The sequence below is a fragment of the Mustela putorius genome, unplaced genomic scaffold (genome assembly GCF_011764305.1).
Source record: "Mustela putorius furo isolate JIRA1106 unplaced genomic scaffold, ASM1176430v1.1 tig00001059_pilon_pilon_pilon, whole genome shotgun sequence".
Lineage (NCBI taxonomy): Eukaryota > Metazoa > Chordata > Mammalia > Carnivora > Mustelidae > Mustela > Mustela putorius.
In genome coordinates, this window is record NW_025421553.1 from 1,017,885 (window position 1) to 1,089,973 (window position 72,089).

General features: G+C 41.3%; 1 pseudogene; it reads left to right on the forward strand.

The window, feature by feature from the left end:
• Positions 1-31,312: 31,312 nt before the first annotated feature.
• LOC101693788 lies at positions 31,313-32,594 on the forward strand (annotated as a pseudogene).
• Positions 32,595-72,089: the final 39,495 nt, after the last annotated feature.

The following is a 72,089-nucleotide window of genomic DNA, read 5'->3' on the forward strand; positions in this document are numbered from 1 at the left end:
AATAGATAGGCAGAAGCTTCATCTTAGGGCCCACACTGTACCAGGAGGGTGAAGTGGCCGTCTCCTGCCAAAACACGCATCGGGGCATGAACATGAGAATGTTTTCATGGTCGTATTCTTAGGCAGAGGAAAACACAGAGAGCCAAGGCCCTGCCTGCTGAAACTTCTGGTTTCTTTTCTTTTCTTTCAAGGTTTTATTTATTCATTGGAAATGAAGAGGGCACAAGCAGGGGGAGCGGCAGGCAGAGGGAGAGGGAGAAGCAGGCTCTCCACGGGGAGGGAGCAGGGTGCAGGCTCCATCCCAGGATCCTGAGATCAGGACCTGAGCAAAAGGCAGACCCTTAACAACTGAGCCACCCAGATGCCCCTGAAACTTCCGGCGTAACTACGAGAGTTGGCACAGTATCCTTGGCCTATCAGTGATGAGGCTGCTGGGTTGTTAATTTTCCCAGATCGCAGGGATGCAGTAGGTTTCGTGACTCAGTGACTCACATCGGTCTGTGTGATTAACCAGCTCAGCTCAGAATAGCGACCTGGACGGTAAGAGCGAACACATCAGATGTATCCAAGGGCCTCTTCTTTATGGCACGGTCACTTAGAAGCCCAGCAGCAAGGTTTCCAGGAGAGCCAGGCAACTTGGGGGCATGATGGGTTTGTTTTTTTGTTTTTTGTTTTCGTTTTTTACTTGAAATATAACTGACAGACCTCGCGTGAGGTTCAGGTGTGCCGTGGAAGAATTTGGTTTTTGTACGTACTGAGAAATGATCACTGCTAGCCAAGTCTAGTTAATATCTGTCCCCATAATAGTTACAAAATTGTTTTTCTTGGGAGGAGAACTTTGAAGATTTATTCTCTTAGCCACTTTGAAATATCCAGGATGGTACTGACATACCAGCTGTGTTTTACAGCCCCTCAACTTACTTTACAACTGGGTATCTGTACTCTACAAACACCCTCACCAATTTCGCCCCCCACCCCACCCCCAACCTCTGCTTCTGGCAATCACCAATCTGTTCTCTGTATCCGTGACCTTGGTTTTGTTCTTGTTTGGTTTTTAAGATTCCACACGTAAGAGAGATCATATGGTAATTGTCTTTTCCTGGTGTTTGTCTTTATCTCGCTTAGCATAATGCCCTCAAAGACCACCAAGTTGTCACAAACGGCAAGACCTCCTTCTTGTTCTAGCTCCATGCTATTTTGTTATAAATATATACATCACATATCTTTTTTCCATTTTTCCATTCCTCTGTTGGTGGACAGTTAGGCTTTTCCATGTCTGGGCTATTGTAAAGAATGCTGCAAGGAACAGAGGAGTGCATCTCTTTTTCTGAGTGGCTGTTTTCCTTTTTTGGTGGGGGCGATAAATACCCAGATGTGGAAGTGCTGGGTCCATCATACGCTAGTTTCATTTTAAGGTTTTTTTTTTTTTTTTTTGCGGAACCTCCACACTGTCTTCCATAGTGGCTGCACCCTTTTCCATTCTTACCAACAGCGCACACGGGTCTCCTTTTCTCCACATCCTGGATAACATTTGTTATTTCTGTCTTTCTGACAACAGTCACGCATACGAGTGTGAGGTGCTATCTCCTTGCGGTTTTGATTTGCACGTCCCTGATAATGAGTGATGCTGAGCATCTTTTCATGTGTCTGTTGGCCATCTGGATGTCTCCGTTGGAGAAAAATCCATGTAGGCCCTCTGCCCGTTTTAAAGGAGACTGTTTATTCTCTTGCCGTTGACTCATATGAGTGCTTTCTATATTTTGGACCTTAGCTCCTTATCAGATATTTGATGTGCAAAAATTCTCTCCCTTTTAACAGGTTGCGTTTTCATTTTGTTGAAGACTTCCTTTGCTGTGCGAAAGCCTTTTTGTACAATGTAGTCCCACTTCTTGATTTTTTTACTTTCATTGTCTTTGCTTTGGGTGTCGGTGCTAAGACCTATGTCAGGGAGCTTATCATCTATATTTTCTCCCATGGGTTTTATGGTTTCAGTCCTCACATTCAACCCTTTAATCCGTTTTGAGTTACTTCTTGTGGGTGGTGTGAGAGAGTGGTCCGGTTTCATTCGTTTGCATGTGTCTGTCCACTGGTCCCAACACCATCTGTTGAAGAGACTGCCCTTTCGTCATTGTACATTTTTAGCTTCTTGTTGAAAATTAGTTGACATATATGTGGAGGTTTCTTTCTGGGCTGTTTATTCTGCTGCATTAATCTATCTGTCTGTTTTTATGCCAATAACATACTATTGTATGTTATATTCTATAATGTTATATATATGTTATATATTATATATTACATATATAATATTACATATTATATATATATATACACACCTTTAATGTTATATACTATTATGCCAATAACACACTGTATCTTCGTAATATACTTTGAAATCCGGGAGCACAATGACTCTAGCGTTGTTGTCCTTTCTTAAAATTGCTTTGGCCATTTGGGTCTTTTGTGGATTTTGTGGTACACAAATTTAAGGATTTTTGTCTTATTTCTGTGAAAAACACCATTGGAATCTAAAAGTAAGATTTATTTCTTTGAGAGAGAGAGAGAATGTGTGCAAGTGGGGGACAGGTAGGGGGAGAGAATCTCCAGGAGTCTCTGCACGGAGTGCGGAGTCCCACACATACATGGGGCTTAATCCCATGACCCAAGAGATTATGACCTGAGCCAAACCAAGCATCCAACACTCAACTGACGGAGCTACCCAGACGCTCCACCACTGAAATTCTTATCAGGATTGCAAGGAATCTGTAGATCGCTATGGGTAGTAAAGATAGTATAAACTGGGCTTTTTTTTTTTTTAAGATTTTATTTATTTATTTAGAGAGTCCGAGAGAGAGTGTGTGTGTGTATGAGCAGGGAGAGGGGTAGTGGGAGAGAGAATCTCAAGTAGACTCCGCCCTGAGTGCAGAGCCTGATGCAGGGCTCAGTTTCATCACCCTGAGATCATGACCTGAGCCAAAATCAAGAGTGGGACTGTTAACCAACAGAGCCACCTAGGTACCCCTAAACTGCACATTCTTCTTCTTCTTCTTCTTCTTTTTTTTGAGATTTTATTTATTTTAAACTGCACATTCTTGACCTTTCTTTTTCCTTGTGGATATTTTTGTAATATTGGAAATGAAGTACAGACAGGAGTCCGTTAAAATTGTTGGCGTGCTTCCATTTGTAAAAAGAGATTTGCTACCTGACCATCCAGGTAGGACAAGTTGTGTATGATAATGATTTTAATTTAGTAGCCAGATTCTTCCTTGCTTTGGGAATACTCGCTAATTGAGAGGTTGCAACGCCATTGCCTGTGTATTATGCCTCTTTCCTACTGTAGCTGCCTTTCACTTTGTTTATATTGTCCTGGGAAAACATTTTTTTGCAAATAGGAAGTAAGCAATTCTTTCTTTTAAACTATGACAACTTTTGCCTTTTTAACAAAGGCATTTAGGAAAAGATCTCTTTTCAAACATGAAATATAAATTGTAGATAGTCTTCCCTTCCCCGCCCCTCAATTTCCAAGGAAGTGTCAATTATTGGCTGCTGGGAGCCAGCTCTTAGACACAAGGTTTTCAGTGGTAGGAAAGATTAAAATACAGTTATTGCCTTGGACTGCTTTATCTGTAAACTAGTAAGATTTCTGAAAGCTATTTAATTATCATGTGAATCATTAACTTCATTATGTTTACAGAGACTGTGTTATCGCCCCTGCTTCTTGGGAACTGTGGATCCTCCATCAGTGGCCTGGAATGGTTGCTGAGCGTGATGCAGGTAATGTACCTGTGCAATTTATTAGTGCCAGGTAGAGTTTTAAATCAGCATGTTGATTACAGTGTTGTTCACTTAATGAACTTCTATGCACCGCTTCCTGAAATCCCCTTTATGGTTTCTGTTGGCTCCATATGGCATTCTGATGAGCTTACACTTCTCCTTAAGTGTTTCTATATCAGAAAACAAGAGCAAAGCTAAAACAAAGTGAGTCATCTGGTTTTGTCTTTGCTTTCACTGCATGAGATAATGTGGAGGTGTTAATTACAAGACTTCACTGAGTCTTGACTAATAACAGTGTGCAAACAAATGTATGTCAGGCTCAGCCGCAGAAAAGCTTCTACTAATAAGGTAAAACTAGCAATTAGGGCTGACAATGAAGTAATACTTTCCGTTGAATATTCATTAATGAAGTTCTTGTTTAGGAGAAGGGAGGCTTCTGACTGTCCAGATGGAAACCCAGAATAGGAACCCTGGTCATTCCTTTTAAATGAATTAACCACCGTTTGGTGAGCCGGCACCCTGGATTAATTCCCTTTTGTACTAATGCACTGACCCTTTGCTTCAAAGGCAGAGCCCTGATGGCCACTAAGATTCCTCAATTCGTGACCTTGGCATAATAGGGACAAACTGAATTCCCAGAAAGAGAAAAATGATAGCGACCACAGAACATCACTAACAGGGTGCTGGAGACACATGTTTTATGGAAATTCTTCACAGCGGCTTCTCGAGTTTCAGGGAGAAAGAGTGCAGGGAGCTCACCCCCCCCCCCCCCCCCCCCGTTGCAGCACTCAGTCTCACACTTTCCTTCATTTTCCTTCTCTTTCCTCTCTCTCCTTTCAGAAAGCAGTTTTGAAATGCTTCTTTAAACCCTCCAGACCCTCTCCTTCCATGCCAGGAAGAATCTTACCCCCACAACAGGGGGTACTGGACATGGGCTGCACAATTATTTCTGAAACATGACCATGAATTGTACTTTGTGGGCAATATTTCTTAGCAAAGGTGCCCCAATGAGGGGTCTGATGGATGAAAGCATTTCATTTAGATGACATTTAGTAGTTCACTATGTACTTAAGGAGGTACAAAAGCGTTTTGGTTTTGTTTTGTTGGGGGGGGGGGTGGTTACTGAAAGAAAACCAAAATCTTCCATGGCAATAAACACTCAAAATGTCAAAATATTAGAATGGATCCTGACCGGTGTAAAATGAAACAGTCCTCTGTTTTGACTCTCTAAAGTGGCTCTGTGCCCAGATTAAAAAGCCACAGTCTTAGCCTTCTTAGCAGTTAGAAAACAGCTCCATAACACACATCTGGTCAATGGTATATATATGAGGAAGTGACTTAAAGCTCCTCAGAAACAGGGCCGAAGCAGCTGGGAGGCACACAATTTGTTGCTGTGTGTTCTCCGGTCGTGGCTGGAACCAATGAGCCATGTTGCAGTAGATCGAAAGGAAGAAGTGAAGAGGTTGAGAGCCAGCAATACGGTCCGCCCGACTTCTCTTTGCGCGAGGATCCCTCCCTCCTCCTTCACCATGGTTAAGCCTCTCATTTCTAGGTCTTTGATGTGCACAGGCAAATGTAATTCCTAATTGAAATAGAATGTGCGTCAGAATGGGGGCGGGGGAGTGAGTAGGGGAGGATGCTTCAAGGAATGAAAGAATCCTAACATGTCTAATTTGCTTAATGGAGGAAGTGGGACAGTGAAAGCCAGTATTACAGGCGGGTAGGGCTAGGTGAGCCATAGCACACAGGGCAAACACCTGGTTCAGACTCTTGAGAAGCCCTCTACTGACTGCTGAGTAATACAGAACGTCAGCATACACTCAGTCCTTCTTGTTGCTTTTAGCAGAGCTCTCCTGGAGAGATGAACTAACTCAGGAGACGTGCCCTCTGCAGAGATGGGGAAGAAAGCTCAGCTCTGCTCAGAGAGGTGCTTTTGACTGAGATGGGCAATTGAAGTTGTTGAGTGAGCTGGGTGGCTCAGTTGGTTAAGCGTCTGCCTTCAGCCCAGGTCATGAGCTCCGGGTCCTGGGATTGAGGCCTGCATCGGGCTCCCTGCTCAGCAGGGAGTCTGCTTCCCCCTCTCCCTGTACCCCCTTACCCTGCTCGTTATCTCTCTCTCTCTCTCTCAAAAAAGTAAATAACATATTAAAAAAGAGAAAAAGCATACACTGGAAGTTTCACATGTTATTTCTGCAAGTAACAGCTCCCCTCAATCATAAGATCTTTAATCTGTGCCACCATGTGCTCAGCTCTAAACCTTGGTTTCTACCAGTGGAAGAACTGGTAGTTTCTCCCTTGTAGGGTTGAAAATCCAACTTCTCTTCTACCTCAAGTGGAAACTATTATGAACCAAGGACCATACCTTTAGTTTCTTCTATTTTCCTGATAATCCAGTCTTAAGAAGCTGCTTACACCAATCCTAAATTCCTCAAGGCTTCACATTTCTTTTTCTAAAGGTAACTTGAATAAGATGGCAAGACATTATATCTTGCTCTTCCACTCGGCAACGTTTATGGTGTTGGAATGTTCTTTAGCAGTTTCAGTCAGGAAAAACAAAACCTAAGAAATCTTTTGAAGAGAACTAGGATGGTGGAAATGTCTCAAGGTTTAGGATAATTGGAATCTGAAATTCTGTATCTGGAGATTCTATTGCATTGACTGAGTTCAGGACTAGATATCTTCAGACATTCCATTTTGTTTTGAAAGAGACACCATGTGAATTCTCTAAACAATGAATGACCTCTACATGTGTCAAACAGTTTAACTGCTGTTCAATGAATAGAATTCATAACTAATTCTTAAAAAGGAACAATTTACTGCAATTTCACCAGATTTTAACTGTATTCCTTGACTTAAGAAGCATCTTACTAGTGAAAAAAATCTTTAAAAAATCTACACATTGGAGAAAAATTTGGCCTTATCTTTTAAAAAAAATCACACACTGATTCAGTTGATTCACACATTTGAACAGATACATTGTTACAAGGATGTTTACAGAAACATTATTACAATAACAAAAAATCGCAAGCAAATTAAATATCCATCAACAAGGGAGTATTTAGGTAACACATAGTGTACCCATGCCAAAAAACACCTATGCAATCCTTAAAAACAAGAGCTAAACCATTTGGAAATATAGTCAGGACAGAACATAAGGTTTTGAAACATGATAATATATGTATGATTCAAATTCATTTCTGTAACAGACAGCAAATCAGGAAGCATATACACAGAACTGTATGAGCGTGTAAGTTTCTGGAGGAAGATATCAGCAGTTACTTAATAATGTTTACAACTAGAGAGAGAATTGATTGTCTTGTTATGAGGAAAGCAGGACTCTCACCTTTTACTTTGTAACGTTCTGTATTCAATAGACTTGTTACTTTAAATTTACATATAGATTTAAAGAGAAAAAAGTTACTAAAACCTACAAAGCTAATTTTGTTCTAATGCATATTAAGATTTTATTTATTTATTTGACAGAGATAGTGAGAGAGTGAGCCTACAACGGGGGGGGGGGCACAGCAGAGGGATAGGGAGAAGCAGACTTCCTGCTGAACAGAAAGCTGGATATAGGGCTCCATCCCAGGACCCTGGGATCATGATCTGAGCCCAAGGCAAACGCTTAAGGACTGAGCCACCCAGACACCCCATCTAACGTATATTATTTTTAGACATTGCTCAGAGTACTTATGCTAGGAAATTATGGAAAGAGTGTCTAAATAGAATCCTGCTTCCCTTTGCTTTATATTGATGAAGATACTAAGGATAAGACTATTGTTTATAATAGTACAGCCTGAGCTAGAACCTGCCAGAGAAGTCACCGGCCATTTCCTAACCTTCTCTGCAGGATGAAGAGCACTTTAAGACACCTCCCAGACATTCACTTGGCAAATCAGAAATTTATTGTCTAAAAATTTCCCACTTAATCAAATGGAATATGCTCAACCAATCGGACTTCAACTTTAAAATGAATATTGGCTAAGCGCAATTTCTGCTCACTTTAAGAAAGAATAAATTCTTCTTATGGGACCATGAGGCTCAAGTCTGGAGAAGCATGAATTTGAACCTGTGTGTCAACTCAGGAAAGGGGCCAACTGTAGCCTCAGAGGGTCAGAGGTCACAACACTGAGATGTTTATTTCAGAGGCGCTTACTAATCCCCATACGTATCATTATGGTAAAAAACCAATTACAGAGAGTCTGCCATGTCCTAGGCCCTCTGCCAGGACAGGGAAAAGACATAAACTCTTGGCACCTGAGATTTTAGACTCCAGTTGGAGGAGGCAGGACTTTCGCATTCATAGCGAAAACGTTTTAGGTCAGTAGACTGCAATATTCATTTCCGTCCTTCAGAAACTGAGCGCTAGCTCTGTTCTATAAAAACTCCCTCCGCGCAAATGGGACAAAATGATTTTTGCATCTAATCTGCAAATAAGGAAGGGTTTGCGCTGCCCACTGGTTTGCGCTTTACCGACATGCTCTCTCACTTTCCTTTGGACCCGCAGAAGGGGGTACCGTTATCTTCATTGTCCAGAGGAGGAAAGGGAGGCTGTGCACAAGTTAGTGACTGAGTCAGGAATACCGCACCCCCCCCTCCCAGCCCCAGGCCCAGGTTCTTTGAACCTCTGAGCTGTAACGCTTTGTAATCTTAATGAAGGGGAATGGAGATGGGGAGGGGTGGGGAAAATCTTTAAACTCGGCTCTTTTTCCTCCTTGCAACCCTTGAAAAAGAGACACAGGACAAAAGAAGAATGCACGTTCCCTATGCACAATTCTTTGCAGCCCTCTGACGAAGTACCTCAAAAGCTAAGCTCCCATCAATCCTGGCGAGATAGGATCGGCTGAGCACAGTGCTGAAATGAATGGCTTAAAAGAACAGCAGAGACCAAAGAACTTTTTATGCAGAGAAACCCCAAATCTGGGGCAAACCCCTCCTGTTCATTTTATCTCACAAAAGGTAGGTAGTGCTGCCCGTCAAGGTAATGCATTACTACACTATTTGGAAAAACTACAGTTCTAATTAGATGAGCAAATAAATGTTCATTTCAATTTATTAATATAGCTGTAGGCCTTGTTACAATTTATCTCTTGGTTCTGAGGCCAATCCATCTCGAGCTGGGAATCATTGTGGGGAAGTAACGGGTTTTAATAATGGATACGGGCAGTGAATTATTCAGGCAGAAGGGAGCAAAAGCCTTGATGCCTTCACTCACTTCTTTAATTAACTGTGAGATGCTGACGAGTCTGGGCTGTCTCGGGGCTTTCTAAGTTTATCTCCATCAGAACCGTGAATTTTTCCCAAGCCACAGATAGGTTGTGTTCGGGCCCATCTTATCCATCACCACTTTGTCTTCTAGTCTGAATTCTGGGTCTGCTTAAATCTTGGTTTCCTGCTGGTTCTGGAGCAAGGTACATCTGTCTTGCTAAAACCCACACCTTTGTTCTGCTCTGCTTCTGGATGAGAATTCAACACAAGAAATTCCAAAATTATTTCAATCCCCATTTGAGTTGGGATACCCACCCAGAAACAAAATCAAATCCAATTCTGGTTACTGAAGCCCATTTAGTTTGGTTGAAAGCCATGTATTTTGGCGGCTGAGAAATAAATGAACTTCTAGAAAAGAATGTGTAGAGCCTCCATTCGAGATAGCATCAAACACACGCAGCCAAAGCTCTTCCCAAGCAGAGGCTGCACTATTTGCCTGGGATGGAGCTTTGCAAGGTGCCCAAGGGATTCCTGTAAATAAAAGCCTCTCAGGGCTTGACACGCACCAAATGACAGAACACGCCCACATCTGGTCAGTGTTCACTTCTGCCTAACACAAGATTCTCTGACTGGGAAACACCTCTAGCTCCTAGACTTTGTCCCGGTGTAAAATCAGTGGTTTTGCTGCAAACACATTAATAACATGCTTAGATAACGTAGTGCCCTTTTTTGGACAATCTATTTTGCTATTACCTGTTACTGCAGGAGTTTTTGTGTGTGAGAGAGAGAGAGAGAGAGAGAATGTGTGTGTGTGTTTGTGTGTGTGTGTGTTTTAAAGTGCTTATCAACTGTTACACAGCAATTTGTTTAGGCGTGACCACAGAGTTCCTCTTCCAATTTTGTCACAGCAGAGAGAAAGTGAGAATCTGGGGGAGGTCTGAGCTCACCACTTCTTGCTAGAAATTGAATCACCATTTCTATAAATCAAAAGTCATGTTAAAAGCCCCGTGAAGTAAACAATGATGTATATGAATTAGCAGCACACCCAGAGTCAATACAAATCACAGCGGCATTATGAAGGTATTGATGTGTTCAGCTCCTGTAAGGTTGAATACATTTAAGTATTCGTCCCCCAGGGCATGGTTCATCTAAATGAATCTATTCACTTTGAAACCAGACTGGTGGTTGCAGTGAGACACACACAGACCCTACTGGGGCTTTTCCCCAAACAGAGGGACCCCACCTGTGGCCAGGTGCTCAGGGTGAACCAAAACTGACATGAATGACCACACAGGGCCAAGACAGTCGTAGAAGAAAGAGGCTACCTTTGCAATTGGTTTTCCTCCATATTAACTTTTTAAAGTTTTTTTGTGGGGGGCGGGGGAGGCAACGTGAATGTGTATTTTCTAAGGACTTGGCTGAGTAGTATCATCCGGATGCTTTACTGTATCCTCACTTAACTTCACCCAAGCCTGGAAGACATGGATTCTGTATCTTTGGGGTACATCCGTCCCTCCGGTTGCTGGATACTGACCAGTGCAGTCGGAGCCACGGGCAAGATTATTTTGACGCCAGAATGCCATATTTTAAAAATCAGATAGTGCAGGCTTCCTGTGAAGACTGACCAGATTAGTTTAAAAATAATCTAAAACATCTCACTGTGACCTGTATGACTATGAAGAAACAACACAGGAATACGTATTTCTATGAACTCTCTGGCACCCTTCAGCATATCCAAAGTTAAGGTACGTCCTCGATTTTGGCCCCCGTGAGGTTCACAAGAGAGCTGGTCGCATGGAGGACTCAGGTTGGAATTCTTGCTTTTGTCGAGGGTATGGGAGCATCTTAACTTTGTCTCCAACAAAAGGAGTCAGCCTCAAATTATCTGACGGAGGCACTTACAGGAGCCCGGCACTCGGAAAGCACACTGAGAAATGAAACATAAACTGGTAAGTGGGTGGAAGTCATTCATCTCGTAAAGCCCATAAAAAGGGAGAATTGTAAATTAAAATGTCTACAATAGGTTCAACACCTCTCTCTCGGCCCCTCCCCTTCTTTTGTCAGGGAACGGCATTCAAGTGTGGGAATGTTCCTCTTAAACATGTGTAAATCACACATTTGGTCATGCTGTACCAGGAGCCCAGGACGGGAAAGGAGGGGCCCCAGGCGGAGGAAGGCCAACGATCTTCAACACTGGTCCAGCCGTTTGTTAATGAAACATTTACACAAGCGGTTTATGTGCTTGTAATAAAAAGGAGGGTCTCTTTCATCACACCCTTTCATTACTTAGCACAGTCTTTAAGAGGATTAATATGTGTGTCGTGGTGTGTGTGTGTGTGGGGGGGTAAAATGTGCTTATCAGTTGAGTCTCAGGATTGGTAATGCTGAGTTCTTAAAAGATCGCCTCTGGATTGAGGATTACTGCCATGCAAATTCTTACAGGCTTTCAATGGAAGAGAAAGCAGTTTGTTTTCTCCCCTTGCACAAGAAGGGCGATTGACTTGGTGATGACATGACCTGGGATTCAGTTTATTTGTACCGCTCCCGTCTCCTCCTGTCACTCCACATGGACGGAAGGATTATTTATTTATTTACTTACTTACTTATTTCCGCATAAACACGCGCATCAGTCCCGCTGTTGCTCCGATTAGGAAGCAGTGGACAGTGTGAGTAAGAGGACAACCGGTGGGCTTCTAGGATGTCCACATCAAGCATTGTATTAAGAAGAGGAAACTACCGAGAAGACAGATCAACTTTTTTTTTTTTAAGAAGCTGTGTGTTTCGTGCACCTCATTTTTCTGAAAGGTTTCCCAACAGCTCCGATAAACTCCATATTTTGGAGGACGCTGAGGTGAATAAGGGGCCCTTTTATGTTTCTGGGAAGTGAGAGGCAGCCTTTGTTGGCAATCTTGTGAAAGAAGAGAGTACGGATGGATCATGCTGCTTGAGGTCCTGTGACTTCCCACTATTTTTAGCACAAGGAAGATGTTAGTTGTAACAGTGTACAATGGACTAATCAGCCATAATAGAACTCACACTGTTTTTTACTTTACATCGCACCTATTATGTGCCTTGAATGTAAACAGCTCTTTGCTTCTGACAAAGATGGCAGTTTGCCATGGTGGGATTCAGCCTTCTCTAAGGCTCAGCAAACAATGAATAGAAACAAGCCTGAGGACTCTGAAAAAAGTCATTGTTTGAATATATGTCACTTGCAGCCTTCGACAAAATTATTTTTGTGACTTGCATCCCTCTGTCCCTGTTAGCCTCTTCCAGTCAGTGAGCATTCACATCGGCCAGGGATCTATCTGTGTAGGAAAAATGATTTCTCTTACTTCTCCACCCACGTTTAAGAAGTCAAGAAATCACATTTTATAGGAAGCCCGGAAGGATGGCATCCCGGTCCATTTTATATTCGTCGTGAAGAATGTGGAACTTGAGGTGATGACATAAAGCTTGATCATATGAGGAAATAAAAGATATTCTATTTAAAATTACCCCCAACACCAAAAAGAAGTTTATTGTGCTGTACCATCTGTATGTACCATTAGCAGATTCAATAGTTTGCTCTCAAAACAGATTGAGAGCAATTTACTATAAAGTAAATTGTTGTTGGCTAGCCTTCCTACATTGTTAGTATCCTATGATTTTCTAGCCATGTTGGTGCATTTCAAAGTGTTTAGAATTTTTATCACAGGGATACATGCCTGTGATTAAAACAATCAAATCGTATAAGACCGTTTATGAAGGAAAGCATCCCCTCTACCTCCCTTCACGCCCAGACCCATTTCCCACAGCAACTTCTAACCTTTCTGGTTTTTTTTTTTAGCTCTTTGGGGAATCACCTTCTAAACTCTAAATAAATAATAGGTTTATCATGTTTTCTCTTGATTCACTCAACAAATGGTCCAACAAATATTTGTTGTGTGCCTACTACTTGCCAGACTCTGTTCTAAGACTGTGGTACAATAGCCAAAGAAAGGGACCAAATGCCATCATGGGCCTTACGTTCTACTGGGGTGGGGCAGGCCATGGGGAGAAGAGGCAAGTAGTAAATAATATCAATGAAGAATTTCTGCAGTGTATTAAAAAGTAAAAATGGCCATCGAATGAATGAAATGGGAAAGGTGGACTAAGGGAGGTGGTCTGCAGTTTAAAACAAGGTGTTGATGCATAACCTAACTAAGAAGGTGATATGTGAGTGAAGACTTGAAGGAGGTGATATAGTAAACCATGAGTCAGGCAGAAGGAAGAGCCAGTGCAAAGGCCCTGAGGTGGGAACATGCCAGGCTGCCTAAGGAGATGTAAGGGGAATCGGTATATGCCACTCCTAAGTGTTACTCCTTAAAAAACTGGCTTGTATTCCTTCAGGTCCTTCTCCCCTACCCTTCCAATAATCTGAGGGGGCGCCTGGGTGGCTCAGTTGGTTAGATGTCTGCCTTTGGCTCAGGTCATGATCCCAGAGTCCTGGGATCTAGTCCTACACTGGGCTCCCCACTTAGCAGGGAGTCTGCCTCTCCCTCAGCCCCTCCCCCTACTCATGCACTCTCTTTCACCCTTTCTCTCTAAAAATAAATAAATTTTTTTTTTTTAAATTAGACAATTATCTGAGATGCCCAAATGGGAGTCACTTGTCGAGGATGGCAGAATCACCTTCCCAGACCCTGACTATGTAGGAGCTGAAATCAACACAAGTGTATTATCTCATCATTTCTTTGAATCAGGGGGAAAAGCTTAACTTTTTGCTAATATCTGGTGGCAGTCAAGGTGTCCTTTGGGACTGCAGTTATCCTCAAGACTCAGCTGGGGCTGAAGGACCTGCTTCCAAGCTCAGGGACTTGATGGTTGGTCAGGCTTCAGCTCTTTGCAAGCTGTCGGCTAGTGAGTCTCAGTTCCTCTCTTGCTACTGACCCAGCTCCTCCCCACACCACATGGTTCTATCCGTAGGGCTGCCCATGATAAGGTTGCTTCCTTCCTCCACTGCTAGTGATCCAAGAGAAACAAGCAGGAGCCAGAGGATGCGAGATACAGTCACTTTATAACCTAGTACTGAGTGACTAAGTCCAGCCCACGCTCCAGGGACGGGGATCACCCACGGACCTGGAGGCCAGGAGGTAGAGATACTCAACACCACCTACATTAGGAAAAGAAGTCAGGTTGGATTCCACATAGCACACCAAAAAAATCTGTGGATGACTAAAAAATTGAACTATAGAAGTTAAGTCACTGCTAAAAATAGAAGTATAGGGGCACCTGGGGTGGGGCTCAGTTGGTTAAGTGTCTGCCTTCCGCTCAGGTCCTGGGATGGAGCCTTGAGCCCGCATTGGGCTCCCCGCCCAGCAGGGAGCCTGCCTCTCCCTCTACCTGTCCCCCCTGCTTCCGCACACTCTCTCTTTCTCAAATAAATAACTAAATCTAAAAAAAAAAAAAAAAAAAAAAAAAAAAAGTATGTGACTGTCTCTTCAGGATCAGAATAGGAAGCATATCGCACACTTGAAACAACGGAAGCTCTCTGTCACAGGCTGGGCTACCCAGGAAGCAGACACTGAAACAGTGTTAGAGTGTAAAAGGCCTATTTATATGCATTACCGTGATAGGAAAAGGGGAGGAAGTGGGATTGGGGAGGGAATGCAGATGTGAAAAGAAAGTTAGTAGGTGCCAGGGGAGCTCTGGAGTGAACATTTCCCCTCAGTGCAGTCCCAGGTGGTGTGGCCTACCAGGCCCTGGAACCACTCTTACTCAGTATGCGGATAGGGACTGCCCCAAGCGTGAGAGTACTTCAGTTTGAAAGCCAAGGAGGGCTCTGAAGGAACTAGAAGCCAGTGGCTGTCTGCTAATGACAGCACTTAACTGGGCAGCACAACCAAACTTGAAGACAAATGTGAGGAGACCATCTCCACCTCTGTCTGCCACAGTGCACCCCTCTGTTCTGTACATCAGGGCTTCAGAGAACTTCTACGGAGCAGCTCCTTAGGACTCTAACAGGCTCTTTTCCTGAAGAGAAACTGCCCTCAGGCTCCTGCACTAAGCAAGTAATACCCACTAGAGGGGTCTTGCATTGAGCAGAAATGGCTAGGTCCCTTGCTCCCGCAGTGGCTGAGGACTATCCTGAAGATGGTGTGTCCTCCCCTCAAAAGCTGAGGTAAAATCTGAAAGAACTAACAGCTGAAGCCTGTCGGCTAAGCATACTCCTCCTAGTCACTGGGAATCACAATCGCAAATGAAAATTTAAAAAAAACCAAACAACCTTTTTCCATACAACCCTAATCCTCAATGCTCAAACACATAAAACATGAAAGTTAGAAAAACACCCATAAAATGCTAACGACATAACTTCATAAAATGTTAACACCCTATCATAGCATCAGTCTTAAGTAAAAATTGGTAGTGTTATGTACTACATAGGATATACTTAACAAACAGTTACACACTTAATATCGCAGGGAATGCTTAGAACAAAGTTCTCAAATGCAAAAATAGATATGAAAACGTCTGCAGCTGGCCCCAAAAGTAGTCAAATAAATGCATATCACAGCAATAAAATACCTATGGGGGCCTATCAAATTTCCATTAAAAAAAAAAGTTAATGATTTAGTTTTGACAAGTGAGCTTTAAGTCAGACACTCCCACACACCTGACAGGGGCATAAATTCATATTTCTGTAAATCAGTTTGGCATCAGGTTTCAGGAGTTGTAAAAACAAATCCTTTCTACTCAGTAATTCTATTTCAAGAGTTTATTGCTTTCTTTGGGGGAGCCTCAGAGGTGATCAGCTCCTTCAACATGAAGCTGAACATCTCTCTCCCAACCACTGGCTGCCCAAAACTCCCTGAAGTGAACAGTGAACGCAAACTTGGCGTATTTTACGAGACGTATGTGACCAGAGAATCCGTTGCCGCCATCCTGGGTGAAAAATGGAAGGACTCAGTGGTCTGAATTGTTGAGAGGAATGACAAACAAGATCACAGGAAGCAGGGTATTTTGACCCACGGACACATCCTCCTGTTACAGAATAAGGGGGTTCCTGTCAGAGACCAAGGAGGATTGGGGAAAGGAAGCTTAAATCTGTTTGGGGATGGGCTGTGGAAGTCAGTCTCAGTGTTCTCAAGTTGGTTATAGTACAAAAATAAAAGAAACAAGGGTATTCCTCAACTCACTGATCCTATGATGCTTCATCACCTGGGCCCCAAAGAGCTAGTGGTATTGTGAATTTTCAGTCAAGAAAGATGGCGTCCACCAGGGCATTGGGAAGAAGTTCCTGAACGAAAAAAGGTCAGGAATCTCAGTTACTCAAGATTCAGTGTCTTGTTACTTTGTGTGTCTCGCAACAACACTGCCATACGGCTTGGAAGGAATGGTGTACTCAGGAAAATAAGAAAAAAAAAGCCACAGAATATGCTCCACTTTGGGCCAAGAGAATGAAATCAGCTAAAGAGAACATCAGGAACAGAATGCTGAGAGATGGAGGCTGTCCTTTCTAGGGCTTCTACCTCTGAGTCCAGTGGAAAAAAGAGTTTCAAGGAATAACAAATAAATAAGAACAGACATCCAAAAAAAAAAAGTATATCCTAAGTAAATAATCAGAAATGCAAAGAAAGATTTATATATAAAGATAATCATCTTAGCATTGTTTGTTTTACGAAAGGCCAGAAACAACCAAAGTGCCTAAAGTGGGGAAAGGGTTATAGAAACCATACTGCATTTGTAAGATCGCATTCTGTGCAGCCAGTGAAATGACAATGTGTGACGAGACTTTAATGGCAAGAGACGATGCTTAGGACATGTTCAGTGAAAATAAAAGCAATTGCCTATGTTGTATTACCTTGACACATAAAAATCCATATGAAGATGGAGAGCAGAAAAGATGCCAAAAGTATAAACATTGATTGGGTTATCTTTGGTTGGCTGGCTTTATTCTCTTATTTTTAGTTTCAAATTTTACAAAATAAACATTCAGAGAGTGATTGCAAGTGATGAGTGCCAAAAAAGCTCTCCCTGTCCTTGGAGAAGGGGCTGGGCTACTGTCTTGGGCCGTGTCCCTCTCTCAGCATGTCCTGCACTGGTGCTCAAGTTTTTCTGTGTGTGTATGTGCCACGCAACGCTGAGAGGAACTATCCAGAATTAGGTCAGATTTCACAGGGGGGACGGCATCGTGCTCTCCCAGGCTCCCGTCACTGGGATACCAGCTGTGGGTGCCAGGATTTGCAATCCCCCTGCCCTTCTGGCCAACTGGCTACAAATCTGGGGGCTCTCAAGACCTCTGCAGGTTTTAGAACTTACTAGAGAGATGCACAGAATTAGGGAAAGCATTTATACTCGGGATTATAATTTTAGTATAAAGGATACAAATTGGGACCAGCTGAGGGAAGAAATGCATAGGATGAAGGCTGAGAGGGTCCCAAACTAAAATGTCCTCTGTCCTCAAAACGCTTTTCCCTCCAAGCACAATGATACATGCTGCTAACTGGGGAGCTTACCTGAACTTCCGACGTACAGCATTTTCACTGAAGTCTCATCACATGGGCTTGACTGAATAAATCATAGGTCTTGTGATTAAACTCAATCTTGAAGGTCCCTTCCCCTTCTCAGAAGTTGGGAAGCTGGACCTGTAAGGCTTGGCTCAAAGCCTCAACTCTCTCATCACAGGGTTGTTCTCTCCAGCATGGCAGCCCCATTTGGACACATAGGGGCTCATTAGGAATCACCTCATGGGCAGATTCAAGTGTGGTCCAAGGCACCACCATGAATCACAAAGACATACCTTTCACTCTGGAAATTCCAAGGCTTTAAAAGCTCCCTCCCAGGAACCAGGGACAATGGCGAGCCAAGTTCTTTCTTCTACAACAGTTATCTGTCTCAAGCCTCCACTGAGGAGAGTCTGTGCCAGGCATGCCTATGCCTAGGACTGGCCCCCAGCAGATATTTTTCTTTCAGTAAATCTGGCAGTTTAGGAAGCTTGGCCTGAGCACATTAATGAGTCAGAGCCGCTCCTCACTGTGGGTGAGTTCCAACTTGAAACTTTCTTTGTTACTTTGTCTTTCTACCACACTACCCTCAGAAGGTAACTGTTGCAGGAATGCATAACACGCCCACATTTTGGTCCTTCCAAAAATCAATCCCTTACTGAGAAATACAGTAGCACCACATCAACAACCAAAAACACATTTTTTATCATGTTTTTAACCTTGGTAATCTCTATCTATAGAAACACACCACTTACCCTTGAATTAATGAGGAAAGTAGAAAATATATTAGCTTTGTGTAAGAAAATAGGAGAGAAGTAGAGGACTATTAAATTCATGACTGTTGTTGAGTGTCTAAGATTCTTAAGATCAAGTAAGTTATAGAAATAAGTGCTAGAATTTCCATTGTCTTGATTTCAATCTGAAGAGGGTTTGAGGATTGGTTGTTTAAGGCATTGATAGGGTATCTGGTTAATCAGACAAGTTAGTTGATTGTACTTATGCTTACTCTTTTTTCTCAAAAGTTATTTGCTTCTGGTAGGTGACACAGTCAATGCTGAAGACTGATTATTGAAACCAGTTTTTCAAGTCCTTGGTAACTTCTATTTTATGATTTACTAGATTAAATCTAGGACTACCACCATCTTCATATGACTATGTTTCCAAAATCAAGTCAACCTTTTTTGAAACAAAATACTTTATATTTTGTATTGTAAATAACTATTGTATGAATACACCCCCACCCCCCATTTTAAATGTTTTATTCGAAGACAAAGACAAAAACAAAAGTTCAAGGCCATCACAATTCCTGGTGTTACTTCCACACACAAGGAAACTCATTCTTAGCAGTCCTAAGACCCTTTCCTTGGGCTGTTACCCCACTCTCTCTCTGGGTCCGTGTCTGATCTGAACCTTTGTTTTTTATCTTCTTCTTCTCTGAGCACACTTGATCTGGGGCGTGCAAAAGAAGCCAGAACTTTTTATAATTAGGATGAACACAGATCCTTCTGTATTTATTGCATCTGTGTGGTCTCCTGTTCTTGCCCAAGGGCAAGGGTCTCCCGTGACTATAGTCATAGGAATTCCTAAGTATCAGCAAATACCCAGCACATATTTACATTTTCCCATTAAAGCCAAGGGTTTATTTTCTTCTATTTTAAGCTGGGGAGAGGAACAGCATGTTTGTGTGCAATGAGACAGTGCAGTTGAGAAGGAAAAACTGATGATGCAGGATTATGTGGGGACACGTGCTCAAGGAGTGGTGTCCTTGAGCGGTGCCCTGTGCTGCTCAGCTCCAGGGGAGACCGTGGCGTGCCTTCCGAGGGGTGCCCCCTGGGTGTGCATCCCGGGGGCCTGTCTGCACACACTAAAAGGGATGGTACTGAAGGAATTAGCAGCCCACCAAAGTGGTCTGAAGACTATCTTAAATGGAAAACATCTGAAAGGCAGCAACCACAGAAAGAACACTATCTAACCAGCAGAAGCTCCTGAAAATACAGCTGCCATCGCTGTCTCCTCCCAACCCTCAGGGAGTTTCCTGTTTGAAGACTGACCTTTAACACTAGGAAGTGTGAAGTCAGTTGCTACCCCCCCCCCCCCCCCCCCCCCCCCCCCCGCCAACCCTATGAGGAAATTTCAGACCGGGAAGGAGGTAGGCTGTCCATTTCCATTGCATCAACAGAATCCTCCATACTTTTCCAAGGAAACCCTAACCTTGAACCTCTTTGTTAAGTTGGTATATAAACCTTCACCTCCATCTTCTCACCAGGCTTCCCAACACTGAGCAATTCCCCACCACACTTGTAAACTAAGCCAAGTCTTTAATCCTGTTAATCTATTACCAGTCAATTTCCAGGCCCCTATTTGTACCTCATTTCGTAGACCAACACTTTTTCTTCTGCAGAGGATCCTGGGAACATGCGGAAAGCTGGCCTTACTTAGAAGCATGGAGCTTTCCTGCACAGTAAGAAAACAGATGGGTTGGTGTATATTCACTCAGCCCCTGCTCACTGGATGTGTCATCTACTCTCAATAACTCACATCCTCAGTACTCTGTTTACACCGGCAGGACGGCCAGGCTCAACACACGCATTCTGTCATTCATTCAGCCAAGGTTTCTTGAATCCTACTAGATAGTCCATGCCCTGGAGGTACAGCATGGAACAAAATTCCAAAATTCCTGACTCCACAGAGCTAACGTCGGGGTAGAAGAAAACGGATATAAAACACATTTAAAAACTACCAAGTACGTTTAAAGGCAGTAAGTGTGATGGGAAAAGAGCAAACCCATAGACAGAAAGCTAGAAAAAGGGAGTGAGGGAGTGGTGACTGCCTCACTGAGAAGAAGACATTTGACTAAAGATTTGAGGAGGTAAGGACCGAACTCCATGCGTATAGTGGGAAGTGTATTCCAGAAAGGAGGAAGAATAAGCAGAGGGAGTGTGCCTGGTGTCTTCAAGAACAGTGAAGGGATGAGTAAGGAATGAGCGAGACGAGGACACAGGGAAGATAACACCAATGAGGTCATATGGGTCTGGGTTGCATGGGGGCTTGGGATCACTGCAAGTACTCTGCTTTCTTCTGAGTGACTCAGTGGAGAGATCCGAGTAGGCAAATGATGTTTGAAAATGGACAGTCGCGGAGCAAGGATGGAAATAAGAAGGAGAGAAATAACACTGATGCGCTATTCCTGCCAAGGGATGATGGACAGCACTTTGGAAAGCAACCTGGCACTTCTTCAAAAGTTAAACACAGAATTACCATACGGCCCAGCAAGAGAAACATAGATAGTCATAGCATCATTTTTTGGAAGAGCCAAAAGGTGGAAACAATCCAGGTGTCTACCAACTGATGAATGGATGAACTGTGATATGTCCGCACAATACAATAATATTATTCAGCCATAAAAAGGAATAAAGTACTGATATATCCCAATGTCCCCTGTAGACGTTCCATATGCAACTGGGGCATGACTCCGGGTACAGTCTAGAGCTGGACTAGAGTTTTACACTTGGGAGTCATCAGCATATGGATGGTATTTAACTGGTTAGAGTTACCAAAGACCTCCAGGAAGCCAAATCTTGACACTAGAGATTACTGTCTTCATCCCTTCTCTTACTGTCAGTAGAGAAATGTTGCTGTTTTCCTCCTTCCTTTCTGGTCTTTCCCAGATTGTGTTATCTTCAGGCTTTCTTCTTGTACCTAGTCTTTAGCTGAGAGTTCTTCAAGGTTTGTTTCTGTATCTTTGCCCTCATCTTGCCATATCCTCTCTAAGAGATCTTACCACACCTGTATGTTCAATCCTCTCTTACACACAGGCTCACAAGTGAGCTTCATTTTACATAACGACTGGATATACTGAATATACGTAACGACTGGATATACTGAATATACGTAACGACTGGATATACTGAATATACACCAAAAGCATCTCAGATCTGGGGTGCCTGGGTGGCTCAGTTGGTTAAGCATCTCCCTTGGGTTCAGATCATGATCCCACATTCTGGGATTGAGCCCCACATTGGGGTCCTCACTCAGTGGGGACTCTGCTTCTCGCTCTCCCTCTGCTCCTTCCCCAGCTTGTGCTCTCTTTCTCTATCACAAATAAACAAATAAAATCTTAAAAAAAAAAAGGCTTCTCAAATACAACCTGTACAACACTTAATTCATCATCTTTCCCTCTACTCTCTCTCCAAGTCTACTCCTCTTCCAACATCCCTCCAGCATCCCTCATTTCAATGAATAAGTTAGTTATTTACGCAAACCAACAAGCAGACAACCACAGATCTTTTTCTATGGATTTGCTTACTCTGGGTTGCACTATTCTCCTTCCTTTCCATGCCTTTTCCTCATGCCCTTCCCCTACCCCAGCCCTCTGTGTCTGTTTCCTAATTATTTATGTCTTTCATTCTCTCACGAAATTGATTCTACCTGAGGACAGAGAATGTGCCTTTGGGGCATTGCTGTTCCTAGCACAGGACCTGGTACACAGTAAATTTTCCTAACATGCTTCCTGATGGAAATCATTCATCAGTGAATGCCCATCTTAAAGGCTGTCCTCTTTCTATCATCTTCTCTCAAGTGGTTCAAATCTCCATTTCTAACTCATGTGGATCTCCTGGAATTGGATTGGCCTTTGATGTGTAAAATATAAACCAGTAATATGGGTTACAGTATTCAGTTGACAAAATTTATTGAAGACACTCTTTTGCACTTAGCATTGAGCAAGACGCTCTACTGGACAAAATTATCATGAAGATGAAAGAGACACCAGTGAAATGTTTTCTTGTTGTTGTTGTTTTTAAAGGCCATCTGCACTATTTACTTTAAAGATGTTTCAGTCTGAAAGAGGCTGTTCAAGACGAGAAATGATGTGAATACCAGAGATCAGCACGTGGGTTCTTAGTCCAAGTATGAATTGCTGATAGAAGACAAATGACGCTACTTGAAATTGTGACTTGAAAAGCAAGTAAACCATGAATCATCCTCACACACAAGCTTGTAATCAGTACAATAGAGAACTGATATGTGAATAGTTGTCATTTATGCTGTTGTTGGCAAAACACTGGGCAATTCATGTAGCCTAAATATTGTCACACGAACACGACTGGTGTTATCTGGAACAGTGGACACTACTGTTGACAGTTTACTTATTATTTTTTACCATGTTTAGGAAAAAGAGAACTCCTAAATTGGACAAAACTAGGATGGTGCATTGTGCTTCTCTGTAGAAAGATTGTATTCACAGTGGTAGGACTAAGTATGTATAGTATTCCCTAGTACTGTACAATGCACGGAACTCATTCTCCATCATTTCAAAATATTTACAACACTCTTGGGAGTTAGGTATTAGCGCTGCCCCACATTTACGAATGAGAAAATGTCCTCGGTAAGATGAAATGATGTGCTCCAATATATTCAGCTAATATAGAATAGGGAGCCAGGATGTACGCTCAAGTCTTCACCTGTTTCAACTTCAAACTCCCTATGTTCACATTTCAAACCTTAAGCACAGCACAAATAAATGAAGTTTCTCTATTTAATAATGATGGTGCTGGGGCGCCTGGGTGGCTCAGTGGGTTAAGCCTCTGCCTTCAGCTCAGGTCATGATCCCAGGGTCCTGGGATCAAGCCCCTCGTCGGGCTCTCTGCTCAGCAGGAGCCTGCTTCCCCCTCACTCTCTGCCTTCCTCTCTGCCTACTTGTGATCTCTGTCAAATAAATAAATAAAATCTTTAAAAAAATAATGATAGTGCTAATGTAATTTAGATAGTGACAACAGCCAGTCTATGGACGCATCTCTATTGGAATGTAAGCTCTGTGTATTTCTAGAGCCTAGAAGAGTGTCTGTCCCTTAATGGGCCCTCAAATATTTTTAATCTTGATAGATGTGTGTATTCCTCAAAGACGAATTTCCCTTTTTTGTTTGATTGGTTTTGTTGTTTCAAATTTTTACTTAAATTCTTGTTAGTTAACATACAGTGTAATATTGGTTTTGGTAGAATTTAGTGATTCATCATTTACATCCAACACGCACAAATAGAACTTGACAAATCAAAGAACAATACGCCATATTTTCAAAGACACCTCACAAATGTTATTTCTTTGGTCGTGATAGCAATCTCCAAGTTTTCTGACTCTGGCTCCAATATTCCTTTTATTACTCCCCACTGCATAAAAATAAAAGTTAAAAGACTACTTTAAAAAGTCAATGCTGAGAGATTAAAAATAGGATATATTAGTTCATGAAGACCAGTCCCAAGCTAGGAATGCAGCTGATCTTACCTTAAAGATGACATGTATTCATGTGAAGAGGTTGGCTTCTCTGCTGATGGAAGGTGTTGAAGGTTATGCAGGGAAATTCGTCTTTGAGGAATACACACATCTATCAAGATTAAAAATAAAGAAATCACTGCCTACAAATTCTGAAATGTGGGGAAAATTGACTTCCCTTCATAAGGCAAGGCAGGGTTCAAACTCATCTGTTAGAGCTATAAAATGTTATCCTGGCTTTTACATTTATATGGGATTTTAATATTATCCTGGCTTTTACATTTATTACGGGGAATCATAAAGTAATTAATCAATTTTAAAAATTAGCAAGGATGTTGTTTTGAGACAGAAACATAACAAGACCCTGGGCTCGAGTCACCCCTCAAGGGGTCTTATGTTTGTGAGAGGAGATGCTAAGTGAGATGGAGTTCTGCTTCACTTTCTTTAACAGAGAAATCGGGTAAAGGATTCTGTGGTCACAAGTTTAAAAACCCACTTCTAATGGGGCACCTGGGTGGCTCAGTCGGTTAAGCATCTGCCTTCGGCTCAGGTCATGATCCCAGGGTCCTGGGATGGAGCCCCACATCTGGCTCCTTACTCAGTGGGGAGTCTGCTTCTCCCTCTTGCTCTGCCTGCTGTTCCCCCTGCTTGTGCTCTTTCTGTGCCAAATAAATAAAATCTTTTAAAAAAAAAAAGTCTGCTTTAAAAAAAAAAAGCAAACCCACTTCTATCCATCTATCTATCTATCTATCTATCTATCTATGAGAGAGCAAGAGAGAGCAAGACTCTGCACTGAACATGGGGTCATCTCCCGGCCGGATCTTATGACCCCAGGATCATGACCTGAGCCCAAAGCGTCAGATGCCAAACCAACTGAGCCATCCAGGCACCCCAAACCCAGTTCTTTAAAGTATAACACCACTCACTTTGTATTATTTAGAAGGGCCTGATTCATTTCTTGCTCTCCATCCTGATGCAATGTTCAACCAAAGGTACAATAAGGTGTATTTATTTACTTATTTGTTTCAACTCAGGGCTCGAACTCACCACTCCTAGATGGAGGGTGGCCTGCTCTACTGCCTCAGAAACCCAGGCACCCCATAAGGTATTTTTCATAGAAAGGTTGCTTATCTAGCTATCTCAGTTTCCTGGAACTCAAGAAGCAGGCAGGAAGGCTCACAATTAGCATAGGACTTGTTAATACCACAATAACCTCCTCTAGACCATTTAAGCTGTTTACTCACAGGCAAATCCTGGGTCTTTGGTCAAGTGGCAACCGGAATTCTAATATCCTCGCTCCCTATGCTCCCCAGGCCTTACCGTAGGACAACACCCAAGGGGGCTGGGAGGTACCGGGAGCAGGGTGGGGTGTTAGCTGCAAGTTCTAATGGCCCCAGAACGTAACAGGGAGAGACTGAACGGAAGCTCAGAGCGCCCCCTCACCAGCCCCTCCTACAGGAGACACCTGTGCATCCTGATCAATCCTCATGCTAAATAAGTTAATAAGCGTCACCTGACTCGCAAGACTGACCTGCAGATAAACAGGTATACTCAGGAGTTTGTGGCAATGATATATTTTAAAAATATTTAAAAACACTCTTGAGGGCACCTGGGTGGCTCAGTGGGTTAAAACCCCTGCTTTTAGCTCATGTCATGATTCCAGGGTCCTGGGATGGAGCCCCATATCGGGCTCTCTACTCAGCAGGGAGCCTGTTTCCCTTCCTGCCTTTCTGCCTACTTGTGATCTCTGTCAAATAAATAATAAATAAAATCTTAAAAAAAATAAAAATAAAAACACTCTTGAAAAACAGGGGGAGGGGGATGCTCTGTTGGTTGAGCGTCTGCCTTCGGCTGGGGTTGTGATCCCAGGGTCCTGGGATCAAAACCCACAGGGGGCTCTCTGTTCGGATGACGGGGGTTGTGGTAGGGGACAGTGGCGCTGCTTCTCCCTCTTCTTCTGCCTCTCCTGCCATCTCGTGCTCTCTCTCTCTCTCAAAATAAATACATAAAATCATAAAAAAAAAAGAAAAACAGAAGTTCTTATATATTCCTTATGCAGGAACGAAGTCTGAACACATGGAAAAGAGTAGATGTGTTAGGACAGAATGCGGCTGGAAGAAGAATTACTTTTGCCCCTGCTTTTTGATGGAGAATTCCATGAAAGCATGTGCCAGCGAGAACAAGTTCCTCCAAGTGACATTTCATTTCTTAGCAGCTGGCTGGATTAATGCTTTCTTCTTGTAGCTCCATGCATTACCAGCCCTGGTACTTCAGAAATGAAAAATCATGTACTCAATTCATTCTTTATTGCGTAAATGTTACACAAAGAGAATGGAAATTTGCATTTGGGTCTTCATTCCTGTTAAAATATTGTGCTCTTCATAACAGGTGAAGAAATACTGTAGCACCCCTGTCCTTTAATATTTAGCCTCTATAAAACAGCTTAATGGGTTATATGTATAAGGTGAGGAAACATGGAAGTGGAATTATGTTAAATTGTGTGGCCTCCAAAGAGATTCTTAAAATTTTATCACCTTTTCAGGGCATGACTAAAGAGACCCACCTGTAAATCTTCTTAATAGCCCAATCACAGGGGGCCAGAGACATCTTCAAATTATCAGCAGCCCATCTCAACCAAAAGGCGAGCGAGCTGCAAAACTCAGAAGAAAGACAAAATCTAAGGGAATCCACACCGTCAAGAGCTGAGAGACTCCTAAACCAAGTGCTTGAAAGCAAGTCTGAGTCACAATCTGATCTCTGCTCTTCCAGACAAGAGAAAGCGGTTTCAGCCAAGCCGTTCCAAAGACCAAGCTCGGCTTTTCATTGGTGCTGCCTACAAATGTTCTGCGTTTTAAATATCCCTGCCTCAGGAGCCTTAGTACGTGGGTGAAACTCAAGCTTGTTCTTCAGAGAGTAATGTTTTTGCCTTAATTAGAACCTGTTTGAATTGGGGGGGGTGTGTTGGGGGGACGCAGTGGGGGGAGGGGAAGCAAGGAGGGAAAGTGCTGAGCTGCTTTCTGCTTCCCTGGCATCACTCAGGTTCCTTTTGTGAGATTACCTCTAAGAATCTTCATGCTTTGGAGGGACGTCACTTGAAAAAAATCTAAGTAAAATTAAAGTAATTCTGGTTCGTAGACTTGTAAACATAAAATTGTATTGTCACCAATATCTTTGTAAGGTGAAAGAAATTCTGCGAAAGTGTCAGTGTTTTCAACTTAGTGAGACCGCACGGTAGTCTTGGGTCATTTCTTAGGAATATTTGATCAAGGTTTTGCCCTTAACTGCATTTTTGGATAAGATAATTTACGCGCCTGCTTGAAATCCCTCACCAGCCTTGCACAACTTAGGCAAACAGCGGCTGTCTGGTCTCCCGTGTGCACTCACACTCAGAAGCAGAGCGCGGACTCTGAGAGGGCTGAAAACGCCAGGTCCTAACAGCCTCTTCAAAGCTGAAAGTTTGAATTTCTGCCTTCTGTGTCCATCTGTACTGCTTCTGGAAACTTGCTGAGTTAAACTCAGTCTAACACTCAGAGGAGGGAATTGTCTGTGGCTCAAGAAGAAAAAGGGAAACCCTTGAGGGTTGAATTTAAAGTCATTATGACCTTGGACGACTGCCAATGGAAATTTTTCAGAAAGCCCATCTTTTGCAAGAAAGTAAACTCCCAAATAGTTGCAAGAGGAAAATCTTAAAAAAAAAAAAAAAAAAAAAAAAAAAAATCCCACTAAAAACCAAGTAATTGTTTTAAGCCGTTTGGCTCCCAGGGTTAAGATCTTTGTATTTTCCAAAAATTTTCCTGAAGCAGGATGTAGGGGAATAATAAAATACAAAGAAATGCAATAAAACCCAAACTGAAGGCTTTGTCTTGGGGAAGTCCTTTCACGCAGTGGCCTGGGGCCTGGACCTGGAGAGAAATCACAGTGATGCTGCAGAAACCTGATGGAAATGAAACATAGTCTGTGCTTCCTTCCCCTTCTCTTTCTCTTGCCTCTCTGGGAATTCAGTTAGTCAGAGAAACTGAACACTGCTCCTTCTTGAATAGCCAAGTGAGCATGCTTTCTAAATCAGCTGGGGAGCAGGAAAGCAAAGTAGGAATGTGTAGAATTATTAATGTGTTGGTCAAAGGAGTGAGGGGATGCCTCAGATGAACTTAGAAACTATTCATTAAAAAAAGAAAGTAAAAGCCTCTTTCATAGATCTGAGGTATACGGTTGCCGAAAGGCAAAATAATTTCTGAGGACTCTTTGCTAAATACATTATTTAAGTTTTTAATATTCAGGGATCAAGGGGAAGACGGAGTTGGCATGGGTGGCACAGTGGGTTTCTTATTGGTATTGTTTACTTGTGATTGTGTTGCTCATTTTGTTTGTTTGTGGCTTTTTTGTTTTTGAAGGCCTTTGACAGGTTATGCATTTCCTGGGGGACTGTTCCCCACTGTCTTATATATATATATATAACCATATTCATACACTGATCCTCAAAAGACTTTCAGTTAGCAATGTTAGAAAAAGCCTGTTTTTAGACCATTATGATAAAAGCTGTCTTTTTTATGAGTGCCCACAACATGTCAAAAACTTAATATTCATGGGGCGCCTGGGTGGCTCCGTGGGTTGAGCCTCTGCCTTTGGCTCGGGTCATGATCTCAGGGTCCTGGGATCAAGCCCCGCATTGGGCTCTCTGCTCAGCAGGGAGCCTGCTTCCGCCCTCTCTCTCTGCCTACTTGCCATCTCTGGCAAATAAAGAAATAAATCTTTAAAAACAAAAACAAAAACAAATTTAACATTCATCATTGACCTCGACAGCCATTGCAAAAGATAGATATTATTATCCCACTTTGAAAGAGGAGGAGCCTGTTAAGTGGTAATGCTGAGAGGGGATCCCAGGCAAGTCAGGAGCCAACAATTCCCTCTTAAGCCCTGTGTGCTGATTCAGAAATAACATGACCTACCAACTTTTGAGTGCATGCCCTTTCAAATAATACACAGGATAAATGACATCTATACCTTGTTAAGTTCAGATAAAGAAGAGCGCAGCAGCCTTGGACTTCAACTGAGATTCACAACAGAAAGAATGATGCAGTTGTTCTGCATAAGATCAGAAGCTAGAGAAAACATATTTTTCTCTTTTTCTTTTGGGTAATATTGCCCCAGGGTCCAAAGTGGTCAACTGTTGTCATGATTCATTTGGCAGTCCTGTCAAAGATAGCTCCGTTGTTGAGTCTAACAAAATATTTTTTAACAGTCAGGGTACATATTTGATTTGGATCCAGGGACAAATGGCTCTCCAAAGGCTTCCTGGCAGGTTGATGACGCGATGCATCAACTGGAAAGATCAGGACTTAACAGTCCTGAGCCGTGGAGTACACTTAAAAAGCTCACATACGTTCTCAGATATCATAGCATGGAACAAATTTCATTACCTTTGACTCAATGATATTCAGAATATGTGATACATCAGTCTTTCTGCATTGGGTTTTACTCAGGGTCCAAGATGGTGGTCTTCTTTTAACACGTAAAAAGCTTAACTTGAAATATGGGTCATTTATTTGGGGTTTCGCGTGAAAGGGCATATATTCAAGCATGTCGTGGTATATAATAGCTTATAATTTAACCAAGGAGGAAGTTACAGTCGCGCATCATTTAACCACAATCACTAAAAATGGAGATGTTACATGTAAGTGCATTTTCCTGCACACCTTAAGAGTACTTTTTTTTTTTTTAAGAGTACTCTCAAAATTATAAAACATACACTTATTTTAATTCATTCAGGCTTGATTTAAACAGGATCATCACCACAATTTCACTCCTGATGACTTACAGTTTTTGTATTATTAGCTTTCTTAGTTGCAAAACTTTAAAAAGAGCACTAAAGAAAATCTCATGGATTTGTTTCTTGGTCCCCATTCAACTTCCAGCACTGCACAGAGAGAGGTGCTGTTTTTGCTTTACTTTCTTGACAGGTATAATACCTTCTTCTTTTTTCTTCTTCTCTTTCTCCTTTTTCTTCTTCCTCCTCCTTTGGCCCATTTTTTAAAACAGACATTTGTTTTCTTATTGTTGAGGTTTAAGAGTTCTTTATATTTCAGATAACAGCCCTTTATCTGATATGTATTGTCATTTTCCAAAATTTTGCAAAATTTTCCAAAAATTTTGCAAATATTTTCCAAAAATTTTGCAAATTTTGGCAAATATTTTCCAATCTGTGGCTTGTCATGTCATTTTCTTGACATCTTTTGCAGAGCAGAAGTTTGTAATTCTAGTAAATCTTGACATCAATAGTGTCATTCCTCCAACTTTGTTCTTTTCCTTCAATATTGTGTTGAACATTCTGGGTCTTTTGTCTAGTCATAAAATTTTAGACTCAGTTTGTTGATATCCATAAAATAAATGGCTGGGATTTTGATTAGGGTTGCACTGAATCTGTAGATCAAGTTGAAAGTACTGATATCTTGACAATATTGAGTCTTCCTATCCATGAACATGGACTTTCTCTCCATTTATTTAGTTCTTTCATTTTGCTCATCAGAGTTTTAAAGTTTTTCCCATTTAGGTCTTGCACATATTTTGTTAGATTTCACCTAGTATTTCATTTTCAGGGGTGATAATGTAAGTGATATGTGTTTTTAATTTCGAATTCTGCTTTTTCATTACCAGTGCATAGGAAAGTGATTGACTTTTATATATTAGACTTTGTATCCTACAACCTTACTGTAATTACTTTTTAGTTCTAGGAATGTTTTGTCAATTATTTTGGATTTTCCCATAGCTCTTGTCTTCTGCAAACGTAGAGTTTTATGGGTTCTCTCCTTATTTGATTAATTGAAGAGGTTCCCACTAGCTGATATGGGCTTTTAAAGGATAATAACCAAAATGGGTTAAAGCACATCAAGTATGTTTAAACCCAGAAGTGCATAATGATCTTAAATAACAACAACAACAACAACAAAACCCTCATTGTTCTACATGAGAAGATGCTAGAAAAATGATTCATTATTTTTTAAAACTTATAAGTACATGGAAAGTTTCAAGCATTTATCTTGCTTTTCCCGTATCTCCATACTGCAGGGTAACCAAATGGTTTGCAAGCAGTTATTATTTATAGAAGCACTGTAGCTAGTACTATAGAAGTACTAGAGAAGAAGTTATATTAAAAATATCATAGCACTATTTTGCAATCCCTTTTGAAATAACGGATCTAGAAAATGATTATCAGTGGCTGCTAACAGCTCAAAAGGACAAACAACCAGACATAATATGCTTCCTAATGGAAGTGCACAATACTACCTAAGAATCCTTCTGACCAAAAATTAGTACTTAACATGACCAAACTTGTAGATCTAACTATAAGAAATATGGAGGACAGAAAAATACACTAAGTATCATTATAAGGATCCAATTAACGAAGTCCAGAGAATCTCTGTAGGACAAATGATCTACTCCCCACTACCGCTCCCCCCACCCCAAATAAGTTGAAGGACAGAAAAAGACAGAGGGAAAATCTCTAGGTTAAAATCCACTAAAGAGACATTTCAACAATTAAATTTTGGGACCTCATTTTGATGCTTTAAAAAAAATTTTTTTTAGCTTTCTCTGCAGAATCACTATGGCAGCTGGCACCGTGTTCATGTACCCTGAAACCTGGAGGACCGTCAAGGCTCTCATTGCTGCTCAGTCCAGAGGGGCTCAGGTCTGTGTGCTCTCTACACTACCCGACTTCCACTTTAGCCAAACCAAACGCAGCCCTGAATTTCTCTGTAAATGTCCTGCTGGCAAGCTTCCAGCATTTGAGGGCGATGATGGATTCTGTGTGTTTGACAGTGATGCCATTGCTTAGTATGTGAGCAATGAGGAGCTGTGGGGAAGTTCTCCAGAGACAACAGCCCAGGAGGTACAGTGTGTGAGCTTGGCTGATAGCGATATAGTGCTGCCCACCAGCAGCCGGGTGGGCCCCACCTCAGGCATCATGCACCACAACAAGCAGGCCCCAGAGAATGCAAAGGAGGAAGCGAAGCAACTTCTGGGGTTACTGGATGCTCCCTTGAAGACAAGGACTCTCCTGGTGGTCACCTGTGTTGACATTGGCTGACATCACGATTGTCTGCACCCTGCTGTGGCTCTAGAAACAGGTCCTGGAGCCTTCTCTCTGCCAGGCCTTCCCCAATACCAACTGCTGCTTCCTCACCTGCGTTGACCAACCCCAGTTCAGGGCTGTCTTGGGGGAGGTGAAACTCTGTGAAAAGATGGCCCAGTCTGTTGCTAAAAAGTTTGCAGAGAGCCAGCCTGAAAAGGACATATCCCGGAGAAAGAAAGGAAGAGAAGAGAAGCCAGGCTGAGCAGAAAGAAGAGAAAAAGGCTGCTGCCTCTGATCCTGAGAAGATGGATGGATGTGACCAGGCACTGGCTGCTGAACCAAAGACTGAGGACCCCTTTGCTCACCTGCCCAAGAGTACCTTTGTGTTAAGAATTTAAGCACAAGGACTCCAATGAGGACACTCTCTCTGTGGTGCTGCCCTATTTTGGGGAGCACTTTGATAAGGATGGCTGGTCTCTGCGGTATGCTGAGATCAGCTACCCTGAAGACCTCACCCAGACCTTTATTAGTTGCAACTTTTTCACTAGAATGTTCCAGTGGTTGGACACACTGGGGAAGAATGCCTTTGCCAGTGTCCTCCTCTTTGGAACTAACAATAGCAGCTCCCTTTCTGGAGTTGGGGTCATCCAAAGAAAGCCAGGAGCTTGCGTTTCCGCCAAGTCCAGTCACATACATGGCGGAAACTGGATCCTAGCAGTGAGGAGACCCAGACGCTGTTTAGGAGTACTTTTCCTGGAAGGGGGCCTTGCAGCATGTGGGCAAAACCTTCAGTCAGGGCAAGATCTTCAAGTGAACTGCTCTTGCCACCACCAGCTGCCTTTACCTGTCCTTCAGGTAGATGGAGGTCATGAAAGAAACGGAATATTGAAAAAAAATCTTTCTAATTTACTTAAAAAAATTTTTTTAAGGTAACTTCTATACCCAATGTAGGGCTCAGACCCATGACCCCAAGATCAAGAGTTGCATGCTCTACCAACTGAGCCAGACAGGTGCCCCTAAATTTTTTTTTTTTAAATGCTATAGTCAAGGGGTGCCTGGGTGGATCAGTGGGTTAAGCCTCTGCCTTCAGCTCAGGTCATGATCCCAGGGTCCTGGGATTGAGCCCTGCATTGGGCTCTCTGCCTGGCAGGGGGCCTGCTTCTCCCTCTCTATCTGCCTGCCTCTCTGTCTACTTCTGCCTACTTGTGATTTCTCTCTGTCAAATAAATAAATAAACCTTTAAAAAAAATGCTATAGTCAAGAATATTTGAACACTAGATATTTAAAAATATTATCGAGTTATTATTGCTTCTAGTATCTAATGTTATTGTGACTTTTCAAGATTTTATTTTTATTTATTTGAGAGTGAGAGAGAGAGAGAGCACAAGAAGGGGAGGGTCAGAGGGAGAAGCAGACTCTCGCTGAGCAGGGAGCCGGATGCAGGACTGGATCCTGAGACTCCAGGATCATGACCTGAGCTGAAGGCAGCTGCTTAACCAACTGAGCCATCCAAGTGCCCCTGTTATTGTGACTTTTAAAAAACAAAGTAGATCTAATCAGATACACTGTGAAATATTTAAGGATATAATGATATGAGTCTGGGATTTGTTTCACAGTAACCCAGTAGGTGAGGCAGAATTTAATAAATCAAAGTTCATAATTGCTGAAAGCAGATGATAGGTACATGGGACTTACTATATCATTCTCTGCTTTTGCATAGGTTTGAAATTCCCATAACAAAATGTTAACAAAATCAACAGCAACAAACCCCTACGGCCTAGATACATTAAGTTACTCACCCAACGACATGTATGTAATTAGGGATGGTTCTAATCTGCTACTGGACTCTTGACTTCTAACCAAATTCTCTTTCCCTTATAACAAGCTGTTTAGCAGAGAGGCCAGGCTTCTGGGGTACCAGATATTTGCCCAAAGCTTGGTAAGCCAATGGGTGAACCAGGGAATATGCTTTGGTTCTATCAAATACTCATGCAAGCCGCTCATCAGTAAGCAGCCAAGTGGCAAATTGGGCTTGACTGGGAACGCAGAGCAGCTGCTGACTTTTGAAGTATTGCCCAGAGTTCTTGGCTCTTCCCCCATTTGGTCTTTCAGGGAGCCATTTCAAAAGTAGACCAGCCTTCAAGTGCCCAAACAAACATAGTTGAAAGGAGGCTTCGTCTGTACCTAGACCTTTCTTGATTGCTTCACAAAAATTAGATTTTGCTGGGAGCTGTCTATACAGTCAGATGAAAATGGAGTCTAGCAACAGTAGCTAAGGTGACAGGGCCTGGGCACCAAGGATTAGAGAACAGACTGGAATGTTGCTTCCACGGTAATAAAGACGGTTGTTTCATGAGACACTAAAACACAGTCACCACTACTGTTGGTCCATGTTGTTAGGGTACTCAGGCTGGTGAGTAATTTTTGGGGAAACGGGGAACGAATGAAGATCATACTGGAAACCAGAAAGATGATAAAGGGATGGCAGCAACATTATAAAGCCAGGGAAGGGCATGTACATCCTCCAGAGGAGGCACGTATGAAGCCAGCATTTAAAGGCAGCTAGGTAAGCAGACATCTCCGGCCATTATACAACATCCTTATTTTGGGGTTTCATTACCATGTACTCAGAGGTGGACGATCTACTTGGAAGTCATTTAGGGAAACAAAGTCAGCAGGAAATTCTTCTGTTGTCAATTCTAATACTTCCTTTTTTCCACAATCAATATTCAACACAAGTATAATTCTGGTAGTTGTTCCTAGGGGGCATCTGTTGCTTTTCTTTGCCTATTCCCTTCTAACGGCACCCCATACTTCCTCATCAGGTGTACCATCGAGGGACTTGTTAATCAAATGGACATCTGACCCAAGTTTTGCTAACCTGATTCTTTTTAGGAGAAGCTTGGCTTTGGAGGCTGGGATTTATACCAACAGTGACATGCTAACGAGAATGGCTTTTGGGGCATGTGCTGTGGAGTCCTAAAACCTATCTACTCTGCAACCTACCCTTTCCACGACCAGCAGCTTGTCTTCAATTCTATGATTTGTCCTTTTCATCTAACAAATTCCCTTTTTGCTTAAGTCAGAACTGGTTTCTATTGCCTACAGTCTAGTCTAAATGACACACTGTCGACCTATGATAGGCAGCTACTAAAAGAGAACATATCAAAGACAGTGAGTATTCATTTGGTATGGGAAAGGGCAGTACTTTGAGCCACATTTAACTCACATTATTATTATATACTAAAATTAAATCTATGCTGCTCGACTTGTTCTTGGAGAAAAATCAACTGAGTACTGAAATGTTGGCATATTTTTGGTTTTTCTTTTCTCCTGAAAAAAAATCATTAAAAAGTCATAGTATTTTTATAAGCCCACAGTGTAATAGACTGATATCACATTCATGTTTTTATTTGTATAAAAACAAATTTTCCCTCTGAAGAATAGTCACACAGTAGACAGCAGTATAAATCTGATCTAGAACACAGTCTTTAATTCAAAGAAAATTCACGATGGTCAGAATTCACAAACTGCCTCAATTTTTTTCTTCTATACTTTCAAAGGACTTGATTATAAAGTTTGCAAAATTTATCCCAGAAAAAAAATTATTTATCATGTGATAAATAAAATGTAGGTGTAGGAGATGAAAATTCCATTTGATTTAATACCCACTAGACTATGGGGTGAATCAAGACCATTTTTTTGTAAAGTCCAAGAAAGTGGAATGGGCGTTTTACCTGTTGCTTTTCTTTTCCTTCCTTCCTTTTTTTTTTTTTTTAAAAGATGTTATTTCTCCCTTTGAGAGAGAGAGAGAGCACAACCAGAGTAGGGGTAGAGGAAGAAGCAGACTCCCCACTGAGCAAAGAGGTTGGTGTGGGACTCAATCCCAGGATCCTGGGATCATGACCTGAGCCGAAGGCAGGTGCTTAACCAACTGAGCCACCCATGTGGCCTTTACCTGCTGCTTTTCTTATGTACAAGCCTTCCATATACGTAGGTCATACATAAGCACTTGAAGGTCATTGGTCATCTTTAGCCCCCGGGTAGGTGGTAGAACTCTGGATCTTTCCCTTTTCCTAGATTCATTCATGAAGATCCATTCTGGCTCCTTGGTATGTACTGATTTCTGTTCCCCCCAAATTCCCATGTTGAACCCCTAATTCCCAAAGTAGCTAGATTGGAATATAGGGCTTTTAAGGAAGGAGTTAAGGTTAATGGAAGTGATATGGGTGGGGCCCTGATCCAATGGGACTGGCGTCCTTTTAAGAACAGGAAGAGACACTAGAACTTACTCAGTGTTTGTGCACATACAGAGGAAAGGTGTGTGAAGACATAGCAAGAAGGCAAGAAGGCTGCCATGTACAAGTTAGGAAGAAAGGACTCACCGGACGTCAATCCTGCTAACACCTTAATCTTGGACCTCTGGCCTCCAGATCTGTAAAAAACAAATTTCAGTTGTTTAAGCCAGCCAGTCTGTGGTATTTCAGTAAGGTAGCCCTAGGTGACTAAACATACTTCCTGTTTTCCAACAATTTAATTTATGTCAATACAAATATCTCTGCGTCCTAACAGCCTATGATTCTTAGGCAAGGTCAAATTGACATTTTTACCAACAACCCAACTTGACTGAATCTCAACTGCTTCCCTTTCTTGCTTCCCTCCTTTCTTTTTCTCTCTCTAAGATTTTAATTGTTTATTTTGACAGAGAGAGAGAGAGAAAGAGCATGAATGCAGGTGAGGGGAGGAGCAGAGAGGGAGGGAGGGTAAGAGGGAGAGACTCTCCAGGAGATGTTTCACTAAGTGTGAAGCCCAACATGGGGCTCATCACCACAACCCTGAGATCACGATCTGAGCTGAAACCAAGAGTCAGATGCTCAACAGAATGAGCCACCCAGGCCTCTCCTTCCATTTATTTATACCACTACCTGCCATTATCTGTTCTGCTGTACCTAAATTCCCATGTTACTCAGACTGACCCCAGGGATAGCACTGTCCCAGCACAACATCCCTACTGTGCTCAGACCACCTGAATCATCGTGCTGCTTCCTGCTTTTAACGTCTAACACTCTAGGAACTCTGGTCCCTGTGTTTGACATTCTTACATACTTTGGGATCTACGAGAGGTTTAGTGACTTAACACGTCTTACTTTCGTAATCCACAGCTACATATAGCCTTCTTTTGCCTCACACATACAGGGAATTTCTGAGAGTTAGGTCAGGATAGATTCAAGTTCAATTTCACTCTGTGCTTGGGTCCATGGTGCCCCCTTTCTTTGGACCTGTTTTTGCAACTGGTCCACGCTGCAGAACTTCTTTCTCATTATGGTGTTTCTTCTAAGGCCTTCCATGGTTTCTTCTGCAGTTTGGCACCATTGCTCATGCTCATCAGCACATACCTGAATCCAGACTGCAAATAGGGTTCCAGATGTTTTCCTTGAGTCTGCCAAGACCCATGCAAGTCACAGGGGGATGGGGAGTAAGGGTTGCCTAAATACAAGTTACCATATCCAAGCCCCATCTCCAGCCAGGTGTTTTGCACCATCCCTGTGGGAGTTTTACCCATTCGACTTTTTATGTCTCACTCCATTTCAGCTCAACTCTTAGGACAGAATCTGTGATAAACAGATGAGTAAGAGACTCAGGTGAGCAAGGAAGATGCACTGTCTCAGCTCAAAGAATTTTCTCGAGGGTCTTCGAGGCTCTCCTGCTTTTTGTGTATTCCCACCGGCCACCCATCCTGCAATGTCTTTCATTGACCCACTCAAGCTTCTTAGCACTCCAGTTCCACCCAAACTTTCTCCTCTTTTACTTTTGAAAGCTGCTTTTCCCTGCGAACAGTGATAGCCTGTGTCCCTTTTTTCCTTCCTTCTCTTCATCTGACCAAACAACAGTGCAGAGTGGAATCTTGGTCCCTCTTCAGTTTGTTCAGACACCAGATCCAGGGCCCAAGTGCACTACTTCCACTCCACATCCTTACATGGAACTAGTTACTTTTCCAGAAGAAAAAAATGCTGTTGTGCACAACTGTAGACCTCACACAGGTGTCTTGCTTTTTTAGGTTAAATCCTAAAGGATATGGTTACTTAACAACCATCATTCCTTATCTGACATTCCTTTCCTTTTCAGAGAACCTATACATCACTGAAGAGAGTTGACAGATAAACCTGAGGTTACTAAAAGGAGTGTCCAAGTTGATGTTGGCTAAGTCTTTGGAATCAGATACGAAGAGGTTATCAAGACAGTGAATAGTCAATCAATAACTTTCAAAGAAGCGTAAGCAAGAAAAAGTAATAGCCAGGGTGTTCCCTAAGTAAACAGGAGGAGAGAGGAGACTCTTTTTGAGCGAATTTGTTACAAAGTCACTGAAGTGAGAAATTTTGGTGTGCAAAACAAATGTTTTCTCTTCATTACTTCATTATGCCTGCTATTTCACAAAGTAGTGCATCTCGTTGTTAATTTGTTGATGTTAAATTAGCACGTATATGTCTTTTGTTTGTAACTTCAACAGAAACGATTATCAGTTGGGATTTTAGGTCACTGTTACTTGAACTGCATGATTATACTCAGGAATATTTTGCCTTAAAACTCTGGTCTTGGGGCGCCTGGGTGGCTCAGTGGGTTAAGCCGCTGCCTTCGGCTCGGGTCATGATCTCAGGGTCCTGGGATCGAGTCCCACATCGGGCTCTCTGCTCAGCAGGGAGCCTGCTTCCTTCTCTCTCTCTCTCTCTGCCTGCCTCTCAGTGTACTTGTAATTTCTCTCTGTCAAATAAATAAATAAAATCTTTAAAAAAAAAACAACAAAAAAACAACTCTGGTCTTAATAGTTGTCCTACTCTTGCCCCTTGTTTTTCTCCCAATTTGGAATTGCTCAGTCGTTGTGTTTTGACCATACAAAGAACTTGTATAAATTGAATAAAAAATTTGTAAAGTCCAGGGGCGCCTGGGTGGCTCAGATGGTTAAGTGTCTGCCTTTGGCTCAGGTCATGATGGGGGGGGGTGTGTTTCCTGGGTTTGAGCTCAGGGGGGAATCTGCTTCTGCCTCTCCCCCTGCTTGTGCTCCCTCTGTCTCTCTCTCTCTCTACCAAATGAATAAATAAATTAAAAAAAAATTTTTTTTTTTAATTTGTAAAGTCAAAAGAGCACTTTCCAAAGTCAATTCTTGATTTCTCCCTATTAAAAACAGAAAAATTTTTTGAAATTCCACTCTTCAGAGTTTGATTCAGGAAAGAATCCCATGGCTTTCTTCAGAGAGACACACCACATCATGACCAATCTCTTCATCAAGGTAGCCACTTAACCATGACCCCACTGAGTGCCCGCAGTAACGTGCAGGATTGTTTTAACTCCCGGTCTTCAGGATAAATTTATATTTTGTAGACACAGGGAGAGTCACTTTCCTATCCATCTGTTCCCTAAACTTAACGTCTTCCCCGTCCCCCTTTAAATACCTATGCTCAGTTTTCTAGGGTCATTCTACCAATGCTTCGTTTCTGTAGGTAAAAGTGATTTTCATAGAGGGCGATGGCACAAAAACTAAAGGATGAATTACTATAGAACAGGCCTCCTTAACTCTGCTCAGGTTAACTCCCGAGGAGTTTAAATGCCTGCTGCCACCTCTCAACCCAGGACAGAAGGGCCAAATCAACACGGGGGGATGGGAGGGCAGCATGCAGACACCCTCTCAGCGCGTTTTAAAACACCAAACAGGCAACATGTTGCCTAACATGTCTGCAAAGGATGTGGGGTGTTTCTCAGAAACTGAAGCAGGAACGCCACAGCCACAAGACAAAACAAACAAAACACCAGGAGTGGCTTTTGTTCCTGTCTACGATGTTCAGTATTTTTTCATTTTGATAAAGGGAACGCATATTACTCTCACGGTCACAAACGTTAAAATCTTTAATACTACACCAGAGGAAAGCTGTAATTCCGTGCTCAAAGCACCCTGCAATCCCATTTTTCTTTCCTTGGGATTGTTGAAAGTTGTTAGGAAGGGTAGTAAATCCAAGATTCCAGGAAGAGGAGTATTTCATTATTGGTTTGAACAAGGAAACGACCTGGTACGGGATGGAGGGAGAACGGAGTGTTCACGGGGACCGTCTCTTCCTGATGGGGAGGACGGGCTGAGCCCCTGAGTCCAGACCCCAGACGAGACATCAAGGCCAGTGGAGAGAAAGAACTCGGAGAGTGGCTGGAATGTTTGTTTAGAAAGCAGCGGGGATTATCTGATAAACTAGGGTAAACGGCTTGTCATTTGTATAATGTAAATGAAACCAGGGGTGAGGCGCAAAGCTCACTTCCTCTCACTGGACAGATAAAGCCAAATGATTATTTTTAGATTCATTTACAGAAGAAAGCGAACATTTTATTCCGGGTCTCCAACACTGACCAACTCATCCTAACCTCCAGGAATGTTTATTGGGGCCGCGTGAATGGAAAGTGCAGGAAGGGCCCGGGGAGGGGCAGAACGCAGGAATCCCCCGGTTTTGCCTTCAGGCTTCTGACGGGGCGAACCGAGCGTTTGAAGTCAGTGACAGAATGAAGATTTGTACAGAAGTGAGAACGGCTTGGTTCTCTCCAGGCCAGGAAACTTCTGCATCTCAAATTTACGATTTCAGAATGATTTTGCTTTCCATTTACCCACAAGGACATGACCCAAAGGGTACTTAATTTTTAAATGGACATACAAATAATTGAAAACCAAACAAGCTCTTAATCACCACCACAACAAAAAACTTATTTAAAATCCCTAGAAGGCTTCTAGTGAGAGAGCAGCGTGTGACTGACGTGGTAAATTAGGCCTGCTGGAGGAAAATCAAGACAAAATATGGATTCACTGTTTTTCTGAAAGGCAGCCATCTTTCCAAGAGAATGTGTACACCATGTTTTATTAAGAAATTATATCTTTCCCCATGTTTTCCGTCTCTTTCTCATGCTGGCAATGGCAAGCAGGTTGAACAGATGTGATGAAAGAATTAATACCAGTCTTGGGAACATGTAAACGAAATATTTCTTTTGAAACACCTACCTTTAAATTCCATTAGTTCAGTCAGACACTGGAAGGGACTGGATTAGGGAAATGATTTACACGGCGCAGGTTGTTTTTTCCAGACTTAGAGCCCTTTTGTAATATGAAAAACGTGGAGATGAATTTAATATTTCTCTCATGAATTGGCACGGGGTTTACAATCTTGCTTTGACTCAGATAAGTGCGTTTGTTTTAGTGCTAATACATTCACCTCGCTGAGAATTTTTTTTCTTTTTCCTTACCGTGCCCCCCCCGCCCCCCCCCCAGGTTCATTCATAACTGCTACCCATTTGTTTCTGTAAAACCAACTCTCCCCTCTGAAAAAGCAGCATAACCAGTCAAAGAACAAGTATATGGGATTAGCACATTATGAAGAATAAAGAGAAGCTTTCAGCTCTCTGTCATGGATCATATTTATCACATTTTTCACGACTGGCTCTAATAACAGTGCAGAGATAACGTAGGCTTGATACATCTCTCCTGTACAGAGAATTTTACAACACCAACTCTGAGAAATCCAGAAGATGAAACGTGTACTTCTCCCCTCGTGCGGTTTTTATTAGTCTAAAAATGGGAGGTGTGCGTGGGGAGGGGGGTGGGGGAGGCCGGCTGCTGCAAAAGTGGGCTTGAATTTTCTGTCTGTTATGCTAATGTATTCATAGAAAAAGCTGGTGCTGAGGGCGGTTCTCCAATTAAGACAAATGAGGCACATTGAATTTCTCCCCCAGGGCACAGCAGGGGTGCTGGCAAAATCTACTTTATTCTTTTCTGTCAGGGCTGAACTGGAAACAAAAGCATGAAAATTCAACACATCCACTTACAGAATAATAAAGGCTGTTGTTTAAAGCGTGAAGAGTTTTGGCACCCTTCTGGGGCCTTATGCAAATCACTCTTCCTCTCAACTGCTACCACACCATCGCTCTTGGAAATTAAAGATGTACTTGGTCGGTTAACAGCGGAAAGGAGACGAGCAGGCTGAAACTCAATTAGATTTGTATTAAGCAAATAAATCAGGACTGACTGATATTGGCTCAACTAAAATGCATTATGGGCTGACAGTAATTCTAATTTGATTGACAAATATATGTGGTATGTTATTAACCTAAATGAAAGAGAAGAATCCCTTTTTTTTTTTTTTTTTTTAAAGGATTTTACTCTAGTAAACAGTTCTCTCCCCACGTCCAAACTTCCCCAGAACGGTACACGGAGACCACCGACCTGGTGCTGTTTACTATCCGTGCTCAAGAACACAGGAAAATCTATTTTCTGATGCATGTTAGAGTTTAAGCCGAAATTATTCTGCAGAAAGACATTTGTTTTCATTGATTTATTTGGTGTAAGGTAACAGCTGAACACATTATTTATTTGGTGGAGGGAGGCACACCAAACACACTATTTTTATTATGGTGAATAACACAAAAGCAAAGACCTGGATATGCCTGGTGATTTATTGGGAACTGTGCAGTTCATAATGCTTTCCTACACGGAGGCAGAGGCGAAGGAGCTTCAAATGAGATTCAAAGTCATAAATGAAGATTTCAATCAAATCCTCCAAAGCTTTGAGGAGAAAAAAAAAAAACCCTCTTAACAAATCACATAAACGTGCTGGCGTGTGTGCGGTTAGCTGAGTTCCCCCTTGCGAGAAGGTTCTGGGAGTTTCTTTTTAACACGTCTCCTTGTCTTCCTGTTCACACTTTTCGAACTTAGAGAAATTTGAGACAGTACACTTCACACACTGCTAAATTGGTGATTAAATACTCATTTAATCTTTCTGCTTTTATTGAAACCACCTCTGATTTTCCCCACCTCTTCTTTCATCCGCACCACACCTTTGTCCGCCTGGCTACCAGATTAGGGGCTCATTCTTATCTTTCAATGATCTCTCCTTCTGTCTTTTCCCACCTGGCTCTTCTTGCCAACTCCTGCCGCGGGTCGGTCGGCATCCACGCCAAAAATGGTCTCTTGCTCCCCTTCTGAAAGCCGTCGGAACCCCTGCCCGCCTGGGCTGCCTCCCACCCCCGGCTCCTGGGCACACTTCTTCCTCTTACCATCATTGCCCTCCTCCGAAGAACACATCAAAGATCATCAGCCCAAATCCTTTCCTCTGGCTCCCTATCCCAAAGTTTCCTCCCCATCATCATCAGTGATCCTCCTCCTTGAGGCCGAGAGTGAAGTGAGAACATCACGGAATGTGACATCAGCCATCGCCCTCAGCCTCCGGGTTCACAGACCATGTCTTCCACCCCAACTCCAATTCTATTTTTAGCTTTCAACCAACTGCCATGTGGGACCGCTCAGCCGCTACTCTCACTTACCCCTTCTCATTCCCCGGCAGGGCCGGCTGTCAGTTGGGCTTGTCTTTGTCCTTGTTTCTGCGAGTTTTTGCTCTCTTTCCTGACCCCTCTGAAACAGAGCCGAGAGACCCGTTTTTGAAACTTCAGCGTCCACCCCAACCCTGATATACAATCTGTTCAGGCCGATCCTTGCCACTTTATTGTGGGTTTAGAATAACTTGGTGCCCTTATGTTACAATCTAACCCAGACCCCAGATTAGAATGTTCCCTGAGCAGATGCATCCAGTAAAGCCATACAAGCTTCATTTCCCGTATTTTGCGAGACAAGTGAAGCTAACTGGCCCTGGGTGACCGGCTTATGCCTCTGAAAATCATAAGCAAAACTTAAGACTGTTCTGCAAAATGGATACAAGGGAATGGCTAACTCACCCCCTTTCATTAAAACAGAATTCTACTATTGTAACGCATCACTGTAAAGAATAGACTTCTCACTGTATAACCTGCTTTACGACAATATACCTAAGCCTCATTCCGTGTTTTGGTTTAAGGGTCCCCAGTTGGCAGATTGCCCTTACGATGCGTGCACAGCAAGCTTTGACCACTTACTACTTCAGGGTTCCACTGGTTTTCCTTCAGCTCTTGTTTTTTTCTAAACTTCTTACGTATTTAACAAATACTTTTTCAGTTTTCAGATTCTTTGGGTTAACATTCTTTAGTATGTGATGAGTGTTAAAGTGAGATCAAATATAATTTTCTTGAAGCAATTTATTTTTGCGTGTTAGATTATCCATATTGTGTGGGTTTTTTTTTTTTTTTTTTTTTTCCATTTAAAAACAGTAACATCATATGCCTGTGACATGTACCCAGAACCCATTCTCTGGACCTTTGTGGATCTCAAGATTTATTATTTTCCTTACCATTTTTTAATATTGTGGTAAAATATGCACAATATGCAGTTTACCACTTTATTTTTTTGGTGTGCAATTCAGTGGTATCGAGTACATTCACAATGGTGTGCAACCATCACTGTTACCGGTTTCCAGAGCTTTTCCCTCATCCTACACTGAAACTCTGTACCCACTTAAAAAATAACTCCATTGGGGCATGTGGGTGGCCCAGTTGGTTAAGCAACCAACCCTTGGTTTGGGCTCAGGTCACAATCTCATGAATTCCAGCCTTGTGTTGGGCTCTACACTCAGTTCAGAGTCTGCTTGAGATTCTTTCTCTCTCTCCTTTGTATCTCCCATTCATACTTTCTCTTTCTCTAATAAATAAATCAATTTAAAAAATAGCTCCTCATTTCTCCCTGCCCCCAACCTCTCGTACCCACTCTTCTACTTTGTCTTTGCGACTTTGACTACCCTAGGTACCTCATATAAGCAAAATCATACAATATTGGCCTTTTTGTGACTCGCTTAGTTGGCTTTGCATAACAGTCTCCTCTTCAGAGCTCATCCTTGTTTGTAACATGATAATTTCTTTTTTTAAGGCTGAATAATATTCCATTGGATAGATGTACTGCCTTTTATTTACCCATTTGTCACTCATGGACACATGGGTTGTCCTCACATTTAGCAGTTGATAATAACGCTACTATAAACATGTGTGTATTAGATCTGCTTCTCTGTTTTCAATTCTTTTGTGTATTGAACGTCAAGATTGGATGACACAAGGGAAGCATATAATTTCCTCATAAAGCTTTTCTTTCTTAGACTCTTTCATGTCTTCCTCTTTGCCATAACTGACGGTGGTTCATTTTCTCTCTGGGGTCATTTTTTTGTCAAGAAATACAGCTTTATATTTACTCACAAGACAAAGCTAAGGCAACACCAGCAAGGTGACACAGACGCTTTCTTTCACGCCTCTTTAAATGTGCAGCAAGTCTGGAAAGTCTGGAAAGAGGAGAAATCTAGGTTCTTTGGCTGATCTAATAAATCAACACAAGGCAGGGTAACCAGAGGAAAAAAAAAACCCGCAAAATTAAGTACACAGGGGAGCCCCCATAAAGATAAGAAGACTCAAATGAAGCTGGTAGCAGAGGCTCATATAATACCCTGAGCTAAGTAAGGGGTAGGGGTCTGGGGATAAGAAGAAGAAGAAAGCCATTCACAGGAAGGTGGAGGAGAAGTCTGGAAAATAAAGGTTGCCCTGCCGTGCAGGGCAGTTTTTTTGGTTAAAAAGTTATGTGTGCTAATAGCTCTCTTCCCGGTACAGGTGCCCTATCCATTGTAACTTTAGGAGGTTACGAGTGAGGTAAAGAGTTTTTCTTGAATCTGCTGGGCTTTGATTGCCTTTAGCTCAAAATGATCCTTTTGCCAAGGAAATGTATTTCGGGGTGGCAGAATCTGCTCCCCTGCTGTCCCAACTTTGAAACTTCAAAGTTTCATAATCCAGCAGTTACACTGGTAGCTTGCTCCATATCTCATGGGGTCTGTCTCGGTCTTGGAAAAGATCAGTGCAGTTACATAGCTGTGTTTCCTTACAGGAGGTGGGTGATGCAGGAGGACTCACAAAGTCAGACCTATTTTATGTAAGCAAGCGATCAGGTATTAGTAAGAGTATATCTATGGATACAATAGGAAAACAATGGTTAATGATTAGAGCAGACTGTAATCCCGGTTTCTCAGTTGGGAAGGCGGGCAGTCTAGAAGATTCCTAGAGGTCAGGTGCGAAGCATCTTTAGTTAGAGCGAGGGCAGACAGTGGCCATCTGACAGATTTTCTTGGTTTGCAGTTTGAAGATCTCTGGTGATCTTTCTGATCGGTTCACAGAGCAACAGCCACAGGTATTGTCTAAACACGAATTGTCATGGCAGTTTCTCTGAAGTTTAAATTAAGTTGTTCACATACAGCTTGCAGGGCTTTGAGGAAAGGGACAGCATTTTTTTTGTAATGATTCCAAGTCAGAAGAGTGGAAGAAACTGGAGATGTTAATTTGGAGATTTTTTAGCGAGACACATGAGGAAACTAGAAGAATTCAGGATGCAGTCCAGTTACAGGCATGTAACAAACCCTCAAAGGCAATTAACAGAACTAGAATCTGATATCTATAAATATATATTATAGTTTCTACTGAAATGTAATTTTTCTCTCTATAACCAACTCCATCTCTACCAATGATAATTCTAGTAAAACTAATCTGTTTGCAAAATAAGTCTAATCCTATTAAATTTGGGATGATTATTTTATATAAATGCAGCAAGAATAGTGATTGGCCATATAGAGTCTTTTAAATCTGCTTTGTTGGAACTTTTCAGTAGGAACCCGCAACAGGACTCTTAAAAGCGTTCTTTCTGATGCTAGGAAGCAAAGCCAAGGATGTGCCACGAGACTTCACTTGCAGTATCTACAGATTTTGGTGAATTCCTCTCTTCCTGAGGTCCCAAAGATATCCCAAGTTTCCTGCACCTGCTAGGAACTGATCTCCTTGCGTGTTGGGAAGTCCAAGCAAGATATGAGGCTGTTTTTCTAAGAGGCTTTGTTGGCTCCATAAAGTAAACCTTTGGTCCTTAAATGTGTCTGATTTTTGATTTGGGGAGATTTGTCAAAAATATCAAAAGGTTTGGCACTTGACTACACAGGATCACCGATCTTTATGAAACAGCACTTAATTATCTGTTTGACCGAAGTGACATAAAAGATTTCAAAGGCAAATACAAAGGGTCTTATAAGGGTAAGCAAAACTTAGCTGTCAAGACTCAGTTTTCTTACATAATCAAAGACTGATAATAAATATAATATGAAACACAGGAAATTATTTTAATTAATATATTTATCAATTTTTGCTTCCTAGGTAGATTATGTAAAAGGCAAAGGAAAAAAAAATTTCGATCTCTTATCGAGAGCTGATCAAGAAAGAGTTCAGGAAAATTTTGTCCTTTTAGCAGATGAAAGTAAGTGAAGTTTTAGTTTTACATATGTACGGTTCTGAATTTAATGCTAAATTTCATAATTTTTCTAATAAGTTTATTTAATTTAAGCCAACCTGACCACACAAGAGAAGATCATTTTTTCTCTCTGTCTTCCCAGATTTTTATTTAGTTTGTCCATTACTTTCTCCTTCCCTATTTTGAAATAACCAGTTTCACTTTGGGACAGATTCACTTTCTTCTCCCTGAACAAAAATGTATGTTCCCGTTGCATACCTACTCTTACTCCGAAACACATCCTACTTTCCAGGCATAAAGTTGTTTCCCTTATTATTTCTAGTAGCATTAAATAGAATTTTTAATCCATAGAAACCTAAATTTCTAGTGAAAACTAAGAAATACACAATTGTGAATTGTATGTTATATCAGCATTCTTTAGAGTTACAGGGGTTTTTAAATATATTTCATAATTTCTAGAAGCATGTGCTCTTTTTTATAGTACGATTTTTCAGTGTGGCACAAGACATGTTTAGAGGCAGATCCGAATTTATCTTTAGTTTTGCAACAGGAAGCGGAAAGAAAGATAAACCTATGTTCAGTAATTAATGTTTCCCTGCTTTGTCTCATTTGGAGATCATCTAGATAGTTGATAAATTTTTATCATGTAACTTAGCAAAATTCTACATTTCCAAAGTTACCACAAAGATTATAGAAGCTATTTTTAACTACACACTCAATGAAACATAATGGTCGCTAAAAGCTTCAATCACAGAGAGCCTCGTTGGTTCAGTCAGTAGAGCATGTGACTCTTGATCTCTGGGTCATGAGTTTGAATTTCCTATTGGATGTCGAGTTGACTTAAAAAAAAAAAAAATCAAATCTTAAAAAGTTCACTTAAAATCTTATCCCCTTAAATCTATAGAATTTACTTGCTCCTAACAATAATGTTTTGATCACTCATGAAAATTTTGAGACAAAGTCAGGCATCATCCCACCCTAAGAAATTTCTTGCTAAGAAATTTTAAAACAGAGATATCATGAACTTATTTAATAAACACCGTCAGAATAAAACTTGTATGTTTGCATTATTTCAGTGCTGATAACTCTGAAGACACACCTATTTTAATTGGAGCAACAAACTTAAACTTATTTATTTATTTATTTATTATTTTTTAAAAGATTTTATTTATTTATTTGTCAGAGAGAGAGAGAGCAAGAGCGAGCACAGGCAGAGTGGCAGGCAGAGTCAGAGGGAGAAGCAGGCTCCCTGCGGAGCAAGGAGCCCGATGTGGGACTCGATCCCAGGACGCTGGGATCATGACCTGAGCCGAAGGCAGCTGCTTAACCAACTGAGCCACCCAGGCGTCCCAACTTAAACTAATTTAAATAGTTAATATTTTCCCTGATCACATCAACTTGAAAAGCAGTTGGATTAGTTTTCGAATATTTCTGAGAGCTTCTGGAATCTTTAATTTATAAGTTTTCATTTTTAAACCAATTAAATAGGAGCTTTTTTACAAACCAATATGCTAATACCATTTGAAGGTAGAAAAATATCTCACACCTACGTATATGCATATACAAACACTTATCTATACAGATAGAAAGACCTAAGAGCTTTTACTTGAAAATTTTTAACCATGAGATTGATGTGATAATCCAAAACTCACTATTTTATGAAAGACCATTTGGATCTAAATTTTGTTTTGGCCCCTGGGATAAGTTAAGTTCGTCTGCTCAGATGACAAAAGCTTTTCACTAATTTTTTACTAAAGTTAGCTTTTTACTAATATATTTTTACTAATATTTGTAGAAAGAACATTTAAGATATTTCATTAGCCCAATTTCCAAATATTTAACTTCTCCCTAAATTTTACATTTCAAAGGATGGCTCTTAGGTCCTCAAGATAAGGGGGGGGGGCAGGTAGAAAATCTACATCACAAAGACACACAGATAGTATCCACCTTTTTCCAATAGTTTTTTTTAAAAGAATTTATTTATTTTAAAAAAGATTTTTATTTATTTATTTGACAGAGAGAGATCACAAGTGGGCAGAGAGGCAGGCATAGAGAGAAGAGGAAGCAGGCTCCCTGCTGAGCAGAGAGCCTGATGTGGGGCTCCATCCTAGGACCCTGAGATCATGACCCGAGCCGAAGGCAGCGGCTTAACCCACTGAGCCACCCAGGCGCCCCTATTTATTTATTTATTTATTTGAGAGAGAAGGAGAAAGAGATCCTAACAGAGATAGCTAGAGAGAGCATGAGCAGGGAGGAGAGGAAGAAGCAGGCTCCCTGCTGAGCAGGGAACCTGGAGTAGGGCTCCATCCCAGGACCTTGGGATGATGACCTGAGCAGAGGCGAACACGTAACTGGCTGAGCCACGCAGGCACCCGTCTCTAGCAGAGTTTTGAGGGCAGATTTAACTCTTATCAGAGGTCTAGGAGAATTACTATTAAATTTTTTCCTTCTTTTCTTGAGTACAGGGCAGTTCTGTTTCCAATGTCCTGATATTTCACCATCTCGGCAAGCATTCTGAGATGAATAGGGGACATTTTGTTATTTGGTAAGAACAGGTGGACTTGGATATGTTTCCAGGGCTGCATTTCTGGTTTTGTTGAGATTTGAAAGACAAAGACAGTTCCCAGTTCTCCGCCTCAAAAGGCTGGTTTTCCCATTCAACTCCATATTCTCTAATTTCCTTCTTTATATCAGGGAGATTTCTAACTAAGATGAAATGCAAAGATTTCTATATTCTAGTACTTCAGGGTTTGAAGCAGATTGCCTTAAAACAAAAATCTGTATAAAGTGTTCAACAAAGGCCTTCAGATGCTCACCTTCTTTCTGAGCGTACGATTCAATCTTAGACCAAGTCACCTTAGTTGGAGGAGCTTCTGCTATTGCTTCTCTCAGCCCCTGCATATCAGCCTTCCGCTGAGACATTTCCAGGTCATTTGTAGCAAGGCCTGGGAGAAATCCTAGCCAGTTCCTCTGGGGGCGGGGACTCTCCAAGGCAACACTTGGCTTGTGTGATAACTATAGTATAATTATGGATGGGAAGACCATCCCTTCACGGTCCCCCAAACTTGGTCCCGGTGAGCAGATTTGTGAATGGTCACTAATCTTCCTAATTCCTCTCTAAATCTGGTAGGATCTACATTTGGTGAAAGGGGAGGGAAAAGGGCTTTGTATTGTAGAAGATTTGCTGTAGTCTGGGCTTCATGGTTTCTTTGGGGTACGTGTCCAGGATACTTTCACAAAGGACATTGCATAGGAAGTCCTGAAGCTGGCAGAGCCTGATTAGAGAGCCCTGGAAAGTAGCGGTAGTTGTTAAGTGACACAAAGTGAGCTTTACTGTCGATCTGGGGTATTTCTGCTAAATTCACTTCCTGGTTTTTAGTGTTTACATGACTAATCCGTATATCCTAGACCTGGAGATCAGGCAGAGTGTTTCCTGTAATCTTATAAGAAGGAAGCTGGAACAGGTAGAGGGGCCAAGGGCAGGCTGCCCCAAGATGGGCTACCTTGACATGAATGTTATTTTGAGCTTAAAGCAGTCAAAACCAGCAGATTTGGAAAAAGCTCTTTGCCTCTCTCCCAAACTACCTGTTTATACCAGGAAGAGAACTACTAAGAGAGATTCTTCTTTACTTAAGAAACATAATATGGCAATTGTTGCTTTCCAAACATCTTTCATCTTTCTGCTTGATGGTCTTCCTTCCATTTGTATCCTCAGACCCCTGCCCCACTCCTTAGCTCATATAAGTACCCACGTTGTTCGATTGCCTTGGAATTTCCATGTTTGTGTGGATTCCCCACCCGTACATTATTAAATTTGATTTTCTCCTGTTCATCTGTCTCATGTCAATTTGATTCTTACTAGAAGGACCTTGAACGGCGGAGGAAGTCCTTCCTTCCCAACACAGGCAGCTGGGTATTTAAGAGATTTTTCTGGGGAGGGTTGGAGGAGCTTTGGGATCTAAGGAAATTTGCTAAGATGATGGGGCTAGATTTTGAAGGTGTGGTAGAGTAGGGGCCCAGAGATCTATAAACTCTGCTGGATGGTCAGAAACAAGGAGTTGGGGATAAAAGGGCATATAAGGTGGAGAAAGGGAAATTACATTAGGCGTGGATTGTAATTTTTGTTCTTTGTCCAATTTTTGTTCTTTTCTTAAGAGGGCCCCTAAGGCTACTATTATATTCCTTTGTATCTACTTTTCAACTTGGGTCTTTCCATAGGTATTAATAAGACAACTGTTGGAAATGTGAGCTCTTAAAAAAAGTGTTTCTTCTAAATAAAGCCAATTTAAAAAGTCTATCATCAGGCCATTGATGAGTAGGATCTTATCTTACTCTTAATAGCAACGCAAAGCAATAAGCCTTTTTTTACAGCTTAACCACGGATGCAAGAGGCATCCCACGTGACAGGGCAAAAGACACAGTCCTTATAATCCAAAAAGTTTAACTCTTTCTTCTGGAGACTCAAAAGGCGGCTGGATACTAGAGGCTTACCTACCACCCTGAGCTCAGGAAAGAGTTGGGAGTAAGGCCAGTTACAAGAAGGTGGAGGAGAGGTTTGGAAGATAAAGCTTGCCTTGTTACGCAGATAAGTTTCTTAGGTAAAAATTTACGTGTGCCAATAACTCTTCCTGGTACAGGCCCCTCTTTGAAGTACATTTAGGCGGTTGAGGGTGAACTGAAGCGCTTTTCATGAATCTGCTGGGTTTTCATTGCCTGCAGCTCAAAATAATCCTTTTGCCAAAGACACATATTTTGGGGAGGCAAATTCTGCTGCTGCCCTTCATTGCTGAATCCTAGATCTATGAGCAATTGTTCAGTTTAAACCAAATTATATCCTGGGGGATATAATTTTCACACCGCAAATTCATATTCAAAGTATTTTTCGGCTTCTTATAGTGCAAGGGAAGGAATGAAAGCAACACAGGAAGCCAGATTTAAGAGGGGAAATTGACACCTTGGTAATCAGAAGGCTTTGTTCCCTAAAGCCCAGTTAAATAGTGTTGAACTATCACTCAGAGCTAACAGAAACAGTTTTCTCTTGCATTGCTCTAAAACCAACTACTAAATAATGTTAGGATATCTTTGAGGCAATAATGTGTAATCACTCACAGTTCTTTTGAAGGGAATGCGGTTAAGATAAAAAAGCCCAAAGGCAGAGAGCTTTTAACTACCAGTCATTTGGCAATATTACTTTCCACACTCCCTCAGCCCTACTCCCCTCCCTTATAACCCTTAGTGTAAATCTTCATTCTGGATTAAGTGTTGGAGAGAGAGATTGTGAAATCACTTAACAAAAAAAAAGTTCTTGTTCTTTATTTGTTCTGTAGACTCCACTATATTTTAAAATACTTGAGTGGTAGAGTGTCTGGAATTTTGAATGATTATGTCGCATATCCCCCTGTTGTGGAAGAGGATTTCAATCAGTTAGAGACCTTTAGTTTCCTCCATAGTCGTGGTTTTGACCCCAAGGGCAGGTGAAGATCAGATAAGACAGAAAGCCACCAATTGAGAGAGAGAGAGAGAGAGAGAAAGAGAGAGGCAGGCAAGTGATTTCTCTTGGGAGCAGTACTACTCAAATCTCCTCTGCTTATTTTGCAGGTATAGAGAAGAGAGGGAGCTGGGAACAGAGTCTCCACTGGCTATATGGGGAATCACAGTGTTCTCTGGAGAGGTGCTGGCCAAGAACAGAATCCCACATGATTGGCAGGCATGGTTCAAGCCAGTGTGGACAATCCTTGGGGGTCCCTCAGATGGAAGTGTCCATAAAGCAATTATCATCCGGAGTGGCCTATTCAAAGCTTTTCTTTTTTTTTTTTTTTTAAAGATTTTAGTCATTTATTTGACGTAGATCACAAGTAGGCAGAGAGGCAGGCAGAGAAAGAGGAGGAAGCAGGCTCCCCGATGAGCAGAGAGCCTGATGCGGGGCTTGATCCCAGGACCCTAAGATCATGACCTGAGCCAAAGGTAGCGGCTTAACCCACTGAGCCACCCAGGTGCCCCTCAAAGCTTTTCTTTATTCAATTTTCATGCAGCCCTACTTCTTTCAGATAGTAACAGCCAGGAGATCAGTCTAAAGGTCAAGGTCTAGGTGCTATGTTTTCTCCCTAGGTGGGGAGTGCTGTCTCCACCTGGCTCATAGGGCAGCTCTCCTAGCTTCTCTGTGCTCCGGGGCCTCTGAATTGACAGATTGCTCTTTCTTAATTCTCAGCATCGTTTCCTTTTATTTTACTTCCGAAAGTACACTTCAAATATAGACCTTCTAAAAAGCAAATGGTCTCTCTGGGCTTCTTCAGGGATTTGCAGAGGTATGCTTGTATCTCTTTACTTTATGCATATATATCAAGTTTATCTGCCTAGCTATCATTTATCAACTTATCATCTATCTCAACTATTTGCTATAACACACTTGGGACCAGCTCTGGCAGATGGTCAGTTAATAAAAAAAAAAAAAAAAAGAAAGAAAATAGTGGCCAAGGTAGGACTACATGAAAAATGAAACATATATACTTTAACAACCTTTTATGAAGGATGGCTTGTTTCCGCCGGCTGGGAAATTCTGCATGGTTTTTCTTGCACATACTCATAATGCACGGTCTAGAGTTTCTTGTTTTTGTTTCTTTTCGGTAAGAGTTTATAGACATTGAGAAGCAATGAGCAAGCAGAATCACTCCCAGTAAGTGATTCTCAAATACTGGTGCCTGAACCACTTGGAGGACTTGTTGAAACACAGATTGCTGAGCCCCATCCTAAGTGTTTTGTCTTCAGTAGGTCTGGGATGGGGTCTGAAAATGCGTTTCTAACAAGTTTCAAGGGCTGCTGATGCTGCTGGTCAAGGCATTCCTCTTTCAGAACCACTGTTGTAGACTTTCATCGTACATCACAGAAAGTGTGTCATATTTTATAGAGAGAAGAAATGTTGGTAAGTAGGAGTGAATTCATAGAAAATAGGTTGACAGTGAACATAAATATATACATATTTTGTAGACTTGGATATACAGCAGTCCATATTCCTGTGCATTATTTTCCCCTAGAGCATTCCTACATTGACATACAATGTGGATAATGTGCTATGAATAGTTGACTTTACAAGAGAAGGAAGGAAGTCCTTTAGGAAATGAGATTGTTCCTTAAAGCTGTTCCCCTCCACACTGAACAAGTTAAGTGCTCAGCACTTCTTTACTTCCGTGTAAATTGGGCATGACTGCAAGTGCATTATAGGGTTTTTCTGAAAACAAAAAGTGATGACATGTCGTAGTTTTTTTCCCTGATAAGTGGGGGAGGATGTGGGGGAAGCCCATAAGTACATATTAGAGAACAACTTTACCGAGGTCTCCTTTTTCATGTTTTAAAAACAAATATACATTTTTTCCTTTTTTCATCATAGATGTGTTTGCTTTAATACAAAAATATTTTAGACAATTTGACATTAACTATACTTATCTTTTGATCTCTGCTATGAAGAACAAGAACAGTTTGAGAAACTTAGGAAAATAATTTGTAAGTAGGAAGGCATCATATACAGCTTTTTTAATTAATAAGTATTGGGGTTTTTTTGCGAAACATGTGGGACATGCATTAGCATATCCACTGATGTGGGTGTCTCATTTACAGTTTTCTTAGGCTGAAATTTGGGTTTTAAATAATCAGACATATAAGATTTTTTGTGGTCTAGATGTCATCTGTGATCTTAAAATTTTACTTATAAATTGAGTTTTGGAGAGTCTATTTAAAGCTAATAATTTCAACAGCAGGCTAAAATAACTGGCTGGGAAACTGTGGAATCAGACAGAGGTCCCTAGGAATTTGATGGTGGGAAAGTTACTACTTGTCAGTTTTTCAGTCTGTTAAATGGGGCTAATTTCCTGTGTAGGGTCTTGTAGGGAGTGGAAACGATGTATTTTAAAAACACAAAAAACAGTGACCAGCCCTTAGATCTTCCATGTCTGCTTCTTTCTTCCTACTTGCTCACTGACTAGCTTGATTTTGTGAGTTGGTCTGACACAGGACTTTTGGACACATAAAGAAGGCTGCCTTGTTACAGCCCCAGATCATGGAGGACAGGGGCCACAGTGAGTGGAGAAAGAAGAATTTCCAGTGGCTGTCTTGTCAGAAGAAGGCAGTAGCATCGTTCCCATTTATGGTGTCACTTGTTGCCCTGCCCATCAGCAAAAGCCAAAAAGGAAGAAAGAGCTCATCCTAATTGAATAGAACTTGTCATTATCTTTACGAGTCAACTGGGGGCACGCCACAGTTCTATACTGGAGGTGGACATCCAACGTAAGCTTTTTTTTCCCTCATACAGTTTTTACTGTGGGTATTATAAATGTTTCTGTGTAAGAGAAACAAAAGGACTAAGCCCCACTCCTTTCCTCTTTTAATTTTTGGAAGACTCCAGATACTATGGGTGATAGGTATGTACTTAGGAAGGGTTCACAGATAACTTCTGGGGAAATAAACATCAAATTGGGAGTGCCAATACTATATTTAAAGGCATGTCCACTATGTGTTGATCTGTGAAGACTTTATTCTTAATGTCAAGTCTTCAGGATTGCATAGCCAAATCAAAGATTCATGGATATTTCAACCATATATAATGGTACAAAAATGTAACAGCTCACCATCTATTTTGATTGTATCTATAGTTTTTTTTTTAACTCTTTAGAGATAAATTAGAAGCTTTAGATGTACCTACATGATTTTTTATATGATTTGTAGAGACCAGTGGGGTTCAGAACACGCTATACTGCAACATGACAACTTGTATATTGATCATATTAAACCAGAGGGATTTGAGGAACAGCAGGTATAGGAAGGGTTCTGAGCTCCCCCTTCTTCCCTGAAGCAGGTCGTAAGATCCTAATGCAAAAGGTGCTGTCCCACATTATCCGGAGCAAAGGGGCAAGTGTCTCTGAAGATAGAGGTCCACCAAGAGGAATCCAAAAGAACAGGCCTTGCTAAGTTTCCCCCAGTTGACTACCCTTCGCTCAGACCCTTTTGTCTTGTCACATTTTTTTGTAAGTTTCCACTCTTCTTCAGACATAGTATAAAAACACATAGGCTTAGCTATTTCTTTGGGTCTTCATTTCCTTACAAAGCCTTCTATGTTGTGTGACTATTACATTAAATAAGTTTATATGTTCTTTTCTTGTTAACCTGTCTTTGCCAGTTGACTTTTCCGGGCCAGCGAGGAACCCTATGAGGATTGAGGAAAAGTTTATTCTTCCTCTCCAATAGATACCTATACACATGTCTAAAAATTTTCGTATTAATTCAACATTTGCTCATTTATATTACTGGCACCAAAAATCCCACCAAGAAACCATTACAAATTTACTAACATCTGAAAGAGTAAGTGCCCTGGTGCACATGTTCATGTAGTCCATTCACTTCAACTCTTCCACATTTTGAAAGCCTGATATGCCTAAGAGCAATGGATTTTGACTTATAGCAATTCACACCCAAAGTGCTTTGTCAGGAGTATTTCACGTTATTATTTGTGGACCTAAAAGCAGGCACATCACAAATTATACTTCTCTGTCAATCTCCCCTCTTGTGCCCTGGCATATAAAATCTTTCTTCCCTCTTCTTCCCTCTTTCCCAACTGCCTGGCCTTGGTCTTTCTGAGACCTTTGACCACTGGACTCAGACAGAATTCCTGTTCTAAGTCCTTTTTAATCAAACATACAGGACTAGATGTTCTATGAATCTGATTATACTATACAGATTAGGAACAAATTATTTATCAGTAATTAATTACGGCATTTACTCCCCACCACTTTTTTCCTAAAAATTTGTTATCAAGGTCTTGATGGGGGTATAACCTTAAATTACCCTTATGGAAAAATCATATGTAGTTTACAGAGTATTTTCTCTAAGAACATAATTTACCAATCTATCTTTAGTTAAGAGCTGCCCATCTTGGCTGATAATTAATGCATTTCTGTTATACATCAGCAACCACTATTCAAATGTGGACCTGAAAAAATATCGCAATATTCTTTTCATGATACTCTGAAATCCTGCAGGTGATGTAGTAAAGCTGATTATTTGCAAATAAAGAGAAGTTACTTGCCAAATTTATAGTTTCTCATGTAAGTAATTAATACAGATATCCCAAAACGGATCTCCATATTGATTCTGGCATAACATTTTCTGGCATAGCATTGAACCCTACATGTGGATACACATCAATAATGAATCATTAAAATCTAAGTTAAAAACTCAACCTCAAAACACTCATTCTATCAGTCAACTTTCTTCTATCTTTTTCTTTTTGGCAAGAAGTGTTTTGACAAGCTTTCTAGAAGCAGCAAGGTGCTCACATTGGACAAAAACAAGTTGTTCTGGTCTGGAGAAGTGTCATTAGATTTCTGTCAATGCAAAACTCACTCCCGCATCTCCCAAATGAAACAACGGTGTACCTGGTTCCTTAGTTGTTCTTTTGCAGAAAAAAAAAAGTGTATACACACAGTAAGCACATCAAAACAAATTGTCATGGATTTCATGAAGAGAAATGACTGAATCTCAAAAGCGATTCCTTTTTTTTTCTTTTTCTTTTTTCTTCTTTAAGATTTATTTAGTTTAGAGAGAAAGGAGAAAGAGCATGAGCAGGAGGAGCGGATGGAGGGGGAGAGAGAAGCCCATGTAGACTCCAGGCTGAGTGTGGAGCCCGACGTGGGGCTCCATCTCACGGCCCTGAGATCATGACCTCAGTGGAAACCACGACCTGGTTGCTTAACCGAATGTGCCACCCTGGCACCAAAATGTCAGAACCAATTTCTAAAGTTTGACTACAGGGCCTACCCAGATAATAGTGGTCAAAATTCTTCAAATGTAAGATTTATTTCGCATTATTGAAGCCCACTCAGATTCAGTTGAAACTGCTCCCAAGCCATCAGTGAAGCAAGTATTCACGCAAAAATGGAGATTTCTTATATATTTGTTTTCCACAGGTCATAGCTGGAAGAGAGGAAAATGTGCAGATTGATTACCCTTTTTTATTTTCTCAGCTGGGCATCACGCATGTCAACGGAACATATCTGTACGAACAGGACACTTTTACATTTAGGAAGTGACACAGCAGAACGAGCTTTCGTAAAACAATACTCCGTTTTTCTGTGGTTTGGGGTAAAGCCAAGGCAAAATTTAGATTTCTTCTATTTCATAAATGAACTCTATAATAAACAAAACTAAGTCTGTAACGTGGATGTATAATACAGCCATTGTATGGGATTCAACATGACTGCAAAATTTCGCATTTGACAAAATTAATGCCCCTGAAAAGACTGCTGCCAGAAGCTCTTATAATTACAAGGAAAGGCAATTGGTAATGAATTCTTTCAACTCTGAATTTCAAATCTCGGGACTGAATGTTACCCATTATTGGAGTTCAAAGGCAACTATCTCTAGAATTGTTCTTTTAATGCTTGTTGGATGGTTTTAGTTGTTCTTTTCTTGTAGGCACACAATTGTTGTCTTGATCTTTGTGATAAAAAGAGCTTTGCTAGATCTTTGTAGTGAACCCAGTTGGCTTGGTAACATGCCTGTAGTCAGAATTCCAGAGTGGGGAAACAAAGGCTCAGAAATTATAGGCTGAGAACTGTTTGTTCAGGACTGTGGGAATCTTACCCTGGCCTGTGGGACCAATGGACTCTCTTCATTAGATCCACATTCATCCATAAACTCCCCAATTCCTTGCCCTTTTGTCTTTTCCCCAACTAGAGCTTTAACCACAATAAAAACAAATGTGACAACTTCTTTTATAAATCAACTCCTACCAAAATTCCCAGTGTGCTATAATTCCTCCCCTTCATGTCATAATTCCAAAAGGATGACATTGCTTATTCAATGTTACATTCATTTCCATAATGAGGATGTGTCAAGGGGCAAGACGTTACTTAAAGGGGGGGGGAAGGGTTGCCTGTAGGCCTGTTTGAATGGTGACGAGTTGGCTTTCTCCCACCGTCCAGATATGGTCCTTGCCCCCAAGTTAATTAAATAAGCGAATAGACGATTTTAGACTGATGAGTTTAAAAAATTCAGTCCAAATGGAAGTATAATCCCACGCACTTCATTTCACTGAAGAACACCACAAAATGCAGAGAGAAAACGGAGCAAATTTATATATATTTTTAAACGGGGTGTAAAGGTATTCTTCCACCGACTGACACTATGTCATCTGATTAAACAATTGTGACTTGGAAATGCCAGCAATTCTCCTTTGTGTGCCTAAATAATGCAAGCTGAATTCAGCAGTGTTCATATAAATACTTTAATTACACTGAAGCTTTATCAGCAGGGAGTCATGGGAAGTATGTGAAACACTGGATAAACATTTTAAAAAGCATGAACAAGTCAAGGTACACAAAAGATAGGACAGTCATAACAACAGCAGCAACCAAGACAAACTAGGGAAGCCAGTTAGCTAAGCACTTTTTACCAGCCTAGGATCCAAATGTTTTTCTTTTCTTTTTATTTCCCACCACTGTTTTGGGTAAAACACCTTTAAAAACAAAACAAAACAAAACAAAACAAAAACTGAGGAAGACGAAGCCTGACAAGACAGACAAAACTGAAGGAACTAAAGGATTCTAAGTAGCGTCCTGTGAGAAGTCAAAAGAAGCCTGAATAATAGTGATTTAGAGAAACTGAATTTGCAGTGTGTTCAGGCTTGGACATTAGGTCTGAAAACCAAGGCAAGGGTACATGTAAAGTCCTTTCAGAAAAGCTTAAATAAATGTTGTTTAAATCGGATAAGATGCCTTCCCGATGTGACATCGCACCCGGACCCAGAGCCATGGATCGTTTTGTTTTCTGCGTGGTCCTGGCTGCCCTCAAAGTTTCCTTCTGAAATTTGCAGCCCCTGAGCTTAATGGAATGAAAGTTTAATGTGGTGTTAGCTCCACTGTTACAACTTACGGCCATTAATTATTGACTGAGCAATTCATGGCTTCATACAAGGAGGAAAATAAATAATGAGAAAGAAATCACGCCACTTATTTTCAGCGGAACTTCAAGCGTACTTTCCTATTTTTTCCCTGAGTGTCTTGGTGCTCAGAGGCCAAGCTAAACTTCACTGCAAAGGTGATAGATTATCACTACCATATTTCCCTTTTCCTTTCCTTGATCGAAAATGAGTAAGTACACAAGCAAATTATTAATATATATGTCGCATGATGTTTAGTGCTATGGAGGAAAATAAAGCAAAACAAGGTGGAGAGAGTGGGCTCAGTTACTGTTTTGAAGAGGGTGTTTAGGGAAACATTTCACTACCATGGAGTTAGCTCAGCAGAGACCTGAACAAAGTAAGGGTCAAAGTTATGCAAATCACTAGACCGAGATCTGTCTAGGCAGAGGGAAGAGCAAATGCAAAACTCTGACATAGGGTCAGAGTCTATAGGGTCAGCATGGAGGTCGGTGTGATGGAACACAGTGAGCATGGGGACAGAAGAAAGAAAAGAGCAAGAGAAGTAGCAGACTAGATGATGGAATGTTTTATAGACTACGGTACGGTCTGGGCACTATTTTTTTTCAGACTGTGTAACTTCTAAGTGTTACAAGAAGCAAGTGGAAGGTATGGGGTAAGACATCAAAATATGCTACCCCCAAATAGGCTTTTTTGGCAAATGGGTTATTTTGACTTTAAGTCCACTGAGAACCAGCAGATCCAGGGAAAGTTCTAGAAGCAGAGCACAAGTTTTCCTGTGGAAACTTACATTTTTTTTTTTTAAAGATTTTATTTACTTGAGAGAGAGAGAGAGAGAGTGAGAGAGAGCGAGCACGAGAAGGGGAAGGTCAGAGAGAGAAGCAGACCCTCCCACTGAGCAAGGAGTCCCATGTGGGACTCGATTTTGGCACTCGAGGATCATGACCTGAGCTGAAGGCAGCTGCTCAACCAACTGAGCCACTCAGCCACCCCAAACTTACATCTTTAAAGCAAATTTCCATTTATAATGATAATTCTCTCTCTTACCACGAAGAGAAGACTCTGAACAGCACTTATCAATGGACTTCAATCTGCATAACAAACCTTACTAAGCAACCTGTTGGTCGTCCTTTTCCTGGTCCTCTTCCCATAACTTGCCTCGCCCAGCCCAGAAGCCCACAACCCCTTTTCCTTTGTTCAGCCCAAACTGGTGTGGAAACCAAAGTTCTACGCTGTTGACTGGACTCATCCCTGAGTACACCCGCGTGTACATGTGTGATGCACAGGTTATTAAGCATGTTTGTCTCTCTCTTGTTGATCTGTCTTTAGCTCATCTGATTTAAGGGGCCCCTGCAGGAAAACTTAAGATGAATAGGGGGAGAGATTTTTCTTCACTTACATAGCTCTGGTGTTTGGGAGTGGAACGATACAACATACATTTTATGTTGTCTGCTGCAGAAGGTGGGGCCAGGATTTCCTGGAGATCACTTAGGGAAGCCCTCTGAGTTTGTGGAGAGACTCTGGCAGTTTGAAGTGAGCTGTAGCTGCAGAGGCAGGACTGAAGCCAGCTGAGGGGTTCTCCTCCACCCAGCAAGAATAGGAGATAACTCCGCAAAATATGACCTGGGCCATTTTTGAATCTTCCAAAACTTTTCCTCATTCAGACACAAACTTGTCAAAACACAAAAGTATTCCCAGAAGATGGTTTTATCATCTCCTGTGAAACGTGGAGATAGATCACCTACTGTCTGTGAGAGTCTCTTACTGAGCCTGCAAGGGATCCTTGTTGACACACAGGAGAAACTTACTTTGAATTCAGCAGAAAAGGAGAAAATGGAAAGAATATCACTAGTTTGTAGAATCTATGGCAGAGTTGGAACCAGTTTTTTTAAGCTGACAGGGAGAAAAAGTTCCCAAGATCTTTGAGTGCTGGAAGATAAACCTGAGAATAAGAGTTTTTCACATATGAAACAGGGGAAATGAAGAAAAAAATTACTAAATGAGTATAAGACATAAAAATAAGAGGTATGCTTGTGCAGTTCTGTATCAAATGAGAATTTACTTACACAAGGGTCATAAATTTTTACCAAGTAACTGTGACAGCATACATTTATGGAAAACATAGGCTCTGGTCTAAATGGTTCTGGTCTAAATGGTTCCAAATGGAGAACTTTTCCCTATAGCAATGACAATAAAAACCCAAACTAGGGGAATCCAATTGGATCATGCTGGCCATTCATCTGATTCCTCTGGGGTATTTTCGTTATTTTATTTTATTTTTTTTTTAAACACAAATTCCCAGGCCACAGTGCAGAGTGTTCTGCATCAACACATGTGAGCTATGCTTTACAAGTGGACAAGGATTTTGATGATCAGCCAGTATGGGGAGTTAAGCCACAGTTTGCAACTAAGTTCTTTTTAAATTTTTTAAATTCACGTGCTTGGAGAGAGAATCTGAAAACAAAATTTTGTTCATTTATTAGGAGCTACTCATTTTATTGAGCCATAGAATGTTTGTGCTCAAAGATCATCTGATCAAAAACAGGACAAACAAATGGGACAAATCCAGAATCCACAAAATTCTCAGTTCTCCTACACTTTTCTTGTCCCACTGCCTGTCTTCCATGTGGACAATCCTTGAAAAGTGTGTTTAAACATTTTCTTCATATGATGTGTTTTCCTTACTATATTGGTGTCTATAGTGATCCAATTTCTATCTATCTTCAGAAAATAAAGCAGCATTTAACAAATCTATGTATCCTGAAATGGTGAAAGAAAAAGAAGAAGAAAAAGAAGCAGGAGTAGAAGAAGAAAGGAACAGAGGAAAAGATCAGACACTGAAGGAGGGTGAAGGACAGTCAATCTCCTTCAATCAAAGGAGATTCAACAAATCTGTAAAAAAGAAATGCAAAACTTCAGAATAAGCAAAAGAAGTGACTGGATATCCTTTCCATGATACATGGAGCCTTTATAGCTTACGCACTTTTTTTTCTTACAACTCCGTAAAGCAGAAAGTAACTTGTAGAAAATGGATGGCCATGTAAATAATTCTTAGCCTCAGACATGCAAATCAATTTGCAACTGTAACTTTCAACTTGGCTGTCCCAGAGTAGGAGAAGCCAGTTTTGTATATATCTGCAGATCCATTTCAATATTCCTTAATTGATCTGTGTGTCTCTTCTTTGGATTCTTTGACAAGTGTCCATTTTACATATATGAGAGTCCTGATTTTCCCTCTTTCTATAATTTGTCTTTTAACAAATTTGGAAATATGCCGTACGTGTTTTTTGTGTGTTTGTGTGTTTGTTTGTTTGTTTCTGCCCAATGCATGTCTTTGGTGTGATCATTTTTTTAGAGCTTGCCACTTTACGGCCTCAAGTTTGACTAAGAACAGTAACATCTGGTAAGTCAATGTCATCCGAGAAAGAAGACATGGAAGAAGCAGATGGAAAGGCCTGGTCAAGTAAAAATATGGGAGGATACTGGCCATAAAACTATTGAAAATGAGGGAAGACAGTGCCTTAGAAGTGGGCATTCATTTATTGATTAGGAGGACCTGGTCACCTTCTTAAGAGGCTTCTCAGTTTTCACAAGAGGCCGCGAGGTTGGGTGCTGAGCGAGGACTCTCAAAGAAAAACGTCAACGTTAGGGGCACTTTTTTATGATCGCAAGAACTGTATTCAACTACCGCAATCAGTCAAAGAAAGAACCACAACTCGAGAAAATAAAAGTTAAAAAAAAAAAAAAGGGCAGACGGTTTTCAGTTTGGTGGGTGATGACAAGGGACGGATACCGTTTAAGGTGATGGGTGCTAAAGCTGATGGGGGCAGGTGTGGGTGTGTCTGTTCATAAGAATGCTGGGGGCACAGTCCAAGGAGGGCTCCCACTTGGTCAGGGAGTCCCTTTCTGAGATCTGGCGTATCAAAGGCCTCCGCGCGGCTGGAACTCCGGACAAGGCATGCAGTTATTGAGGAAATAGAAAGAATTCAGGATGTCAAGGGAGACATCCCTCCCAAATCGGAGAAATCACCCCAATTCCTTGACACTGACCTGAGTAGTCACTGGTGCTAAACAGACTGAGCCAACACCTCCGGCCAGGAAGGACAGACGCCAGCAGAAGTCCCAAGGGAAGAGCGTAACCCCAAGGACTGGTGGCCACAGCAGCGCTTTAGACGGACAATAGGTCCATAATGGCCCTTTGCTCTTCTATTCATTCTGCCTGTAGGTATTTTTTGTTCCTCTCTGGTGAGAAGGAACTGGCTAACACGAGACTCTGGGGTGGGAACAGATTCTTCCCTTGTTGCTTTGAGAAAAGTTTGCTGCTGGTATAGCCATTATTTCTATGAAGACATCCAGTTGATAAAAGAATCAAGAGGCCAGATAAGATAATTTAAGTATAATTGGCAGCCAGGTTCATATAGCCTGGAAAAAGGGCAAGATGTTTTGCTAATGAAGAAGTAGATCAAAGTCTTTGGCAGAAACATATGGCACATTTTCTCAGTATGTTTCTTGACAGAGCCCTTTCGTCTGTAGATTTCTGAGGCTTAAGTTACAAATTCAAGGATTATGTTAAGACCAGGCTTGGTGTTAAAAATGCTCTATCTGAATAACAAATCATTTCCCACATCATTATTATTGTAAGTTTTATTTGCTTGGGGGGAGGCCACAGGAGCCACAGGATTGTGATATGTGCTGATTCCACAGGCCTGGAGTAAAGAAGGTGGAGAGATAGAGACTTGAAATGGGTCTGGGTTTATTAGTTATAGTATCAGGTTGCTCTTTATCTTGAAACCTATAAATAACATTCAAGGATAAATCCTGTACTAGTAAGTTGTGTAGGTACACATCGGTTTGGGTGTTTGGGAATTGCTTTTATATATGCACACTGCATAGTTCATCTATTAGGTAATCCTTCGGACAGAATCTCCTAAACCAGTCCAGGGCTTAGCTTTGTGTGCTATTCATGTCTAGTTTAGTCCCCGATGATAATTTACCTCCTCCTCTGCTAGATGGTTTAGAAAATGTTAACAGGTCCAAGCATGACAGAGACGATGAACCAAATTTCACACTGGGAAAGAAATAGAAAGCAAATAAAAATCCACCATGCTAAATGCTCTCGAGAGGGTCACCTTTCCGATCCAGCTCCTGCTTCCAGAAAATACCCACATCAAAGGCAAATTTGTTTATGACTACGGTCCACTGCTTATCTGCACAATTTATTAGTCACATAAAATATTCTGCAATTTCCTACTACAGTGGATTTGACAGATTTGTCCACATATCTTACATAATACTTGGACAGGCTCTGCCTATTTAAATTTAAATCTACATCTATTATTTGCCAAGTTTCTGGGTTGGGCATATACAGGGCACTGTACCTATAGACAGAGAAACTTAACCTCCACTATTAAGTTTCTGGGAAATGTGTTCTTTTCGTATTTTCTGTAAGTAACCAGGAAAAAAAAAATGTATCGGTACTTATATTTAGACACACATCAACCTTCATCTTTTACTCTCACCACTGTAGTGTAAATGAATCTCTCCTTCTTTCTTTTGTACAAACGCATATATTTCTACAGAGAATTCCCTCAGCTAATTCATGACACTTGACATTAATCACATACACAGATCAACAAAGACTTTGCTTTCATATAGAAACTAATTTAGAACATATTTCTAAATTACTGCTTGTTATTACAGTCAATTTAATTAGCTAGCTAATGACAATATCTGTTCATAAGCAAAATAGTAAAAAATACCAAGTTTAGTAATTAGGCCATATAATTCCTTAACAACTCAATTTTATAATGGAAAAGTGCAGGGCTTTTAGTCAATTTTCTCCAAAAACTCTATATTCAAAATTAGGAATTCCACAGCGTATTCTTCTGACATTTAAAGCTCAAGATGGAGAGGTTGTGTTAGAAAGCGAGGCTCCCTCCTGGATCGTATGTGAAATTGCCTGTAAGTCACATTACATTCCAAATCCATTTTCCCTCCAACCATTCGGAGGGTATAACATTTACTCTTTGTCACTAATGTTCTTTTCTGCGAGAGACACCAATATGAATTGTAACACAATGAAACGATTCATCATTGTTGGGCAACTTTAACGATGCCGTAATTATAGAAAACTACGGAAAATCATGTTTCCCCCTTTATCAACTTAGACACTCAGTAGCATTTCAAGGCTAAGACCAGAAAAAATAAAAGGTCGGGGGTGGGGGGTGGTGGTGGATGGGACGAGAATCCCCTATGTTTTTGTTTTAAGATTATCATATTAACGAAAATCTATAAGCCAAACATAGCGTCGCAAATGCAAACTGGCATGTGGCGTAACGCAGGGGGAGATGTGGGGGTGGGGGTACGCTCTGCAAAAATCCAGCCGGAAAAGCCTGAAAATAGGCTAATTTCATTTCTCCCAGCTGCCTGCCTTTCAATTCTTTATCTCTAGCTATCGGGTTTGAATAAATTTCATCTCCCATACTACAAGTAATGAGGAGGCAATGACTTATGGAAGCGCGGAGACCACGTTAAGACAGAATTAGAATACAATTTTAATGAGTCGGAGCTGGGAGAGTGAAAGTGGTACTCATTTGACAGACTTGGCAAAACATCCAATATTATTTCAAATGTTCTTTCCTTTCTCCAAAGAGACTGTCAAATATTAAAATAAAAATTAAAAAAAAAATAGGGGTCTGAAGAATGTGTTAGAGGGGGAGACTGTTCATGTGATTATAAGCTAAAAATGAGTTATGAGAGAAGGAATCTGAGGACAGGGCAAATGTGACTTAGGATGTAAGCGTGTTAAGTATAAATACTCCTGTGAAAACAAACAATATGCTTTGGTTTCTCTGGAAGAAAGAAAAGCACATTAACATTCCGGCAACATGCGTCTCTTTGAAATGAGGTCCAGAAATTGTTGAGGAAATGGAGAGTAGACAAATATTTTCTTTGTTACTACTTACTTGGAAGTCTATAAAATAATGTTATTATATGGCCTGGAAATACACTGAAAATAAGCTGGTGTGAAAACAAGATAAACTCATGCGTGACGTTCTTTTTCAGAGGGTCGATATCCGATGTTGGGTCCGGGAGAAAGAATCCGGGGGAGGTGGTGGGGACTGCCCCCGGGGCTGTGTAAAGGGAAGGCATCCCTGGCTAGTAAGAAAGGTTTGCACAAAATGAATGCATTTATTTTCACACTTAAGAGAAAAACAACAGCAGCAGCAATAACAAAACAGAACATTAGGGCATTTGTTCCATGAAAAACTTGGATGCCTCAGAATAACAAAGAGTAGAGGGCTTCACCCCATAAAAAAGGACACGGAGAGGTTTTTAAGCATGTTTTCTTACTCACTTTGTGTTAGGGGATGTCCTAGCTCCCTCGGAAACCCTGTGCCTTCTCAGCTGGGGAGTCTGGGTCAAACTGAACCACTGGGTAGGGGTCCTCATACTCTGCATTTTAAATCCATGCTCCAAACATCCTCCCCAAAGGTAAAAATAGTGTTTTTTTTTTCCCTCCCCCTGCTCCTACTACTCCATACTGTTTCTGTCTTTCTTTTAGTGATGACTTCCTGTCGAGTTTTCTAGTGCATGAAACATCTGTGATTTGTTGCAGGCGTTCCTATTTATGAGGACAGCCTCACAGCAGGTGCCACTTACCAAAAAAAAAAAGGCCCCTTGGAGCAGGAGCACACTGGTGTTATCCCATGACCCGAGGGTCACGCTGCTGGTGCTGCACAATGTTTAGGAAGGGAAGGCTCCTTCCATCAACAACTGATAAAACAGTGTTTTGTCTGGGAGACGAAACTTTTAACGAAGCGATAAGCTAGTACCTATGTATCTTTTAAAAAGGAATATATGGGCTTTCAACATTATATATAGATCTCGAATTCTGATTTGCATCCTAGAGTAAACAAACGACAAGAAAACCAAACCAAAACAAAACCCGGAGCCATTTTCTAATGCTGATGGATAGTTTCCCTTCCACAGCCGAAAACTCCCAAGCCCCAAATCCACTTCCCTGACTCTGAAGCCTGGGTCCTCTTAAAGCTGTGAGATTTCCTGGTAACAAACAACGCTGAAGAAACTCTGTGGTGAGAAAATACATCTGATAGCCACGGGACCTATACATGTAGGTTGCTTTTCACACCCAGTAACAGGAACCCAAGAAGGGTGTGCTCTCTTTCCCCATAAAAATCCCCATTCTTTAAACAGCTCATTAGGAATTCAGTTAAAGGGATTTCACGGAGCTAATAATTACGGTTTGTGGATCTCTCCAGCTTTCTCCTTCTTGTTGTTTTCCTCACACTGATTTTATATCATCACCCATTGTCTCTTCTAGCCTAGCTCTCTACAGTGACATTCCACACCTGGCATGTCCTCCTTCTGCAAATCTATTGAAATTTCTTGTGCACACCAGATCCAGGAAATCCAAAGAAAGTCCAGGGCCATACCAGGAGTTTAAAAACTGCTTTCACAAGTAGAGCCAACAAATCACATTTTGGCACCTTAAAGGTGGTCATTTTGGGTGACCTGATTAAATTGGTAGAAAAATTAGGTAATATAAAAGATACAATATATGTTACGCACAAACTAGTATAAAATTGGAAGGTGAATTTCCTTTCCATGGAAGAAGGTGAAGAAATAAATCTTTAATTGTCTAGCATGCTAGACGTTTATTATATGCGTGGGGGAGAGGCAATGCTGTCAGCTTATGACCCCTCAAGATTCTTAAAGAACTTCTGATTTTCACAAATAATAGGGTCGTATTCCACAGTCCCACTCCAACCTACCTTCCACCTCTGCCTCCTCTACACACACACCTGGTTCCTAACGAAGGACGATGTTTAGTCTTCAAAATAAGAGAATATAAAACACTCTTGATGTGTCACTCAGCCAGGCGGACTCAATAATAAGGCAAAAATTAATATACTAGATGCCATTTAACTACCTTCAATATTTAGGACTCTTGTTCACAGAAGACAGAAGAGGACCTGACACAGAGCTTGGGGCTGGGTGGGTCATGCACACCCTTTGCACACCCAGTGCCCTTGGTTGTAGACCCTGATATGGGAAACAAAAGCAGAAGAAAAATTATTCCATTTCCTTACTACCTACAGCCCATTTGCAAGTCCTTGAAACAGGCAGAGTGACTTTCCTCTGGGGACTCAACTGCCTTGATGTTGATACTTTGTTAAGGGCAAAAGGCAATCTTGGCCGACCCCCCAGGATCTTCTGAGTCTACTTTAACATACAAAAATTCCTTTGGAAACTTCCTTTATCTCTATCTCCCAAGATAGGTGTTAGCAATCATACCCCCAAGCATATGGCCCACCGATACACACCTGAAGGGTCTCATGACTAAGGTTTTATGAGATGGTAATAGATGACTTTGTCCTGAAAATAGGTACCTCCTCAAGGTCCTGGAAACCTTGCTTCTAAAATTCCTTAAAGACTTACATTATCCCTCGCCACCCCCAACTTAAAAGTATGTAATGGGCCACTCCTCATGACCCCAGTGCAGTTTCTTCGGCCCATGGGTCCTGTCCTCATGCCTTAATAAAACCACTTTTGCACCAAAGACGTCCCAAGAATTCTTTCTTGGCTGTCAGCTTCGAACCCTAACATCTTTCCTACATTAGACACTATATCCCATCCATTCCTTCTCTACCAACTCCATCCTCCATTTTGGTTTCTAATTTTATCCTCAGTGAAACTGTAAGTATACCTCCATCATGGCAGCTACTCAGCATACTTACTACCTGTTAGTGTTTCCCACTAGACAGTTAACTTCTTAAGGGCAAGGGCTCAATCTTGTTCATCTGCCTGTGTTCAAGGGTTCCTGTATGGATAGCCAGTTGTTAAAAGGATGAAAACCGAGAGAGCGGCTAATGTAGATAGTTGCTTAAGGAGGCAAACTTAGGGGTGCCTGGGCGGCTCAGTCAGTGAAGCGTTTGACTCTTGATTTCAACTCAGGGCATGATCTCAGGTCGTGAGATTAAGGCCTGCATCAGGCTCTGCACTCAGTGGGGAGTCTGCTTGAGATTCTGTCTCTCCCTCTCCCTTGCCTCTCCCCTGGTTGTGCTCTCTCTCTCTAAATAGATAAATAAAATCTTAAGAACGACAACAACAAAAAGGCAGACTTATTCCAGGGACCACGGGCCACAAAGTCCTAGTGTATGTGAGTCATTATGTAACATGTGAGCGGACAAGAAAAGCTAGTTATGCCTCTATTCCTCAATTTTACTTGTGACTTTCAAAAATGATGCAACAGAGAGATTGGGTGGGAATGAATCAGACTCTGAGCTGAAGTTCCATTTCTTAATGAAAACAGTAATATCTGGGCAGAATAGGGAAAATTCCTTAATCGCTCAGAATCGACTTCTCCCTTTGGAATTACTGGGATGACAAATAGTACCCACCCAACAGGATTAAATGAATGATCATGTGTGAAGTACCCAGTGCAAGCTCAACGAATCTTAGTTTGGCTCCCCTTCACTTTCATCCAAAAGTTCCTTTTCCCTGTTGTACATCTGACACTTAGAAACTTAGTGCTATTGTCACTCTCTAAGCAATGACATGTCAAGGATCAATAAGCCTTGTTTAGGAAGAGTGCTTTTCACAGGTTCCCCAACCACACATCTCATGGTGATAGGTTTTTCTGACAGGTGATCTCTGATATTCTCTGTGAATCAAAATTATCCAAGGAGTCAAAGGCACTGATCATCTTTTCTTTCTTTTTGTTTTCCTTGATCCCTACGGCAGCTTTACCAACATTTTTTACATATGTTTCATGTAACTTAAAGCTGGCTTTTGACAGGTACATAATACATCCCATCTCTCCCATTTTCCCAGACTCAGAAGAGAATATTTCTTCTGAGTATATCTGAAAAGTTAAAAAAAAAAGAATTGTGGTAAAACCCATATAACAGGGGTGCCTGGGTGGCTCAGTCGGTTGGGCATCCGACTTTTGATCTCAGCTCAGGTCTCGATCTCAGGGTTGTGAATTGAGATCCCACACTGGGCTCTGCTTAAAAAACCAAAACAAACAAACAAACAAACAACACAAAAAACCATATAGCATAAAATTTAACATCTGACCTATTTTAAGTGTATAGTCTGATGGTAAGTATATTCACATTGTTGTGTAACGGATCCTCAGAACTTTTTCGCCTTGCGAAACTGAAACTCCATATCCATTAAACAGCAACTCTCCATTTCCCTTCTCCCGATACCTCTGATTATGTTATTAATTGTTGGTTTGGGTCTAGTTGCATGTGTGGGGATATAGAAACATGTATCTGGTAATTATTACAGTCTCATTACGAGTCATTTTTCATTGAAAGAACACCTATGTTCACAAAGATGGTACCAAAAACGCTCATTTCCTGCTACACGTAACTTAATAATAATTACACGAATAAATATGGATTTTAAAACCCCTCCTTACTAGTAAGATGCTCGGTGAGTATGTTTGTGATCCTGGGCTCTGATTTGGTTGAGAATGGATGATGGTATCCTGTGTAGGAACAGTCCTCCTGGAAGATGGCGATTCTGTTGAGACAACCAGATGGTGTGCTCTTTAGCTGCGCAAAGTGATTCTTGAGATACTATCTGGATAAATGAGGTCAAAGCAATTTTTTTGGCATCCAATGTACCACCTCTCTGCCTAATTGGGCATATTTAGACTGAGCCTCTGTTAGTATCTGAAAGAGGCTTATTATCTTGGAATAAGTTACAACTCAGAACAGTAACTGTTAAACAAGTACTACAGTGAAAGCACACGATTTGAAAAAAGAAATTAACAACAAGGCAGGAGAATTTTACTTGGAATCCTTGGCTCTTATTATGTATGACCATATTCCAATTCCATTTTCAGACTGATCTGCTAACTGGCCACGTTGATTTCAGCCAGAAATGTAAATCCTAATATCATATCTGCCTAGCATTGCCAATTCTCTATTTCCTAAATGGTCACTATGTTTTCTTTCGTCTTCATCTCCGTGTAAGTAAAACCCTTTTTAAATGTTAAAAATACTAAAGAGGTTCCATTATGATCTATCTCTGAAAATGATTAAAAAAAGAAGAAATTTAAAAAAAACCAAAGAAATATATTGTATATTGTATATTGGGAAAGACTATCAATTCTATTATATGAGCATATTTCTCTTAAA